The 72,089-nt window shown below is 35.2% G+C and overlaps 4 protein-coding genes across 5 annotated transcripts; 1 reads left to right on the forward strand and 3 right to left on the reverse strand.

Annotated features, from left to right (window-relative positions):
* Positions 1–1,135: 1,135 nt before the first annotated feature.
* On the forward strand, positions 1,136–1,810 carry LOC132269774 (uncharacterized). Its single transcript, XM_059771021.1, has 2 exons — positions 1,136–1,571; positions 1,695–1,810. The coding sequence occupies exons 1-2, from the start codon at positions 1,136–1,138 to the stop codon at positions 1,808–1,810; spliced, it is 552 nt and encodes a 183-aa protein (XP_059627004.1).
* A 2,249-nt stretch (positions 1,811–4,059) lies between these two features.
* LOC132269572 (uncharacterized) lies at positions 4,060–16,738 on the reverse strand. The gene is made up of 15 exons (XM_059770810.1): positions 16,619–16,738; positions 15,415–15,565; positions 15,171–15,282; positions 14,974–15,090; positions 12,610–12,714; positions 11,829–11,912; positions 11,614–11,729; positions 11,111–11,212; positions 10,911–11,024; positions 10,740–10,796; positions 8,087–8,153; positions 7,869–7,922; positions 6,950–7,024; positions 4,794–4,829; positions 4,060–4,519 (listed from the first exon to the last, which is right to left on the reverse strand). Exons 2-15 carry the CDS (start codon positions 15,432–15,434, stop codon positions 4,427–4,429), a joined length of 1,152 nt encoding a protein of 383 aa, XP_059626793.1. The 5' UTR covers positions 15,435–15,565; positions 16,619–16,738; the 3' UTR covers positions 4,060–4,426.
* Positions 16,739–31,680: 14,942 nt separating this feature from the next.
* On the reverse strand, positions 31,681–36,250 carry LOC132268435 (uncharacterized). The gene is made up of 3 exons (XM_059769284.1): positions 35,157–36,250; positions 33,400–34,070; positions 31,681–33,016 (listed from the first exon to the last, which is right to left on the reverse strand). The coding sequence occupies exons 1-3, from the start codon at positions 36,248–36,250 to the stop codon at positions 31,998–32,000; spliced, it is 2,784 nt and encodes a 927-aa protein (XP_059625267.1). The 3' UTR covers positions 31,681–31,997.
* Positions 36,251–44,661: 8,411 nt separating this feature from the next.
* On the reverse strand, positions 44,662–50,149 carry LOC132269573 (cytokinin riboside 5'-monophosphate phosphoribohydrolase LOG1-like). 2 transcript variants are annotated; one of them, XM_059770811.1, is made up of 7 exons: positions 49,834–50,149; positions 49,080–49,204; positions 48,904–48,934; positions 48,243–48,342; positions 45,920–45,990; positions 45,589–45,732; positions 44,662–45,082 (listed from the first exon to the last, which is right to left on the reverse strand). In XM_059770811.1, exons 1-7 carry the CDS (start codon positions 49,945–49,947, stop codon positions 44,990–44,992), a joined length of 678 nt encoding a protein of 225 aa, XP_059626794.1. In that variant the 5' UTR covers positions 49,948–50,149; the 3' UTR covers positions 44,662–44,989. The 2 variants fall into 2 exon arrangements, with proteins under 2 accessions (XP_059626794.1, XP_059626795.1); XM_059770812.1 differs by having other exon boundaries at positions 49,080–49,177; positions 49,834–50,148.
* Between the last annotated feature and the right edge of the window lie 21,940 nt (positions 50,150–72,089).

Raw genomic sequence — 72,089 nt, forward strand, 5'->3', positions numbered from 1 at the left:
GAATCGATCGGAGCAAAATTTGCATTTTGACCACCTTGGATTTTTGAGATTTGGGCTAATTTTGGGTTTCTTGCTTTTCACTCGAGGTGGGGAATTTCTAAGGCATATCTATTTGATTTTTGTGATTCATCTTTCAATATTTGATGCATATCATGTTCAATTGTGGCTATTTCTTGAAACATGGTTATGATATTATATATGATGTGTATGTCTATGTGATAGTTGATGTATTGTGAAAAAAACTTGCTTATATGAATTTATTTCATATCTTATATGCTTGATGTGCCGGATTCTTGTGATTATGTAAAAGCATGAAGTATTTCTTTGGAAGTTTCTTTCAAAGTATGCTATATTGTTGAGATTAAATACAATGTATGAAAGTTTAATGTTGTCATGGTATTGAAAGGCAAGAGGCATTCATGCATGGCATTGGGCAAGAAAAGAGAACTTGTTTTGAAAAGGAAAAGGAAAATTTTATTTGGGAAAAGGATTTTGAAAAGTGGTTTGCGAAAACCCGGGCGCCTAGGAGTTGCCTAATGGTCAGTGGCGTTAATGTTATCTTGAGGGAATTAGGGAGGCCACCTAACCTTGTGGAGGAGTGTCGTCTGCCACTTCCTTTCCGTGTCCTGAAAATAATAACATAAGGGGTAAGCACAACCGCTCAGTAAGAGGTGCCTAAGACAAACCTCTTAATGACCTGTGAATCCAAACAAAGCATAAAGTAAAGAAATACGGGATCATACTATCTCAGGGAAAAATACAACAACAACAACAAAACCATAATTAAGCCATGCCATGTCAATGGAATGCAATGATATGCCAATGTCGCTCCTTGTTTTCAAAACTTTTTCGTTTTTCCATTCCAAACCGTTAATGCAACCCGGCCCAAGACAGCTCCATGGCGCCATGAAAGAAGGGCTGGCTAGCTATCCCTGACCACAAGGCAACTCCAAGGCGTCATTTCAGACGATCGAAATGGCCATTTCGGACTACTGGTTTCTATTGAAATGCAGTTTGCTTGTCTTCTTTCTTTGGGCTCAATTCTAACCCATTTGATGATGTCATGTAATGTTACAAACCTTAGAATGATGTATTAATGGCGTATTGACATTGGATATGACCCCTATGTCCCTAGATGACCTCAGGTTCGGGTAAGGAACCGGTTAGCGATTCAGACCCCGGGTTCGGGTTGTTACATCCAAGGTTCAAACACCACTGGAGATGCAAAGAGCAAGGTATAACTCACCTTTCATTTGCAGATCACTTGCTCTTAGTGTACCATAGAGACATTGAATCTGTATCAGTTCTGAAATCTGCCCTTGACTTCTTCTGTTCTATGTCTGGGCTGGCAATCAATCTAACAAATAGTTCAATCTTTTTATCTGGAAGTGGCCCTCACACTGAAGAAGCCATCATTGAGATCCTTGGCATTCACAAAGGCAACCTTCCCATCAGGCACCTTGGTGTTCCCCTTATCACCACCAACCTCAAGGCAGCAGAGTGTAGGCCTTTTATTGATAATATCACTCACTGGATAATTCATTGGTCTGCTAGGTCTCTCTCGTATGCAGGTAGATTGCAGTTGGTTAAAGTTGTTTTTGTATCCACTCAACGCTACTAGTCCAACGTCTTCATCCTGCTAGAGATAGTAATCAACGAGCTCAACAAGACCTTTATGTCATTTCTATGGCCAGGTCCAAAAATGAAGTCTACTGGAGCAAAAGTTGCATGGAAGACTGTTTGCAAGCCCAAAGAAGAAGGAAGTCTAGGTCTCCCCAACCTGAAATTTCCAACAAAGCTGCCATCTTGAGATACATTTGGGAAATCCAAACTGACAACTCAGAGAGGATATGGATCAAATGGTGCAGAACTCATGTTATCAAAAACAGGAACTTTTGGAGCTTGAAATTTCCACATCCATGCTCATGGAGTTGGCGTAAGATCTTGCAATTGAGACACCCACTAGGCATATTATTATGTCATTGGCAATGGGGTTGACACCAATTTTTGGTTAGATAACTGGACAAATGGTGGCCCTTTCTGCCTGAGGTTTCCATCACAACTCATATCCAATATTGGATTAGATGAGTCCATAACTGTGGACAACTTCATAGTGAACAATTCATGGTCCTTCCCAAATTCCCTTTCAAATGCCATACCTGAATTACTCACCCTTCCATAGCTATGTTCTCTCAGGAGAGACAAGCTTGTTTGGACAGTCTCCCCATCTGGTATCTTCAGCCTAAAACACAATTCTCTCCACCTTGCAAGCTCTGGAATGCGGGTCTGGCGAGCTCCAACCATTCCAAGAATGAAATTCAAAATGTGGGTAGCAGTACAAACAGACTTGATAGCAGGGTAATGGCTCATCACGAAAATATCTATGCTCTTTGCCACACCAAGACGGAATCCCATTCTCACCTCTTCTTCGTATGTGTATTCTCATCCCCACTTTGGAGGTTCATTCGAGACAGATGCAAATTCTACAAATCATTCCTCAATTGAGTTTATTAGCCAGCGATGGAGGGCAAATACTCCAATTAACATGCTCAGAAAGATATGTCTGTCAGATATGGTGTATCACATCTGGGAAGAGCGGAATAATCGTATATTCTGAAGGAAACAATCGTCACAGAGATTAGTTCTAGCAAAAGTTTGTAACTCAATCACATCTCTTCTTCAGCTTAGGTGCCTCAGGGATTGCTCAGGTTCAAGATCTATTTTGCTATGCTTGTAGGAGACTTTTGCTCGATTAATTCTTTTTTATCTCTTAGAATCCTTAATTAATAAATTATTTTTAATTTTCTCTTAGAGTTTCAAATTGAATAGGAGCTTACAATTAACCTTATAAAGCATGTATATAAAAAATAAAAATTAATTAAACTATAATAATGCTCATTAGAAAGCTTATTCAAACTTATTTGTTTATTAAAAGAACTGACCTCGAAGTTGTTTTTGAATTTTGTTTATTCCACCTGAATGAATGTTTTCCTTGGATTTTTTCTACACCGTTCCAATGAAAGAAGCCATCACTACCCACAATCTTTCATTTTAAGAAAAAAATCATAAGAATCCCTCTACATTACCCACAATAAATTTATTAACACACCTATCTCATCACATTTTCTACACATTTTTACTCAATTTCGCCGAGCAAAGTCCAGATTTTGATGATTTCTTTTGATTCTTGCTTTCACATCTATTTTTGAAGAATTTTTGCTAAAAATAACTAAACTCTACATTTACTCTTACCAGCTTCACTCGATGGACGCAAACTAGACAGTCCTCCTAAACAATTAGAAAATTTCTCGTAGGAGAATTAAATAAAAGTGGTTTCGTGTGTTTCAATAACAAATTAAGGTTTCAATAACAAATTAAGATTAAAATTAAAATTAAAATTTGAAAATGAAAAGCAAAAAACAAAAAACAAAAAAATGGAAACTAAGAATCTCAAGGTACCACATGAAATATCAATAAATCCACAACAATTCCTCAATGGCTAATTAAACTTGTTCTAAGCTAGCCACAGTAATTATATATATACACACACACACACACACGCATATGATAAACGGGCATTATAATCTTTGATCGCTGGATTAGCAATTTGATTTGTTTTCAAATTCTACGAAGGTTGCGGGTGAGACCCATCATCGAGTTGATGTCAACTCCCGCGAAATACAGATTGACTCGTTTGCTTTTGCCAATCTTAATATACATATATAGGGAGAGAGAGAGAGGGGCTCATTTCAAGAATGCAATTTGAAGTACGCAGTTAAATTTCATTCATCGAAATGAAAAATAGCACCAACATGACCAATAATTTACTTGAATGGGAACCCTGTAAATATCAGGAAAGCCTAAGATTAGCTGTATTCACCAAAGATTTCAAGCTAAATCCAAATTCTCCTTCGTTCACTTACCATACAAAGCACTAGCATTATCCATCTCCCGGTCTCTAATATACTAAAAAGATTAAACACAGTTTCCAGAAGAAAATCATAGCTGGCACTTTCAACTTTCTACTGGAGAATGGTGATGTAATTTGCCGCAACACCAATCAAGAGAAGACGCATTCATATACAAATTCAAACATCCGGAAAGTGGGGAGTAAAACAAATGTAGGGGTGGGGTTCTTCATGGAAGAACATGGCATTGCCGGAATGACAAACAGCACACAAAAGTTCATTGAACTACGGATAAGGTATTTTATACACAAAAATCTCGCAACTTATCTCTCTTTTCTGATTGTTGATGTCTACTACTACTACTACAGAATATGTGGCTACCACCCCTAGAGAACAAATAAAACAACGCTAGAAGGAATTGGGTGATGAACACTCCTCAGGATACTCTGACAGAAGAAAGAAGGAAGAAGATAACAGAGTAATGTACAGGGTAGAGGGGGCTGAGACCATTGTCAAAGTTAACGCCTTTGTGTTCGTGCAAGGAATGCTTTGTCTGCATTGGCAAGGCGATCCTGGAATTGAGCCCACTCGCTTCTGCACCTCTCTCTCACCTGTGCACGGAGAAGGACACTAGTTACAAAAATCTTCTACTTCATCTATTAAAGATGAAAGAGGAGGAGACAATTTTACTAATTTCAAATTTTTATATGAAACAGAAAAATCTTTTATTTGTATTCCATTTTCCCCTTAATTTAGAAGAAAGGGAGCAACAAAGGGTGACACTGAAAAGTGAGTAGACACTAATTGGAGGGAGAGGGAAAAAAAAAAAATTTGAAAACCTTTCCAAAACAACTGAAGTACATAAGTTAAAAGATAATATATTACCCCTTGCCACGGAGCTTTACCATTCTCAGCCTTGCCCTGAAATTTAAAGTAAATTTAGAAAATGAGAATCAAATCCAGCAAGCAGATTCCATTCACCAATAAGACCAAAATATCAAGAAAATATCAATAAAACGAAGGATATGCAAGAGTAGTAACCTTGGCGTGCTGTGAAAAAATGCCACACGAAGAAATAATGTTACTAGAGGGTAAATTTTCATCATATTTCATGTTATAGGCCTTTTTAATTCCCATCATATTCTCCAAAGTCCAAACACAGTCTATATTATTATCACCTATATATATTATGATTAAAATAATGAAAGGGTTGCGTCGCCCTAAATTTCTAGAAGAGTGATAGACCAGCTCCTAAATTTAAGTGCTCCCAAATAACATTGAATATCAACTTCATGATCCTTGCCATTACCCAGACTCACTTACAAAGGTCAAAATGTCATTTCAAGTGATCTAATGACTTGAGACATAGTGGCTTCTAGATCTAATTCTTTAGTTTTTTGAGGACAAAATGTTAAATGAAATTCAGCTTCTAAACAAGTGCTTATGGCCGTGTTATAAACGCATGCTCATATAATGGTGTTAATAGAAATAACACGCCCATAAGCACTTGCCTAGATCTAATTATTTAGTTTTGCGAGGACAAAATATATAAAGTGTAGTTTAGCAAAAATAAAAAGTGGAGTGAAATAAAGTGAAAATTGATGCCAAGAGATGTCCAAAAGTGAATATTTTTTGATATCTATGATGGATTATCTGTCAGGAGGGAGACATTAAAGACATCATCCATAAAAATAAAGCAGCGCGTAAAAAATGGAGAAACTATTTTTTTTTTGGGTGTTCTGTGACTAAAATTCCAACCGAGTAGAGGGGGAAGTTTTATAAAGATAACCAGTACGAAGGAGTGAATTTGTCCAGCAAGGAAGAAAGGAAATGACAATTAAAAACGCAAGAAAGGACATTCTTGTTTGGATTTAACTGAAGATATGGTTTAACAAACAATTGACTCAAGATGACATAATCATGATACTTCCCAAGAAATTGGGATTAAGACTTGTTATATTGAATTGAAAAAAGGAAAACTGAAACACAATACAAAGTTTAATACCTTTCTAAACCTTTGATTCGATATTATTCATGTATTATTGGTTCCCTTAATTAGCAAAGTACAAAAATGGAATTGATTCGATAAAGGAAGCTGGAAGTGAATTTAAAAACATTAAGAGGACAAGAAGCACTATTATAATTTGATACTAATTTGGACACTAAAAAGTTCTAATGAGAAACTTCTACTAAACAAATACGAGCTTTAAAATGAAACAGTGATCTTCAAGACAGGACTAAAGAAACTTGTAAGATTTGCTCATGAATAATTACAAAAAATGTTTTGAATTTTTTTCTTTTCAAGTGATTTATAATATCTGCATTTCTCGTAAGTTTCCACTTTCCAGGCACATTCCAAGCTTTTTATGAGAAGTCACCAAGGTATTATTGCAGAAGCTTCAAATTCAAATCCCTCTCTTAAAATAAGAGGAAAAATAAAGCTCATACACGATTTCCCCTCGACATTCCCATATGTTTTCTCCCCACTTCCGGAACACATTCAGTATTTCAGAAGAAAAGCATTTCCTACCAAGGACTTGGTCTCCTAAACAATATATTTCCTATATCCACGCACCATGATTGCCAATGAACTTGTTTCCAGCTTTGCAAAAGAGTTTCCCATTTCTAAAGGGGAAAAAAATACTATTGCTACAATTTCTACTAAGAACTAAGTCTCCTTAGAGAAATATTCCCAACCATCTCGAGATTTTTACTAGATTGTGGGTGCCTTGTTCAGTTTTAAACCACAACCACCCCACCCATCCCCCAAGGGCGAAACTCTATCCCGTATTAAAATTCTTTTGTTATCAAAACATATTTTTGTTTACCAACATGGATACACATATGCACGAGAGAGAGAGAGAGAGAGAGAGAGAGAGTTTTAAACTTCATTTGAGACATCATGTACTCAACAAATTGAAGAAGAAATTGATAAAGATAAAAAAAGGTTCCATGCAACCAAACTTCATCCAATGCATAAAGCACTAAATGGATATACAACAATATAAGTATTAATTAATCAAAAGTAAATAGTGACTCACTTGATTCCCAAGAGAAGGAATTACTTGATGAACAATCCATTGTGAGTCAACCACACCAATTTTCTCATGTGCTGGCTGCAGGGGCAAAACAAAAGTAATTACAAAGAACTACCAAATAGATGGTGCCCTGCTAATCTAAGAGATAAGTGCTTTACATGTTCACAAATATATGCCAATGGTGAAACCCCATTGATTGTATATATTTACAGCACATAAAAAAACCAGAAAGACTCCAAGCAGTCCATATAAACTAGTTCCTGTTACACCATATTTTTTAGAAAACAAGTCCATCCTTACTAGTGTGAAAGCATTCATGCGAGCCCCAACAAACATTTTGGTCTTAATTATATTATCTTTGACACCTACTAACATAAACATTCTGGATGACCCAAATAACAAACATTTTAGAAAAAGAAATGGCCAAAATCATACATTAGAATCATTTTATAAAACTTTTTTTCCCCCATCATCAGATCAGACCATTGGTTCCACAGTTTGAGACTGGCTCACTACACGAATTATTTATGTTACCATTTTAAATACCAGCAAAGCCGCATTTTCAAAAACAGATAAAGTCTCCTACACACAACTACATTCATATATGTGTACATATATTTATATTTTCCTACAGAAGTTTTTTTTCTTTTCTTTTCTTTTCTTTTTTTTTCTTTTTTTTCCCCTTAGAATTTCATTTATGCAGCCTGCTTGGGTTATAAACATGTCGTGCAATCAGAAAAGCACCCAAATGTCTTATAGAATAGAAAAACATGATATTATAACCCTATGGAAACATGTCTTAGATGCTATCACATTTGTCCAAAAAGAAAAAAGAACACATTGAACATGCACTGAAATATGCAGGTCCAGAAGAATGCACCTGAAACATTTGCAATTACCAACAACAACACAAACTACTTACGTCTACACATCTTCTGAGGGCAAAATCCAATCCCCATCCATGTACCAAATCATTCTACAAATATGTAGGCGAAAACATTAGTCAGCATATCTGAAAATTGAAAAATACTAAACGAAAAGAATTTCTATTACTGCAGCCGAACACAGGAGAGCACTCATAAGTTGAATATATAAAACAGACAGTCCAATTAAAACATACAATTAAAAATATAACAATACCTGGATCATATGCCACACACAACGCCAAGCATCCCTAGAGAAAACTGGAGCCATGATCTCTACGAATCTGAATAAAGCAAGGAAAACAAAGTATTGGGAAGTGTGATGTGCACTCAAATCATATGTGAAATCATTTCATAAATTAAATTCCACACAAAACACACCACCTAGCTTGTTGATTATAATTATTCACATCTGCATGAGCTCTAATTTTGCAAAATTTGCTTGACACTATATAAAATTTTCTTTAATAAACATACATAGCATATATCACTTAAATTTTCCAAAAGAAAACAAAAGCGATGCTGCTTTTAGACCTTTAAATTCTTTTAGAAATGCAATTCAACACCATATTAAAATTCAGTCAATTAAATTTATGAACTGATTTCTCTGCAATAAGTAAAGAATCCCATAGCCTCATGTCTCTCAAATGCATTCCAAATATATTGTGCTTCATATAATCCCCTTCCTAAAAAAAATCCTTCCTTTATTTATTTGTTGGAATTGATTCACCCCTTCCATAAATTGTATAGTACCTCAAAACACACAATGACTACCATACAGGGGAAAAAATTATTCTTTATCTATTTATATTGCAAAGTATTTTTTGTACAATACGTGATGAAGCAACATATGCATCAAGGAATATATATATATATATATATATATATATATATTAAAGTAAACAAATAAAGACGCCAGAGGGATAACTGATTAACCTTCTTTGGAAGGGCTGCCATGAGATTAGGGTATTAGAGAGAGAAATGAATCAGAGATAATGTCTAAACAGAACGAGAAAGCTCCTAAGATAGGTCCATGCACCTTGATGGTTTAAATTTAAGCACCAGGTAATATGTACAAAACAGTGCGTGTCCAGGATGCAAGTTCTAAGAAGCTGTAATTTCCACTAATTTGGGAGTAATTTAGCAAATTTCTAAAGTTCCCAAACATTCTTCCACTCTCACACGATATCAATAGATTGACATTCAACCCAAAAAATCAGACCAATGGGGGTAAGGGTTGACAGGTAAGCAGACTGAGGAACACTTAAAAGCTATAATATTGATTTGTACAGAATATGTTAAATCAATTCAAAGCTAAAACTGATTTTTAAAGCTGACAAAATCAAGCCAAACAGCAATTCCAAGATTGTAATGGATTTTGACCATAATATTAAGTGAACAACCATTTCCACCAAAAAAAAATTCGCTTCTTCCACCAAGCTGCAGTAATATCATCTCCGATAACAATCACATACCATGGAAACTTTTTCTTCACTGGTCTGATTTTAATGCATGACCAAAAAGCAGTTTTTCCTCAAACTTATTGTACTTAAATGATATGATTTTTCAAAGACCTTGGTACAATTGCAATTGCAGATTTGCTTGTTGGGTAACATGCCAAGTAGGGGTGCAACTTGGGCAGGTCCAACCTGAACCCAGCCCGAAAAATTTCGAACTTGGGCATGCTAATTCCTAAACCGGGCTGAAATCGGGTTGGGTTTTCCTCAAGTCCGAGAAAGCTTGGGTTGGGCCTGAACCCAACCCAAAACCCGAAATTAAAGAAAACTCCCCAATCTTAACAATTGAACGGTTTGACCTAAAGAATGATATCGCACAGACCCAAACCCACTTTCCTCCAGACCCATCCCCATCCCCCTTTTCTTTCTCTCTCTAAAAATCTTAGATCCCCTCTCTCTCTCTCTCTAAATCGCCTACCCTTTCTCTCCCTCATCAAATCTTTACCTTCATCCTTGATAGTTCAATCATCGAAGACAAGTGAGGGTTTGTTTTCTGATCTCTTCAATCCCAAGAAATTTCTGGAAGTTTCTTTATTATTCATGTCCAGCGTTCGAGCTTCGAACGGTCAGGAGCCGCCATACGTGGCGGCCGGAGGACAGAGTATACAACCGATGAAGCGCCATCCTTGCCGGCGGCTGGAGTCCTTGTCTTCTTCGCTGGTGGTGACAGCGACCTCTTGGAGGGTGATTATTGGCGTTATCGGTGCTTCGGTGTCTTCATCCTCGCCGGCGGCGATTTCTTCCTCTTCACTGTGCTCGGGATCGACCAATATATATTAAAGATGCCAACATGATAAAGATAAAAAGTAATGCTTTGAGCCTCCGCCGATCTATGGAGGGCCTAAGAACCATGATTGGCTAATGGGAAAGGGTGGCATAGGATATTAGTAATACCACTCAAACATGTTTCAAGCGCTTGTACTTCTTTTATGGAAGTTGTACTGCAACCACCAACGTCTACATGTACTACACTATAAAGCTATGGCTTCTACAATATCTAGAGATCTATTATTAATCCTTTGGAAGAAATTCATGTTGCCTAAATATGCATTTAATGTACACTTAATTTAAAAGACAAAAATATTAATATATATATAAAAAATTATAACCAAGTGAGCTGTGAGAGCACAATAAGGATTTACCAAATGTTATATATCTAGGAATTATATTCACACTTAGTTTATTTTAATATAATTAACTAGAAGAGTATTAATGAATTGAAAATTATTTTTTTCTCTGAAAAATTGAAGTTTTCAACCAAGCCAAATGTGGGTTTAATAAACACATTTCTAGGGACAATACAGTTAAGTTGGAACTAATGAATTTAGATGAGAGAGACAGAGAGAAGATTACGCAGCACATGGAGGCAAATGTGGATCACTGCACCAGCCTGGTTTCTCTTCTGTATTCCTGTTGGGCAAGCCACACATATACAACTTAAAACTGTGCGCAGATGAGTTAATTTAAACAAGTATTATCTAATAATTCATTGCGCGGCGGGGGGTGGGGGTAGAGGAAGCCTACTTGTGAACTTCTCTGTCACCTCTCCTCTTTGTCATCTCCCATGTTAGTCCATTGTTTGGCTCAAGACCTGGTTGAGAAATCTCCAAGCCATGTTTCTTCACTAGCTGAATATACCTGGAAGATTAAATAGGAAATATAACAATTTAGATTAAGTTGACTAACCAGGAACCAAGATTGATAAAATAAGTGAGAAAAATTACTTCTCAGCATCGAAGTGTTCAACTCCAAGGTCTTCATCCCAAACAAAAATGTAATCATAAGCTGCTACAACATCAGGATGCAAAAACCTCTTTGCATACCACCTGCAAAAGACAGAAGGTAATGGATGAAAAAACAGCCTGCAAAACATATTGCATTGGTACCAGTGGGAAAAGACATGGTAGCTATTCTTATACAGCAGTTACTTTGAATTTACCAAAGGATGCACAAGCTGATGAGAAGTTTCATCTTTTCTTTCCCTTTTATTTTGCTCACAGAAGGCCTTCAAATGTTTCTGTTTTTATTTTTATTATTATTTATTTGCTAATGAGGAGGTATATGTCCCTCTTTGAGCATTTGAAAAGTGTCCTGCCCCACATGTGGTCCACCTGTCCCACATGCATTTTTGTAATTACAAGAATAAATTCATATAAACTATTTTAAGAATTCCAGTAGATGATAAATTGGCACCTTAAATACCATGTAAAAAGCCAAAGAATTTTACCATTTTGATTGTTTCCTCACGCTGATGTGAACCGCGGTCTTTGACCACTCAAATTCTTCCCATTCACTTGTCCGGCCATCATAGTGGAAAAGTAAAATTTGAAAATCCTCAGAAAACTACCAAAAAAAAAAAAAAAATTAAGAGTTGTAGAAACTCAGGAGGCCTGCAATATCATAAATATAAATAACAATAATGGAAGTGTCGACTAGCACAACCTTTTTAACTGCTGCATCAATGAGATCCTTCTGTTCGAAACCAACAGTGAATGTCACCAAGTACTTTGGCTTCTTTTTCAGATCCTGAAAGACCCATAACATTCTTTATTAGAAAACTGCAATTACCTATAAAGCTAACCCACATGCCAAAATCAATTGGAATCTCATGGTAGGAGAGATTTTTCTGAATGTAATTTTTATTTTTATTATTATTTTTTTCATAGTGCTGGATCTCTGTTGCACTCACCATTGTCTGCATGCTAAAACGCATACATCAAAATACTTTCAAAGTGAGAATGGACTTCTCTCTTCTATAATAAAATTTACAAGCCAACAAATCCAGACCCCCACCTACCAATTCTAGTCCATCCAAACATGGGTGCACGCAAAGAAACAAAAGAAACTTGGCAAACACAGAATTGTGAAAACAATCTAAAGATACAACCAAATGAAACTCAAAACCTTAAGCCTTAAACAAGAATACCTAAGAAACATGAAAATTTTGGGACAAAAAGCAAAATGTATATTTTATGGCACCATAAATGAAATAACTACTATCATCCACTGACAAACACAAATTATCTATATTGTATCAGGACTTTTACAATGATAGTGAATCTTTCAAATTGGTTATATTAAACTTAAAAGCAAGCAATAAAATGGTAAATATTATAAAGTATCACCTTTTCCAGCCATTCATTAAAGGTAAATGATTGCAAGCTTCGGCACAACAATCACATTTTTTTTTTTTTTTTTGTTAAATTCATTTCAAAAACCATACCTCACTTGGTTCACCCCACAATCTTCGCAAATAAAAGTCAGTCTTTGAGACTACAATTCCTGGAGGTAATGACTCAGCACCGCGAGGATTTGTTGGAACATATATCTGGGAACAAAAAACAACCATGTATAAGTTATCGGTTAATTGGACATGAATCAGGTTACTGCAAAACATGAATTTCTGCCATACATGCAACTGAAAAGATAATTATGCGTGTATCATGTCTAGTGTTTTATCCTTACAAAACCCAAGAGGATAATGCTTTTCAATGCATTCAGGCAAGCACGTATAGAGAATAGGTCCAAGATATTAGGCTTATACTAATAATATAGGTACATTGACAAGTAACGAGACGGAATGGGTAAACATCATGATTAGAAATATAATTGACCTATCATGCTTACGAAAAACTAAGCAGATAGGAGAGAAATACAGAAAGACTGAACCAAAACTAAAAAAGAATGATGTAATTAGAAATGATTTAAAAAAAGGGTATATAAAAGGAGAAATGATGTGATAAAAAAGAATAGAAAAAGAGAATTCATGTGGTTGATCCCATTCATATAGGATAAAGGCAAAGATGATTGGAAATATAGATATAAATTTGATCACACCAGAAAAGACAAAAATATAAAAAGTAGTAGGGAAAATAGTGGAAGAAATGTAAAATAAGACAATCTAACTGTTATTAATAGAAGGAATAGAAAAAATTAACGATACTTGTAGTAAGACAGAATTGTTAGCATAGTTAACGGTTATGCACACCAAGTAGGACTAGACGAACCAAATCTAAAACAATGTGGGAACATGTGGATGAATGAACTCAAGAATACCTGAAGAAGAAAATTATGTATAGAAGGACTTTAATTTGTTATGTAGAAAAATATTGTAAAAGGTATGAAATTGGGCAAGTTTGACACATATTTGGAAACAGATATTACTCTACGAAGGCTATACTAGATTTTCAATGGTGCATAATTAATGACGGTGAATACGTATTTTAAAAAGATAGATGAAGATTTAGTAACATTTTGAATTGGATTCAATATGAATCCAGTTGAGAAATTGATTTCCATGCAGAAATTGGTTGAGAGATCAATTTCCAAATTGATGGTGCCAGGCAGTCAATTTGGATTTATGCTAGAAAGGTTGATAATGGAAGTTATTCAATTATTAAAAAGACTAACTAAAAAATAAAGAGGAAATAAGAAAGGTCTTCATATAGTATACATAGAATTAGTAGAACCTATGCTAGGTCCTTGGAAAATATAAAATGATAGATTTCATAGAGGAAAAAAGGTCGCAAATAGATATATTAACACACTAAATGATACTTATGATAGAACTGATGCTTATAAGAAAAATATTGAAGAAACAAGTGAATTTCACTACACAAGCTATCATATAATGCCAGAATGGGATAAGGCAAGATTTTGAAACAGGATAAGGCCTACTAATCTGGTAATCATATAATGTTACCAATGCATTTGTGCTACCATATTACATAATGATAAAATAAAGAACCCATAGCTGCCATCAACCCGAATCTTTCTTTAATTTTTATATTTGCTCACCTTTTCATGACCTTAAATAATCACTAAAAATTAGATATAAAATTAATCAAAGGATAATTTTTCATAAAGTAAGTTTGAATCTACATAAAATGTTACATCACTGGTAATTGCTTCTATGTTGGCAAGCTCCTAACTATACTTTTGTCCTGTTCCACTGAACAAGCAATCAATCGGATGTTGCAACCGAGGCACTTGCACTAGATATTCCAATTAATTTCTTTCCTTTATTTTTTTTGGGAGAAGTGTATTCTGATTTGTAACAAGCAAATCCTTATTTTGATGCTACAATTTCCTTACAATGATAATTTTTAGAAGCCAATGTAAGTTTCTCAAACATTACATATATAGATACATCATTAGTGGACAAGAGTGCAAAACACCAATGAAGGAGAAGTATATGAACTCAATTAAATTGCTAAATTACATTAAAGATCCAAAACGAATCACACGACTTGATAAAAAACTACAAAGAGTTTTTTTGGAAATGCATTCAACCCTAGCTTCGGCATCATTTTAGTTATCACCTTTTCTTGTTTGTGATTGTACACGACATAAATGTTGCCTGGAGAAAGGAAGAATTAAAGTTTATGGTAACATCCAGTTTCATTGATCAACTGAGATTGTTTTCTTACTAATAACAGTTTAAGGCAAACAACACCATTTCAAAAAACACAAATAAGAACCAACGGATGTAACGTATCAAGGGTCATTAAAATGACACATGAAATTAAAGTTTCGAAACAAGAAATCCAGGCAGTTTTAGAAGACTTAAATATCCAGAAAAGAGTACCTTAGGTATTGCAGTGTCACTATTAGCAAGAGTTTCAGGTAAATTGTTGTCCTTGTCAGACATACGGTCACTGAAGGCTTCATCAAGAGATGATATGATGCTTGAAGGTAAGTTAATCTGCGAGATCTCACAATGAATCAAATGGATGCAAGGTGTCTCACGTAACAAACTTTCATCCGTAAAATGAGCTGACTAACCTTCGTAAGAGAAACAGATGGAAATGAAACACCAACAAAATATCCAAAGACCATTCCCATGATAGTTGTTATAATAAGCCTGGCACCGTCATTTGATTTTTTAGAAACTCCACTACAAACCAAAGAGAAAACTAATTAAGATGCTAATACAAAATGAAAATGATTTTGGCCACTTTAAGCCAACTTACAAGAGTTAATAAGCAATTTGTTATAAAGGAATATAGGAATATAAGTATATATAAACCTGCGGTGAGTGGTCACCATCTTGGTAAAGTCACTCAACTCAAAAGGTCATGCACTAGGCAAAGACCAGTACTTTGAGCAACTTTTTATAGCACATACAGCATTCTCCGGTTTAAAGAAAGCAAATCTGATATTCCTGGAACGTATATTTCCTGTTAAACACATTCACAGAGTTAATTTCATATGTAATAATTAACAATTTACAATATCTTTCTGCCCTATTTTCTCATCAAGTGGACAAAGTCTATATCATTTCACAATTAAAGATTGTTCATAATAACAGCTTCATATGCCGCATCATAACATATATACATATATATAAGTACTCTTATAAGTGTACTTATTTAAGTTCTACCAAAACAGCAGAGACACATATATGCACTGAAAAAAAAAGTGAAGAACTACCAAAACGGCTATCATGTGTGTGTACATTTTAAGTTAAAGTTTCCCTCTTCCCTTTATTCTCTCTTTTTGATAAGTAAGTCACACTCAAATAATTTACCAAAAAAAAAAAAAAAAAAAAACACACACACACACATACTCAAAAACCCTTTTTGCCCAAACGAGGGCTTGAACCCTCAACCTCCTCTTAGAGAAAATAGAGGAGATACCACTCATTACAAGACCCAAGAAAAGAACCCTAAGAGACCCAGTAAGGTTTCACAATTAACCTAGATTCATTTTGAACAATTTAAATGGTTTGCAGGTTGGCCTCAATCTGCACCATTTCTGAAGCGCTTCCCTGCAGACTGTCGATACTATTCTTACTCCCTGTTCCTATAAACAATATAACCCTACTTTAACTCTTGATCTGTGATGTATCGTGCATTGGAAGTGACGACTAACAAAAAATATTATATATATATATATATATATATATATATATATATATATATTTAAAAAAATACAATTTAGACGATCTCAATTCTTACAGTTGATTATATGGATTCGCTATAAAAATTAAACTCGCATAAATAAAAATAGAAAATATTAAAGCAACGAAGCGTCAAAAAAAATTACAAAACACGTTATAACGAAAATGGACTGAGTTTGAAATTCAAATTCCCTATGAGAATAGCATTATGTAATTCACAAAGATCAACAGTTTTTGATATATTTGAATATAGAAATCATCAATCGTACAATAATCAAGAAAATTTGCAGATTTCGTAAAACAGAGAAAAGACAAGGGTTAGAAAGCTTACAGGTTTCGTCGATTGCAAGAGAGAGGAAGAGAGAGACAGACGGCTACGAATGTCTGGTTTATTGCGGCCAAAAAACAGAAAAATTTTGTTGTGGATGACGAAAATGCCCTCCATACCGTTCAATTTACAACAAATGTCTACTGATTTACGTTATGAGAAAATAAAAGTGGTGTTGAAGGGACAGGTGGCTTTGGTTGGATTCTCAGTGTCAATGCCGGGCTCAAGTCCTATTATATGTTACTACTTTGACAAGAACATTAGGGTTCCTTTGTTGGACAGCAAAAATTTTGGTCCTTTGTTTTTTTTTCTTTGGTTTTGGACGGCATCTTCAATTATTGTGTATATATATATATTTTTTGTAAATATGATATATCATTTATACAAAAATTTTGAATTATTTATTTTTAACTGTTATTTTATACATTTTATGTAAAAATATATTCTCCAATAACAACCAATTAGTGCTTTGACCCCACATAATTTTATAAACGTAGGTTGATTGTTAATGTAATGAGAAACAGGAAGGAAAAAATACACAATAATTTTACACATTGATGATGTGATAGTGTACCTTAACAAACTACTAGAGTTATCCTAAAAAAGATTAACAACCTAAGAAAACAATCCAAAACGGAAGAAGAACTAAAAAGGAAATGATGCAGATATATATATAGAAACATATATACATATATATTATATACTCACTCTGTCCAATAATAGTTGTCCATTTTTCCTTTTTGTGTCTTGATTTTCTTGATACATATTTGTGTATATATAACAAGATAGGTGAAAAAGAAAAAGAAAATAAAATAAAATAAAAAGGGGTAGAAAATGGAATCGTATTAAAAATAAAAATAAAAAAACCTTAGCCATTTTTTTTTTTTTTGTTCATTCATTCTCTTTAGAATTTAAGGTTAGGGGAGTGAGATTTAGTTTGTGGTGCAAGAATTAAATTTGTTTAATTCGATTGAATCCTATGCAACTAGGGTTTGAAATTTTCGATTTGGAGAAGTTTTGATAATCAAGTGATATACTGACTCTAATAACCCATAATTATATGATTTGTTCTTTCTTGTAATTTTGTTTAGGTAACATATTCTGTATACATATTTTATTTTTTGTTGAATTGTTTTAATGTAAGTTTATTTTGCATTTTAATTTTTTTTAATTTCAGTCAAAAGATAAAGTTAAATTGTATAATAATATATTATGTATAATATATTGTATAAAGCATAACGTATAAAGTGGTATTCATACATATGGAAAAACACACAAAAATATATATTTTTTCTTGACTTGCTAATATGGCGCTGACTTGATGATGACAAGTCTATGTTGGGGAGATGGCATTAATCACCAGCATTAGATGCTCACTGGATGTCGTCCAGAGAGTAACTGGAGATGATTTTTTTCCCTTCTATCAGACACTGATATAAAGATCGAAAGTCTCCAACGAGGAGCAAACTCTCTATTCATTGAATGGGATGTGAAATTGACTCAATTACACATTTTTTAAAAACTTTTTATTCTTTAAAATCTTAATTTATTATGTAGAAACTCATTTGAAGAATTAATATTCTGTTTTTATTACTTTTTGAAAGTTTTTCAGGAATTTACATTCAGTTTTTAGTTTACTTACATGAAATTGGGGTCATTATACTGTGTTTTCTATTAAAATAAATTCATGGCATGATCCCTTCATTGTTTATTTTTTTTTGTTATCAACTTATCATTGTATTATTATTTTAACACTCTATGGGTGATTTGATTAATGGTAGCATCACTGAATAATGTTGCCTTCGACAAATATCAATTACTACAACTAGTATAAGAATGAAATGTTTATTTTTAGTTTGATAAAATGCAAAAAAAATTCATGCCATATTAAAAAAATTGCAAGAAACTCGCATGTAATTTAGTATGTGCATATAAATTCTTACAATTTGAAAATTTGTAACAAAAATTTTCCCTAATCATTATTTTGTGACCAATTTTTTTTAATAAAATTTTTAAAATACCCTTATGCTATGTTCAGAAGGAAAGAAGAGGGGTAGAAGGAAAATAGGAAGGAATGAACAAATTTCCTTGTTCGGTAGAGATGATATAAGGAAAGAAATGATAATAGAAAGGATGAGTCATCCTTCCTCCTTCACAAATTTTCAATCCCCCAAATATGGACGGAAGATTGGAGAGAAGACAAATAAGTCTATTATAGAAGTTTTAAATTACTACATCACCTTTCATAAATAAAGTAAGGGATGTGTTTAATGGTAAAAACAATTTAAAAATTTATCTTTCCTTTTATCCTACCGATTAAATTAAATTGTCAGCTTTTTCCATTCTCTTCCATCCAACCCATTCAACTGAACAAAAAGAAAGAAATACTTAATCACTTCTCTAGGGATGTCTAAGTCATTCTTTCTTCTTTCCTTTCCATTCAATTTTTTTTCCTTCCTATCCAAAGAAGCATTAATAAAATTTGTACATTTATTTTCTTTTTGCTTTAAGAGCATTTTAGATATTTTAATCTTCAAATTGAGAAAATGTAATTATTTGCTCAATTTTAAAAAGGGTAAATTTCAACTACCTTACTTGAAGTTTATCAATATCACACATAGACCCCTCTACGATTATATTACTTCCCCTATAAATAGGGATGGCAACGAGGCGGGATGGGACGGGGATTTCATTCCCCATCCCCATCCCCATCCCCATCCCCATCCCAGATGAATTTTTCAATCCCCATTCCCGCCCCCCATCTTTGCTTAAAATTTCTCCACCATCCCTATACCCGCCCTCGCCCCCGATTCCTTATCCTTGTCCCCGCCCTCGGCCCCGACCTCATAATTTTTTTATTAAAAAAAACACATTTTTTCTTATTTTCATATATATATATAATAAATCTAATTTAGTAATAAATTATTATATATAAGGGTATATTAGCAACTTCACACTTAATCAGGACAGGGCAGGACAGGTTTATCCAATCCCCCCCCCCCGCGCCCCCAACCCCGGCGGGGATTCATAATTTGCTCCCATCCCCATTCCCGTTTAGCTAAAAGGATCTCTATCCCCGCTATAAATGGGGCGGGGCCCCGGCAGGGATGGGGAATTTGCCATCCCCAAGCTATAAGTGACTTTCTACCGTTTTATCCATGAAATATTTGCTAACCTCAAGGAAGGTAAGTACAAAAGTAGACTTCGGGTTTTGTTGTTGTTGTTGTTGTTTTTGTTTTTTTTTTTTTCATTACCATTTTTAGTTTAATTTATAACAAACTGAAATAAATGAAATAAATGGGTTAGATACATTGGGTACATGTTTTAAATGGCTGATGACCAGCTTATTAAAAATTGAGTATTGTATATTTGTATGATGTCGTTAGTAGCCATCAACCCAACAATTTTTCTTATGGTGCATTAGGAGGATTTTGATTGGTGCATTAACCAGGTTTTAACGAGTGCACTCAGAAACTCATTTGGAAGCCCTAAAATGTATTGGATGACCTCAAAATTCTGATTAATTGTTTTGAAAACTTTATTAAGACATTCTTTAATAAAATGCTGAATAGGTTGCAAATATATTTTAGTGATAATCTATAATTTTTGTGTTTTATTATTGGTCCGGCAGCATAAGTTAAGATTCCCAACTAAATGGTGCAACCATATCATAAAAATCATGATTCCCAACCACACGGTGGCACCAAAATTGACCTGGCCCTTTTAGCAGACCAGCCTGTACACGTATATTTTTATTTATGAAGAGAGATAAATTGGATCCAGTGATATTATTGAGCCAAAGATCTAGAGCTATACTTATTACTTACCAAGAAAAAAAAAAAATTATATATATATATAGATGTGATCTTGAATCTGATGTGGTGGTAGCTAAAAAGATATTAATATCCTCTAATTTAATACATATCATGTTGTAATCTTTTATGCATTTGTATTTCCTATTTTAACAAACTGAACTACATGAATTTCCCAAAAAAAAAAAAAAAACTACACGAATTGTCAATTGAAGAAAACGGAAAGAACAAATAATTACAATTGGTTTTATCTGTCTATGTTAATTTGTTTTCCTCTACTAATATTTTTCAATATACATACAAGTGTGTGTATATATATATATTTTATTTTGTGCACTTTATGATGTTAGGTATGTCTTTAAAATTTAATCGTAACTAGAAAATATCAAATCAAAATACAGTTATAATTTTTTTTTAAGTGAATTCAATTAAGGTTGCTATTCACTAGAAAGAGATCACTCATTCATGATAAAATTTTGTAACTTCTAATTTTAATTATTTAAAGATTTAATAAAAAGAGTATTCCAAAGGAAAATGTACATGAATTCAAGTAATTAAGTTATATTAGGGTTTGGATTCCATAATTATAAGTTTTGTTATTTTTTCTTTCCTTCCTATATTAAAATCTTTCATATATTAAAAAATTAATTTTAAAACACACAAAGCAGCCAAATAAACAACCACATAATTCAAAATAAAATCACAAATTAAAATTCGTAAAATATAGCATTTTCCAAACAAAAAAACCGGCTCAACAAAATTTATGGATTTGTCAATGAGTCAGGTAAATCTAAAATTTTACTTAAAAGAGGACTCCCTTTGCTTGGTTTGCTTTGAAGTCACACATAAGATAAGCCCAGAGAGACAACGCATTATTCACGATAATGGTCACAATTGAAATACAGTAGTGACTGAAACCTCCTCACACCATGCTTATTGCATGTGTTTACCTACCAGTACCATTTGAGATGTTTTAACCTTCACTAGAAAATGTAAAGAAGACACGAGAATAAGGTCATTAAGTGATAAATCACATGTTAATCAGAATAAAATTTGTGTGATTATGATGATTTATATAACTGATTAGGACAAAAGCTTGATTGGCAATCCAATCTTTTACTACTTAAAAAAAAGTGCGGAGGGTAGTTTAGTAAAAGCCGCGGAGCAACATCCGACCAGTGTGCGCAACATTTTTTTGAATTGAGCCCGTTTAGCCTTTCACAGCATCCCATCCCACAAAACACACGCGTATTAGATCCGTCTTGGAAATAAATTGTCCATGTCACCTTTTCTAATCGTGTGTGATAGATCACGTCTGTTACATTTTGATTGAGTCGAGCACGGTGGGAGTAGCTATAAATGACGCAACTATGGTGGTCGTAAGGTACCCGTCACGAGTACCATCACGAACTCGAACAGTTATCAGAGTCCCATAAGTTACATAGAACAAGAATAAAAATAGAAGCGCCAAAGTTACAAAATTTAAATAACACAAAGTGGGTGTAAAAGTAAAAACACAAGCGAAGCATAAAAGCATAATTCACATTCATTTAAAAAATTATGTAACTTAGATATCTAGACATAACAGACGTTCAAATTCGTGTGTGTGTGTATAAATATATATATATATAATTAAATAAGTTAAATGTAATTGAAAAAATGTCTACAGCAGGGGAAACTTTTATTTCTATTATCAAAATTTTATAAAATTTTTCTTTCTATTATATTAAATATATTATATCATGCTTTATACCATTGGTGAACGTAAGTATATTATGTTTTGATCCATTATGGAATAAAAAGTATTCATTTGATCACAAGAGAGATTTATATGTATGTGATGGCAATTAATATAAGCGTATAAATAGAAATCATAAATACTTTGTAGTCGGTAATTAAGAATAGATTTTGAATTAACTAAGACTTGAATTGTATTCACAATAAGTTGAAAAATATTACAACAGCTATCATATGCAGTTGCTCCCTATTATCGTTATGACATATGATTCTTAAGTACGAAAGAATTATAAACTATTTTATTAATTAATAATTACTTTGATTTGTTCGGCAAAACCTTCAGAATCATTTGACTCGCACTTTCGATTATGTAATTAATAGTTAGAAGATTATATTCTCCATATTTGCATCGTTACTACGTGTATTTATTTTGTATTGATTATGGTTGATCATAAAATAAATTCGAAGGTGTGTTTTAGACAAAATATTTTTTTTATGTATTTATTTATTAAATTATTACTTTTATTAACATATGTTTATTGTGTTCAAGCCGAGAAATAATTAAGGAATCAAAATAAAATATATTAATTGTGCAGTTAGATTGATGTCTTTAATTATCCGGTAGCTAATTATGTATAGAGGGATCAAAATGCAAAATTAACTTAGTGATTATTTACTATTAAATTGGAGATTAATTAATTTCTTTTAATGGAGTAGAAATTAATTTATGAATTAATTGAATTGGGTTGACACTAATTGGATCTAAGTCAATTATTAATTCATTGAAGCTAAAAATTATTAATTAATTTATGAATTAATTAATAATTCTATGAATTAATTTATGGAGTAGAAATTAATTTATGAATTAATTGAATTGGGTTGACACTAATTGGATCTAAGTCAATTATTAATTCATTGAAGCTAAAAAATAATAATAATAATTAAATGCAAATGATTCTTATCAATTTGGAGGTCATCATATTGAAATTATCACTTTTAATTATAAAAATTGAGAATTGTTATTTCTAACCATGTCAAATTACAGACTATGACCCATATATACTCAACTTTTTCGTCTGATAAACATCATCTCGTGTCAAACTTACACGAATGAATTAAGACCTTCTTTTAATTTCCATTTCTCTAACAATAAAACATGGGAGTATGCTATAACTAGTCTACTTTTGCCATGGTTTATGAACAATTAGATTCTCACACTTCTCATATCTACATTCATTCACTCGGACATGATGGTAACTATCACAGGGCTAAATTACACCACGAATTTTTGCCTCTGCAATGGCACTTGGGGCCACCAAGTCTCAGTCAACACAACAACACAATACACACAGTATAGAAATATAAAGAAGGCACACACAGTTACAGGGACAAGCCCCAGCCTTTGCTCATATTAAACATATTACAAAGGAACATGAGTTCGTACAAGGAACAACCAAGGCTCACACCCTCTTCTCTGTCCCCTCTACAAAGCCCACCTTAGCATTATATAGACCACTCTCAAAACCGCCCATAACTGCCCACTAAGATGATGGATGACACCCCCATCCACCTAGGGTCGTGCTGGCACCCTCTAAATGAGCCAGCACTATAATGCAGTTGACAAGCCCAACTGCTAGACTTGTTGGCATGTTCTGCTTATGCCACATAACCACAAGAAGTTAGATTCTGCATAGTGGAGGAAACCACCCTTAACCGCCTGTGAGTGTTGGTCCTCTCAGAATTGTGCCACATGTTTGGGAGGTTACTCAGCACTCCCCCACTTCCCATGATGAGTGGGAAGTGCTAGTAACTTCCCACAACCAACCGAGCCCACTAAGCCACCACCTCTTGTAACCGCAAGCCATGACTTTGTGTTATCCATGCTCTAGCCACATCTGAGTCAACCTTGTGAACTTAGCCCAAGTCCACCAATCTGCACCCACATATATATGTCTCTGAGTGCACGGCGTGCCAAGCCATGCACGCCCGTGCGCACGCTCGGATGCACACCTAAGTGTACGCCGGCGCACACACTAGTGCCCTTTTTCCCGCGCCATGTTTGTACCCTCATGCGCCCGTGGCTATACGCCCACCTGGACGCCCATGTGCACACCGAGCTAGACGTTCGCGCACACTAGGTTGGACGCCTACCCGCGCGCCCACCTGCACGCCCGCACGCGCGCCGCTGCACCCCAGCGCGCGTGTCGGTGCACACTTGTTTGCCCTTCAATATCTTGGATGCTCCCCACTTGTGCAACCATCTTGGAGTGGTGCAACACGTGCCCATGCACGTTGGCTAAGCCCTCTAAGCAAGCCATGCCATAGCCCAACCGATGCGCTCAACAGACCCCCCCTAATATAATCTTAAGGAAATCCAGCACTCTGACAGGAGTAAACATCACCCATGATTGAGGAGTCATAATGGCCTTTCAGACCTTTTCCGACATCCAAATTGAGTGCCGTCTGCGCCAACCAGCTTCTATGGACTCAAGGTACCTCCCATAAAGATCCTGAGTCAAAACTCCAAGTTTCACTTTTTGCCATATTTACGAAAGTGCCACTGGGCACCCCCAGTGCACGCCGAGCATCCTTTTAAGCATCTTGTGTGCACGCTGAGCATCTTGTGCACGCTGACAACCCACTGAGCATTCTCATGGCTGTCTAACCAAAGCCAAAGTATTCCCAAGACATGGCATGGCCTTGAAATGCCCATGTCTTCCCTTGGACAACCGTCAAGGGGCTAACAAACCACCCCCACCAGAAGAAGTCGACGCCCTCGTCGACTTGTCCAAGTACTCCCTTACCTGTTTCTCAAACTGCCATAATGTCACATCCCTTTCCCAACTCGCCTCTGCTTCACTGCATCCTTTCCATTGCACCAAATAATCAGTTCTGCGATTTTTCTTACTCTGACCCTGGGTCCGGTGAGACAAAATCTTCTCCACCTCCTTGTTAAACTGCAACCGAATAACAGGTGGGGCTCTCTTAGCCTGCTGTCTTGATGTATCTGCAGTGTCCTCATGAAAAGGCTTGAGGAAACTCACATGAAAAGTAGGATGGACCTTCAGTCTCTCAGGTAACTGTAATCTGTAAGCAACATTCCCCACTTTCTTCACAACTTCAAATGGACCATCATACTTCTGAATCAGCCCTCTGTGAACAGTCTTGCTGCTTATCTTCTTCCAAATATGTGGAGTCAACTTCAACAGAACCTTGTCTCCCACTTGGAACTCTAATGGCCTTCTCCCTTTATCTGCATACTTTTTCATCCTTCTCGCAGCCTTGGCAAGGCTGTCCTGTGCCTCCTCCACCATCTCTTGCATGGAACGGGCATATCGGTATGCTGCAGGGCATCTTCCACCAGTCCTCTGCACTGCCACCTCCTGTGGTGTACGAGGTTGTTGCCCTGTTGCCAACTCAAAGGGACTCATTCATGTTGCTGAAGACCTGTGCAAATTATAAGAGAATTGTGCAGTGTCTAGTAACTCCAGCCAATTTTTCTGACTTGCAGTGACATAGTGCCTCAGATATTCTTCCAATAACTGGTTCATCCTCTCAGTCTGTCCGTCAGTCTGAGGATGGTTTGCTGTGGAGAACTTCAGTTCAGAACCCATCAAGCCAAATAGCACTGTCCAGAACCTTCCCGTAAATCTGGTGTCACGATCACTAACAATATCTTCGGGCAAGCCAAAATATTTCACCACAAACTTATGAAATAAACAAGCAGCAACTTCCGCTGGGCATGCATGTGGTGCAGCAATAAAAATTGCATACTTAGAGAATCTATCTACAACCACAAAAATAGATCTCATACCTTCCACCTTGGGAAAACCAGAAATGAAGTCCATTGAAACTGATTTCCATGGACGCTCTGGTATGGGCAAGGGTTGCAGTAGCCCTGCCTCCTTCTTCATCTCATGCTTGTCTTTCTGACAGACCAAGCAAGTCTTGACATATAACTCTATGTCATCCTCCATCTTGGGCCAGTAATATGATCTGGATATCAACGCCAGCATTCTATCCACCCCTGGATGTCCAGCCCACTGAGGATCATGCATTTCCCGCATTAGTTCCCGTCTCAAACCTCCAACAGGAACATATAATCTACCTCCTCTGGCGTAGAGTAGATTATCTTCAATCCAGTACTTTCTGACTTCACCATCAGTAACCTGTTGCTTTAGTTTCTGATAGGCATTGTCGGACTGAGATTGCTCTTTGATTCTGTCAAGGAAATCAGTATACACCGTTGTCAACGACGCCACATACTCCTGCACTTCTTTCCTACTCAAGGCATCAGCAACCTGATTCTGCTTTCCAGGTCTGTGAACCCACACAAAATTGAACTCCCCAAGAAACTCTTGCCAACGAGCTTGCTTTGGAGTAAGCTTTTTCTGTGTCTTGAAGTAGGTATTGGCCACATTATCAGTCACCACTGTAAACTTAGTACCCAACAGATAGTGCTTCCATGCGTCAAGACAATGTATCACTGCAGTCATCTCCTTCTCGTGAGTTGTATACCTCTGTTCAGCATCCTTAAGCTTCCTGTTTTCAAAGGCACATGGGTGTCCTTCTTGGACTAGAACCCCACCAATTGCTCTATCAGAGGCATCAGTATGCACTTCAAATGGCAAACCAAAGTCAGGCAGTCTCAAGACCGGTTCTGTAGACACTGCCTGCTTAAGCATCTCAAAAGCATTCTGGCACTCCTCAGACCAAACCCACTGTTTATCCTTCTTCAGCAAGTCCGTTAAAGGACTAACCTTCTTGGAATACCCCTTTATAAACTTTCTGTAGTAGTTTGCCAACCCTAGAAAAGATCTTAACTCTGTCACTTTGGTAGGTGCAGACCAATCAAGGATGGCTTTCACCTTTCTCTCATCCATTCTGACATGGCCCTTATTGATCCAATGCCCCAAAAACATCACTTCTTGGCGACAAAACTCACACTTCTCCTTTTTGACAAATAACTGAAACTCCTTCAGTTTTGAGAAAACCAATCTCAAGTGTTTTAAATGATCTTTCAATGACTCACTATAGACTACAATGTCATCCAAATAAACAACAACAAAGCGATCGATGTAGTCATAAAACACATTATTCATTAAGTTGCAGAAGGTTGCCGGGGCATTAGTTAGCCCAAACGGCATTACAAGAAATTCATAAGACCCATAACGAGTTACACATGCAGTTTTGGGTTCATCTCCTTCTGCTATACGCACCTGCCAGTAGCCTGCACGTAAATCCAGCTTAGTAAAATAGGATGCCCTTGACAACCTGTCAAATAAATCTGCGGCATTGGGCACTGGGTATTTGTTCTTCACAGTCACCTTATTCAGAGCCCTATAATCCACACACATCCGCATTGAGCCATCCTGCTTCTTCTGGAACAACACTGGCGCGCCATACGGTGCCTTGGATGGTTGAATATAGCCAGACTCCAGCAACTCATCCAACTGTCTACGCAGTTCAGCCAGTTCTGAAGGCGCCATCCGGTATGGGGCCTGAGCAGGAGCCCTTGCACCCGGCTCCAACTCTATCTTGTGATCAACAGCACGTCGAGGGGGCAATTGCTTGGGTAGTTCTGGTGGCATCACTTCTGCAAATTCCTCTAGAATTTCAGCAACAGAATCCGGAACTTCAACAAGCTGGTCCGGTTTGATCTCTATCATAGCTGCAAGAAAGGTAGAGTCTCCCCTCTTCAAACCTGTTTTCACTTGCAATGCAGAGATTATTTCGATGCAACCATATTTACGATCTTCCTTCTTTTGGTGCCCATAAAGAGCCACTGATGGAATAAAACATGGACAACTCCTGTCCCAAATAAAAACTCCTCCCAAATATGGCACAACTACCACTCTGGCTTTCGTAAGGAACTCAATTCCAAGAATTAGATCAAAATCATCTAAGGGAACAGCCATAAGACTAACTACGCCCTCCCAACAACCAACTTTCATAGAAGTGGTGGCCATGCCTAAAACAGGCTTGGCTTCAGAATTCACAGCTTTCATCTTATTAGCATGTGGAATTAACTTTAAATTAAAGTTACTTACTTCCCTCTGCGCAATGAAGTTATGAGTGGCCCCCGTGTCCACCATTGCCAAAACTTCCTTGCCGTTCAGTGTCACCTGAATGAACATGAGCCCTTTCAACTCCATAGACTGTTCTTCAGTAAGAGCATTCAGCATTTGCAGAGGATTAACTCGGGTTGGACCAGATTCCGAGTCTGAGTCTCCTTTTGAATCAGCGACAATAACACTCAGCTTCTCCCTCTTGGGACAGTCCCTAACACGATGGGGACCATTGCAGATGAAACAACCGTAGTTGGGCTTAGTCCCACTACTACTCCCTTTGTTGTTGTAATCTGCCTTGGCCTTGACAAAGCCACCGCCTTTATCCTTCTTTTGATTCTTATCCTTCTTTTTGTCCTTGAACCTGAAGGACTGGCCTTTGTCTTTCTTCCCCTCCTTGGACTTCTTCTTGTCTTGTGTAGTAGACCCAGTCATCTTGAAATCTACAAGACAATCTGCCGCTGTCATGGCAGTAGGAAAGTCCCTCACACCTTGCTTACGGAGTTCTGCCTGAGCCCATGGTTGCAATCCGGACATGAAATTGAACAGCTTGTCCTCCTCTGATATATTTTGAATGTCCAGCATCAAGGAACTAAAGTCTTTCACATAGTCACGAACGGTACCTGTGTGCTTCAATTTCTTCAGAGATTCCCTTGCAATCCATGCAGTGTTCTGAGGCAAGAACTGGTCCTTCAATTCCTTCTTGAGGGTCTCCCAAACTTCAATCCGAGGCCTACCCGCAGAAGCATCGTCCTCTGTCCGTGTGCGCCACCATAACTTTGCATCACCAGACAGATACATGCTTGTAATGGTCACCTTCTCGCCATCAGGGATCCGAGCAGCCTTGAAGTATTGCTCCATGTCCCATAGGAAATTCTCCAACTCTTTGGCATTTCGGGTACCATTGAAAGACTTGGGATCCGGCACCTTGATCGTCTGTGAAAGAGGATCACCACCGCCTCTAGAACTCCCATGAATGGCCCTCTTCACCAAGGACACTTCATCTTCAAGGTCTTTCAGGTTCTTCTTGAAGACATCAGTCAGTGACTCAACATCTTCAGAGATACGGGTCAATTGCTCTTTGGTGGCCTGCATGAAGTCACCAAACCCATCAGGATCAGTCTTCAAGATCTCCACTTCAGAAGCCAAGTTTTCAATTCGAACAACAAGGCTCTTTGCACCATCTTGTACCTTTGTTTCTGTAGGAAAACCCACGAACTCTTCCAAATGGGAAACTCTTTCACGAGTATTACCTCCAGCCATCGTAGAACCGGGCTCTGATACCAATTGTCACAGGGCTAAATTACACCACGAATTTTTGCCTCTGCAATGGCACTTGGGGCCACCAAGTCTCAGCCAACACAACAACACAATACACACAGTATAGAAATATAAAGAAGGCACACACAGTTACAGGGACAAGCCCCAACCTTTGCTCATATTAAACATATTAAAAAGGAACATGAGTTCGTACAAGGAACAACCAAGGCTCACACCCTCTTCTCTGTCCCCTCTACAAAGCCCACCTTAGCATTATATAGGCCACTCTCAAAAACCGCCCATAAGTGCCCACTAAGATGATGGATGACACCCCCATCCACCTAGGGTCGTGCTGGCACCCTCTAAATGAGCCAGCACTATAATGCAGTTGACAAGCCCAACTGCTAGACTTGTTGGCATGTTCTGCTCATGCCACATAACCACAAGAAGTTAGATTCTGCATAGTGGAGGAAACCACCCTTAACCGCCTGTGTGTGTTGGTCCTCTCAGAATTGTGCCACATGTTTGGGAGGTTACTCAGCACTCCCCCACTTCCCATGATGAGTGGGAAGTGCTAGTAACTTCCCCCAACCAACCGAGCCCACTAAGCCACCACCTCTTGTAACCGCAAGCCATGACTTTGTGTTATCCATGCTTTAGCCACATCTGAGTCAACCTTGTGAACTTAGCCCAAGTCCACCAATCTGCACCCACATATATATGTCTCTGAGTGCACGGCGTGCCAAGCCATGCACGCCCATGCGCACGCTCCGATGCACACCAAAGTGTATGCCGGCGCACACACTAGTGCCCTTCTTCGCGCGCCATGTTTGTACCCTCATGCGCCCGTGGCTATACGCCCACCTGGACGCCCATGTGCACGCCGAGCTAGATGCTCGCGCACACTAGGTTGGCGCCTACCCGCGCGCCCACCTGCACGCCCGCACGCGCGCCGCTGCACCCCAGCGCGCGTGTCGGTGCACACTTGTTTGCCCTTCAATATCTTGGATGCTCTCCACTTGTGCAACCATCTTGGAGTGGTGCAACACGTGCCCATGCACGTTGGCTAAGCCCTCTAAGCAAGCCATGCCATAGCCCAACCGATGCGCTCAACAGACCCCCCCTAATATAATCTTAAGGAAATCCAGCACTCTGACAGGAGTAAACATCACCCATGATTGAGGAGTCATAATGACCTTTCAGACCTTTTCCGACATCCAAATTGAGTGCCGTCTGCGCCAACCATCTTCTATGGACTCAAGGTACCTCCCATAAAGATCCTGAGTCAAAACTCCAAGTTTCACTTTTTGCCATATTTACGAAAGTGCCACTGGGCACCCCCAGTGCACGCCGAGCATCCTTTTAAGCATCTTGTGTGCACGCTGAGCATCTTGTGCACGCTGACAACCCACTGAGCATTCTCATGGTTGTCTAACCAAAGCCAAAGTATTCCCAAGACATGGCATGGCCTTGAAATGCCCATGTCTTCCCTTGGATAACCGTCAAGGGGCTAACAGTAACAAATAAGGCTCATATCTATTTATAGCAAGATGAACGGCTAAAATACATTACAATCGGATCTACCATCTAGAACACCATTCTAAAATATCTACTACTCTATATCATTCTCTACTTCCGCATTCTCTACTCTAAATACTGCTACAACATTTTACAGTCCTCTGATACCCCACAATTTTTTACGACTCTGGAAGACTGTAGAATCGGTTCCCTACACATGTCAAGCAAACGCCACCCAGAGTCTGCCTGCCTAGTTCAACCTTCTTTGATGGGGCTCATTTGTGTTTGGTTAAGTCTCCGTGAAGACAGTGCAAAAGCTATGTAACTATAGATAGATATTGATAATCTGGTCTATGGTTGTTGAGAAATTGGAAGAAATTAGATAGTTCTGTAATCCTTACTCTCCTCCTACCAATCTTCCATTGCAGTACCACACTTTATGTTATGTTATTGGAGTTGCCACTTGTACACATTTAAGTCTACATCAAAACTCTGTAATTGAGTTGAGTAAATGTATTAAGCATAGACATAATTTTAACTTAAAAGAGATGAGAAAAGATGTAGTAGTAATCTGATTTATGATTCTCCAGTCTGATTTATGATTATTTTATAACTAAAGCAAACGACAATGTGGGTGGCCAAATGTGATAGCATGATTCATTTTCTCACATAAAGAAAGTTGCTCTTGTGTGTGTCACTTTGTGACACAGACTTATGGCTGCATTGAAACATCAAAAACATAATTGTATTCCTCACCAAGAATTCCTTATTCCCCTTCATTTTGACAGGGAATCAAAATAAGGAAGAACCAGTGGCTCACCATTATTCCCACTGCTTCATCCACCCAATCACCACCAGTATTCATTTCTGATCAGAATACTTGTAAAACCAACCCCCTCCAACATTAAGTGAAAATGAAAATATTACAACAAATATTTTGAGGAAAGAGAAAAACAAAAGAATTGATCATTAGCAACAATTGAATCATCAGAATTTGGCACAGTGTGAAGGTAGACCTGTCTCATGATGAACCATCACTACCTCTGTGGTACTGCAGTTAAGCACATCCTGCCCCAACTTTGATCCTGCGGACTTGAGTCCTTTCAGAGAAACAGCCTGGTTGAAGAGGTTCAGTGACGGCACCTTTGAGGCCGGAGGCAACTTCCCACCAGGCAAAAAGTTCCTGAAGTCTTCCTTTAGCAATGGCACCTCAAAATCAGACTTGTCATGCCTTACTACATTGTCTTTTGCACTGATATGAGCCCCGGGCTCCATATGGTTAGTCGAAAAGCTTGCCTGGTTTGGGAAGTTTGGATATATACTAACATAGCCTCTAAGGTACATCATGTCAATCAGAAACTTCTTCCATGAAGCTTGCCATCCGTTGGTTCTAGACTTTGGAATTTGAACTGGATTTTGCTTGGCATCTTCGGTAAACCTCATGTTCATATAGACATAGAATTCTCTCCATTGCTTTGGGAAAAAAACTGCACCCCAACTGCAGGGTAGCTGGTGGAGATAAGGTGTGTTTGGATGAATGTGCTTGAAAAACTCGGTTGCATTCCACTTGGGCCTCTCTTTTACTACTTCAACCAAACGTGGCGTGTAAAGAGAGATTGAGGAGAGCTCAGGGAGAGAGATTTGTGGGTCATAATGGTAGGCCAAGAGGACATATTTAATCCACAGGTAGTAGTATGGAGAGACTTCAATATCATCTTCGAGTAAGAGCCCATAATCATCATCTGATGTGGGGTACCAGCTCTCACTCACAGCTCGGATGAGCCCCCCTTGGATGATCCTCCTTCTCAGGGTTTTGGGGCCGTGGGGCCAATCGAATGAATTTACAAGTTTTAGAGTTGCTTCATCCACTTTACTATCCATGTTGAAGCTGATAGAGACCTCATCTCCAACATAGAAGGCATTGCTTAGAGAGTTGAGAAGCCTTGTTAGCGAATGAACACGATTCTGGGTAATAATGCTTATAGAAATCCGCATTCTGTTCCAATCTGCATGAGACAAATAGCTTGCTTAGATTATTGCATAACGAGTAAACAAAGGGAAAAATCGATTACTTAAACAAGCTAGTTACATATTGACCTCATTCTTTTGTCAGTTTGAGCTGAGTTAAAAAACACATTCATCTCTGATAATTGTACTCATTTTAGTACCATGGAATCAGATATTCTAACATGAAACTTTCATACTTTTTTTATGTTGTTCTTATATGCTTAAGCTATAGCTGTTATGGAGTTGATCAACATTAAATTCAAGTTGATATGTGACTTGGATTATCACTTTGTTAATTTCAGTAGTGATTTCTAGCTCTAGTGCTGCCATTTTATATAGCAAATAAGCAGAACATTGTTGAATATAGAGTAATCATTCTTACTTGGTATTGCTGTAGACCGAAGATCAGCCATCCAAAGAACCTTTGACACAGAAGACCTTGGTAAAAGAACCAATGTTGAACTGTTTGTACTAGTCTCTGACGCCATCTTCAAAGCTTTCTTCACATTAGAATCAATATCAGCCACCGTGATGATCACACTCGGGTTATGAATTTTGATCAGTCCTTTCATGCTGGAGTACACTGCTTGTAACACAGGCACCTCCGAGTTTGATATTCCTGTTGGTGAACCAACTCCTAAATCAAAAATCTTAAATCTTCTCTCCTTGCACACCGACTTAGGCCAATTCAAAGCTGTGGTAGCATCTTCACAAGGGCAAAACTTGCCTCCAGACGCTACAATATAAGCCTTCTTGCCAACAGTGGTTCTGAACTTCTCCAAAAGAGGGGCAAGAGCTTTTACTTCTTCAACAGAGTGGGCATAGAAGAGTGCATCTATTTTCTGAGGATACATTGCAGCCCACTGTGTCACATAACCGGTTGAGAGTGCTTTCCACCATTGATCATCTCGGACTTGTACTATGTCTTTAAAGATTACAGTTGTTTCGGACACATAGGCAAGCCTGTGTTCACTGTCACCCCAAGTTTCCTTGTCCTTGGAATCAACTGGTAGAACAAATGAGCCAGCATTTCTGTACTTTTGAAGCTGATAGCTGCATGTTGTGGTAAATTACAAACTTTAGAAGCTAAAATAAGAATCCAGACAAACACATCATTAAGAAAAATAATTTAAAATGGAAAACAAAAAAATCATATTGTTCATCTTATTCAAGGCCTGGACTTGATATGATATAATTAACAAAAACCAGTCATTTACTATCTCCAGAAGTAAAACAAATTGAGTGATTGCCTAGTCATTGCCTTCTCAAGGACATGAAACTATATTAATACAATGCAAAACATTAAATAATAAAGGTCATAATTTGCCTTCAAATAACAAGACACTCAATGATTAGCAGATAATAATGAAGCTAGGGAGAATCTCAAAAAGGAACTCCCACTATCACTTTAGTTTTCCCATCATTAACACAAAAAAAATTCACACATTAGCTAAATCATTCATAAAAAACTATTAATGGAAAACAGGCAAAAGAAATTAATGTATTAGCTTGTGATACTACACAGAAAGTTGACTTCAATATTAATGAAGTACAGGTTAAGAAGATTCCTCTACAGAAAGTTCATATTAAAAAAATGTTCTGGTTAGTGTAAATTAGTATTTCAAAATGCTATCTGAATCAGTTTTCAACTCAACCTGCACGGGGATCAATTTAGTTGAATTTTTATACTTTATATTAATCATCAACTGGATGCATAATTGATACTGACAAAAGTTGGTCCCCATTGTTACTACATTAGACTCGCGCCAAACATTTAGTTTAATGCTATCCCCCCAAACTCTCTCTATAAATTCATACATCTATATATAGAATAATATGCATAATTTTGAACAGGTGACCAACTCAAAAAACTACTACATTTTTATCTTTTAGTCAAACTAAATTAATGACATCAGAGATGACCTTCTTGTCACAATATTCTTCATGGCATACTAATAGTTTATTGAGTAGTTCATGAACCCCCAATAGCAATGGAAGTGTATGACTTAGTAACATTTTTTAGTAGCTAAAAGAAAATCCAAAACATGATCAAGATACATGGACATACTATCAAATTATTGGTATATCCCATTAATATGTTAAATGAAATTAAAATTTAATTTTGATCAGTAAACATACCTAAGATGCAGATCTTCTCCGGTCATGAAGGTGAAGGGGTCCTCGATGAAAAGTGTCTTGACAAGCTCTGCAGATAGAAACCAAGAGCTGGAAAGAAAATCCACCTGCACAATCTTATCAACCATGATGTCATAAGCAGGATCAGGCAAATAAAGCCCGGCCTCCTTTGATCGGAACTTTCTGTAACTTGGGAAGGTATAATCCTTCTGCCTAAAAGGCAAAATTCTTCCTATACTGCCCAAAACAGAGTTCTTATACTTCTCAGTCCCGGCTACGTGTGATAAAATCTGTAACATCTTCCTACCGGGAATCATGTCATCATCAAGGATATATACAAGATCACCTTCTGTCTGCAAGGCCATTTGAAACCTTCCAAAGTACTTGAAATCATAGGTTGAACTAATGAAACTTATTCTAGTGTCATTATAGCTTTCTACAATTCTCTTAAGTGAGAGCTCATTTGGGCTACCAAATGCAAGTACCCAAACATGATGGAAAGGAAGGGTCTGTTGAAGCAAAGAATCAAGTTGGGAGCAAAGTGTTTTTCTTTTGAAATGGTTTAAGATAACTGTGACCTTTGGGATGTTTGGACCTTTTAAGTCCCACTTGGACTTCATTGCCATGAGCTCAGAAAGTGTCTCGGTACCAGTGGACTTGCTTTGGAACTGCAATACCTCATCATAGAGGTCCCTCTTCAACTTGATCATCATGGCATCATTGGACTTCTTCTGCACAAAATCAATCTTCTCATTCTCGCAAACTTCTGATGGAGTGACCTCAGCATGGACGAAAGAAGCACCTTCTTGGTACCGGCTCACAACGTGTGGCTGGATTATGAACTGTTTCCAGTGCTGCGCGATTCGCGTAGCCCATGAAAAGTCTGGTGTTGTTCTCAAGTCTACAGCTGGACTCATGTAATACAAGAGGAATGTGGCGTAAACTGCAAAGGCGAATTGGAGACAAGTGAGCACGGTTACAAGCCGAGCAGAGGGACTCTTCTGTGTTCTCAACTTTGCCTTTCCACCAACATAATCACTAAGCATTCCTTCCAAGTAATCCCCACTTCTCATACTGGGATTTCGAAACAAACCCATTGCAGAAATGCAATCACTTGCTCTGTTCACCTGCATATTGATACAAAAACACAAGTTTTTTAGTCCCAATTCATCCAAAAACAAAATTATAGGAATCAAAGCTCAACACTCACCAATACCCACAACCCAAATTAGCAAATTAACAGATATAATTGGTTGTGAAGACAGAATCAAATGACTTCTGTGGGTAATTTTTCATACGCTTGATTGAATTCTCAAAATGAGGAAGACAAGGGACTAATAGGAGAAGGGTGGTTTTGTGGAACTTCGAAGACTTGAAGAGCAATGGAACCTGTGCCATTGGATTTGTATATATATATAGAGAGAGAGAGAGACACACACACACATATACATTACACATGAAAATAGTAATAAATATACATGTAAAGTAATAAAAAAAGATAGACAAATTTAAGTGCATTGGAAGGTCCCATGAAAAATGCAGCAAAGGTCACATGGGGTTAACGCCTAAATTTATAAAACAAATGGTAATATAACGCGTTACCTTCACTACTTCTCAGACAACGACACTAATTGAAAGCCGGCTTTGTTGGCGTAAAAATGGGCTCACCCTGCGTTTTTGGCACTTCCAAGCTAATTTTATTACTACCCAAATCACCATTATTTTATTTTTCATTACCATTCTCTCTGAGTCTCCCAACACACGCACTTGAATGGAAGAAAAGTTTTTTCCCGTAAATTGAAGATATTCAATTCGTAGAATCATTTTCTTAACATGAAATTTAGAGAAATTCAAAATTTACAAGTGTCATTCTAGCATTATGTCACATAAATGGCGGGAATAAGATTCGTCCTAACCGGTGAGGAGGCAACACTCTTACTTTAAAATTTATTAAAGTAGTAATAATTTTATACATTTATTAGAAAAATAAACTGTCTGACATCTAGAAATGCCAAAGCTTCTAGACTCTGAATCTTGGGGATTATTCCAAAATCATATTTTTCTCTTACAGAGAACTCAAAGCTCATTGTAACTCAAATCCCAATAAGCATAGCATATGCTAAAATTAAAAAAATAAAAATAAAAATAAAAAATTGAAAAAAAAATTTAATGTTAAAAAAATGTTGAAAGAATACCTTGATTGATAATAAAGAAAAAAAGGGATGCCAAAGAGCCTTTTCTTTTTCAGCAAATCAGGCTAAAAAGCTAAGCATTAAGCTTATACAGACACAGTTCATGGATTGCAATAGACCGTGTAGAATTTTATAGAATTAAGCTAAAGATTGAGTAGAATATTGGAGATATAAATACAAAAGTAATGGTTGGCAATGGTTGACTTTGGCATATATATAGGCTATGTACATGTATATAGTATAGATGAGCATTGCAGCAATGTGTGTTAATGCCTTTTTGCCAAACTTTACCCTTGGACTGATTTTGCTTGCATAAGGGAGAATTCAAAAGGGTTTGGTCCCTTTTTAAGGAATATAGAGAGAAAATTAAACAATGAACAACAATTCTCTATATTCTTCTCTTGTTTGTTGGTCTAAAAAGTCTTTCTTTTACAGGGGAAATGGCACTTGAGAGTTTGAGAGTTTCAGAACATTACACATTAAAATTAGGTGATACATTAGACGTGGTTTGCCTTTCCTGGTACAACCACAAAATCTTGGATTATGTTCATTAATGGTCAGGACGCTGTCAAGCTACCTAATATAATCTTCCTCCTTTATCCAGACTTAGGATCGATTGTATAAAGAAATACAGTAGTCCAAAACTTCATTGTTACCAACAGGCCAGTGGCCTAGTTATACCGGACTCCTATTTTTCAAATGGAGGTAAGGGTCTAGGGGTTCGAGTCTTGATGGAGGCATGTGTATGTCTGAATACCAAATATGAAGAAAAAAAGAAAAAAGAAAAACTTCATTGTTTATAAGTAATTTGGTAATTAAAGAGAATGTCTTCAATTATTATTGGTTCATAACAACGGTCATGATCGATGGAATACAACATGTAGGAACTTCAAAAAAGGAACGAAAAGTCAGAGGAGCATTTAGGAAAGGTCAAATAGAAAAAATGTAGGCATTTGTTTTGAATAAATTAAAATAAAACACCTATTTAAAAAAAAAAAAGGGTTAAAATATTAGCTTTATATAAATTTTTCTTAGATGTTCAATCTTAGAGAGTTATGCACTGGAATTTTGTAATATATTGCATTAATAAACGCTAAATTGCTAACTATAGATTTATTATTTTCTTGATTATGCACCATGGACGAGTGTTAATACAAGTGAAAAAAAATTAATATTTTCTTATGGAGTTTTAATCTATAGAGACTTCCTTTGAGCATCATGTGGGGATCAAGTTGTTTATAAATAAAGTTTTATTTTTTTATTGGAGGTAATCCTAATAAATCTCACACATGCATTCACGAAGCTAAATTCAAATCCATTAGGAACGCAAATGAAATGCTTTTGTAATTATATTAGTCCACCAACTATTCCCCGAATCTCACTTTGTAATAATTTAATTGATCACGTTATTCATGATGATCTTACATGAAACAATTACTAGAATTTGATTTTCATTTAAATAAACTTCTTACACTCAGTAGGCCATTTATTGCTTGGTCTTGCAATACAATTTCGGAATATCTTAAGAGTTACAAACTAACAATACTATATTGTGTACATATGTATCTATATATCACTGAAACTGCTGATTATACATAAATTACTTATATTTTTTTAAAATACTATATTATGTATATTTTTTTAAAATACTATATTATGTATCACTGACACTGCGGATTATACATGAATTACTCATACATAGTCGAATTTATTGGAAGGCTCAAAAAAACAATCCTTTAATTATAGGTTGACTATTTTTAAGGCTGTAGAGGCACCTCTAACATGCCATGCATGCATGCACATGAGATCCATACACGTGGCGACGTAATTACATGATATTAGCGGAATCCATGAGATCCTTGATTAAATGTAAAATATTCAATTACTAATTTACTACTACTACCCAAGTTTTTTCATTTCTATTGAAACCATATATATATGGTCAAAACCCTAAACCCTTAGAAAAGTCAACCTTGCAGTCTGATCATTGCACCCTTTTAGCATCAAAAGCGCACTTGGGAAGTTTGACTGTGAGACAGGTGGCTGACTTTGACAGGCGAAACGTGTATATATATATATACATATATATATATATACACACACACACGTAGAATATATATTCTGGCAAACGAGTATTGACCAGCGTGAAAACAGATCTAGTGGATGCCACATATGAAATGGCAAAATGTGTGCTAGTTTTAATTGGCCTAACAATAAATACCATGTCATGAAATCAAAGACAAAAGTCTCGTATTCATGTGCCACCTAATTTTTTATTTTATTTTTTACAATATATAATTTTATTTTATGTTATTTTTGAATATATAGGGTTTTATTTGAATACTTGGTTAATATGAATCCGATCTTATATTGGCTAACATATCTACATATAAGTGAATTTATACCTAATAAATCTCCAGGAATTGAAGCCTTTATGGCCTCCTTTATGAAGAGAATTCAGAGGGTCTTATACCTTTTGAGACTTGAAAAAGTCCGTTTTGGTTCTGGTATGGGGAAGGACTATATAACTTCATACAGACACACATACATGTGCATATATATATTTGTATATATAATAATATAAGGAAAAGTTCATGTAAAGGTGATGTTAATTTAGACAGAAATGGTTGATGTCACAATTCACAAATGCTGATGATGTCTTGACTCTTGATAGTTAAGCACGGTTGGAATCATTTACAAAAGTTTACTTCTCCATCTTAAGACGGCAACATTTTTCATATTAATATTGAAAACATCAAAAATATAACTAGGTGATGATGAAGTTGTGGAAAGATTAGAGATTGATATATATATATATATAAGATTAAAAATGATTTCTTACTGAACAGGAAGTTTATTCACATCAAATATTATCTTTTTTACACTTATATCATATTCAACGGACTTGTGGAGATCATTACCCATATATATATACATTATTTTACACAAAGTTTATATATAAACTCAAAAGTGTTTCTACCCAAATAGATATTTTAATGAAAAGGCTCTTACCTTGAAGGTTAAAAGTTCATCTATTGGAGATATTTAATAAAAATAATTAGGAAAGTCATGTCTACATTTCATTTTTTAACATTTGTATTACAATCTTAAATGAAATGACAATTTTAATCTTAACCTTAAAAATAAATAATTTATATTTTTTAAATGACACAACTGTCCTTTCAATTTCATTTCCTTATCTCTAATCTTCAATATTTTATCTTTTGACAAGACCAAAAAACAAACATTTTGAATATATTTTTTTTTACGGGACGAAAAAAATAAAAATAATAATGTTAAATAAATTGTCTCTTTTGATCGGACCAAAACAATAAAAAGTAACCATTAAAAAAATTATCTCTTTTGTCAAAATCCCAAAAGAAGGAAAAAAAAAAAAGAAAAAAAAAGAGAGAATTAAAATTTACCTCTTTCGACATGACTAAAAAAAGTTAACTTTGTTGAATAAATATATCTTGTGATTGTATAAAAACAAAAAAAAAGTCAGTATGGAATTAATTATCTCCTTTGATTGTCAAAAATAAAATTATTAGTATGGAATAAAGTATTTTATTTGGGATGACCTCTAGAAAATAAAAATAAAAAAAGGAAAAAGAAAATAGTAAAGAAAGTAAAGAAGGTAAAAAAATAAAATAATAAAGTTGTATAAATTGTAGTTATAACATTATAAATTAAGGAATGATGCACTAAGAGTCATGAATTCAATGATTTTCTTATCATTTTATTTAAAAGAAAAAGGTAAAAAGAGTGTAATAGGAGAAAAGTGGATGCAAATATCGCCTCTAAAATAATTATTTAAGATTATTCTATTATAAAAATTATGGTAATCATTATTTCTAAAAATAAGTGACTTTCACTGCCATATAAAAGGGGTTACACCACCTCTAGAAGGCACAAACTTATTTGTATAACTATACACTCTATTCTCTCCTTTATATATTTTTTCATATATACGTATAAAATAAAATTGCTGATTTCAAATGTTAAATAAATGTGAATTTTTAACTTTATTTCAATTTTTTCCTTATTTAATATTTGGAAGGATAGCAAGATGAAAGGGATTTGTTCATCTTTTTTGATGTACATACAACATTTTCTAAATGTATAGATTTAGAGAATTGTGAACTTTATTTAATTTATTTCCTTATTTAAATTTGGAAAAAATCCCAAGATGAGAGGGATTTGTTCACCCCTCCTTAAATGTAGAAAGAACATGTGTTTAATGTGTAGATTTAGAGAATTGTGAACTTTATTTAAATTTTTTTCCTTATTTATAGGGTAAAGTGTAAAAGACCTCCTTCAACTATTAACAAATTAATATAAAATCCCTCTAAATTACAAAATGTTCAAAAAAACACTCCTAAACTATTCTATTTTGTTGCAGCTTGCCCATTCCGGAAAGTTTCCGTTCAAAGGACACACAATATATAACATAGAGACCATAATGCCCTTATTACATGAAAAGACAAATAATGTCTCGTGACCACTATACCCAAACAGCCCCTTCTGTCCTACATATATATATACACACAAATATATAGCCAAATCCCTGTTCATCTTCTTCACAAGACATTATATACATAACAATCTTGTTACCGTTCTCTCTCTTCCCCACCTCCATCGCCTATCTACTAACCAATAGTTTTTTTTTTTTTTTTTCCTTCTGTTCTGGCGCCAACATAATATTGAAGAGGACGAGAGAAATTTTTAAAGTTAATTAAACAGGAAGAGAATTAAAAAAATTATAAAATATATGTATATTGATATATAGGAGATAAGAAAGAATCAGACCTTATATATATAAATATATCTATATGGAAACCCAATTAAGAAAGGATCAACTTTTATGTATATATATGGAGAATTAGATCCCATATACTACGTATATAAATATATATTCTTAATCAGACCTTATCCAACAGATATATAGATACCCACCACACACTCAATATATATATATAATATATACACACAGTTTCGCAACCCAACCCTGTTATATATATAAGAAGAACTTCAGTATTCTTCTGATTGCCACTGTATTCTTCTCTGATACTAAAAGTTGCAACTCATCTGTATTTAAATTTTTTTTTTTTTTTTTAACAGGTCTGTGATAAAGGTTGGCTGAAAAGGTTGGCTGAGTGGTCAAAATAGTTGGTTGAGTTGTCTCATTTTGATTGGCTATTGAGATTGTTAGCAGCCATGTCATCAACTCAAGTATATAACTTTTGAAATTACATAGTTTTAAGTAAGGGTAAATGCGTCTTTGAATTTTTCCAAACAAGTTAATTACCAAATTGTCCTTAAATTGCACCTGATCAATAGTTCAAGGGACAAGTCTTAATTAAGGGGTTATTTACAAAATGCTAATAGTTGAAGGGGTTTACTGCACTTTTTTTTTTTTTTTAATATTTGTAAAAAAATCCCAAGAAGAGTGATGACTGGGACTAGTTAATGCATGATTATGTGCGCATCTTACAACACGACTGACAATTCATTAATTGGTACAATTAAATATAAGTTAATTACAACGCATATTCATGATATTTGCAACAAAAACATTAAAAAAAAAATACTCCGTAAATAATAACAACAACAAACCTATGGCTTCATTTTGACATGAATTTTGATATTGGATCCTTGTATTTAGAAAGATTTGGTGGTTGCTTGAAAATGGGACAGAGTGAGGGTTCATGGTAGATGGAGGGAGATCACAGAGGCTTTGTAGGATTCTCTCCTTTCATGTTGTTGTTTTTGTGTGTGTGTGTGTTTGTGTTTGGGTATGTTCTTGCATCCGAATGCAATAACAAAGCAAGGAAAAAATATCTATCTTCAAAATTTTCCAATGGGGACTTGTTTTTGTGAAAAAAAAACAAAAAAAAAAAAAATAGACAGAAAAATATGCAGGAAAACTTTTCATTGATGATAAAAAAAATAATAATAATAAATAAATAAAAAATTGAGAGATAAAAAAGAAATAAAAAGTAAGAAGGATGTGGTGCGGTGGAAAAAAAAAATGAGAAAAAAAGAAAGAAAAATTCCAACGTTGGGTTGTGAAAAATAAATAAATAAATAAAAACAACATTACTCTAAAAGAATTCAGGACGAAAATATTCTCGCAAGGTATGGGTCACATTGGCCCGCCATGGTAAGAGTAGAGTGATATTTCCTCGAAGGTCATTGAGACCAAATGAATGGATACCAAATGCTAAAATCACGCACACATGGTCTTTCATTCAAATCACATTTTAGATAAGACTACGAAGGATAAAGGCAGTAAAATTTCTGCAAGAAAATGACCTTCTTGACTTCAGACCCATACGGGGTCAATTTGTTATGGCTGCGAAAAAGAAACGTGTTCAAACTAGAACAGAATAGACAGAGAGGTGGGTTGGTAATTTGGCAATTGGAAGGTGTTTTCTCTGTTTGGTTCAACTGATTAGCAAACCATGACATCACACTTACCTTGTTTTAAATGGCAACTAATAAGCATCATAAACTGCTAAGCTTCAAACATGTCAATTGCTTCAACTTGAATCCTCTCCGGTGCCACAATATGTCCCATGCCATCCCAATAACTTCAGATCACTTATGCAATAATTATCTTAAATCGCTTACGCAACATCTTGCGTAACTGGTATATTGTGTTACTTAAACGATATAATATGTAGCATAAGCGGCAAACGACATCCTATACCATATTAGGTGATCCTGATTCCAATTGCCTTTGTAATTTTGGTATTAAAATTGCATGTCAATAACATAGTTAAATCTTTTGCTAATGTAAATTCTAGCTAGATAATATGAACACAAGTGAAAGATATATATATATATATATATATATATATATATATATATATATATATATATCATTCTCAAACTTCTAGCTAATTCAAATTCAGTTGTATGCTTTGCACTAATAGAAAAGAAATGATAGTTTTTAAATACCTAATTTCCTACCCATTCAAGCCACTTCTCTCAGTTTGGCACATATGCTATTCTCTATACAGTTGGTCTCAGCTTCTCTCAATCATAGAGCTGAACACGGTTTTAGTGGTCAATGAGGCACTAAACATCCTTTGCGTGACTAAGTACATTTTTTTTTTTTAATTAAGATATGATTCGATGCCTTAATATTTTCATTAAGCTATCTAATAATCAATTAAACAAGAGATTTAAGCGAAGGTATTTTTGTTAACCACAATTTGAACCATCAAGAAATATCAGGAAGCAACCTGTAAAACTTGCGTCATAAAATGGCAAAGTTTTGTAGCATTTTTTTCAGCATAAACTAGGCTCTGTTCTGTGACAAAAGAAGATAATATATAATTAAACAAAAAACTTGGAGTCTTGACAAAAACCATTCCAAGTAAAGATATTAAAACTGTCTTCCTTTCATTCTACTACTTCTAGGGAAATGAATGGAGCATTACAAGAAACTGTTTTCAAACGAAGAAGAAAATAGTGAAGCTTCAAATATCGACGCCAATTGTTGTAGTTTAGCAATGAAACAACAAAATGCAGTTCCTTAGTTGAGGAAATCTCCCGTCTGCTAAAATTAGTTCCTCCATTGTCAAAAGGGCCATCGTCGTCATCTCCCCTTTTCTTCAAACACTCTGAATATTAATCTTACCTCGAGATGTCACTTTCCGGGGAGTAAGCTAATTGTTCCATCTCCCAGTTCAACTTTAAACCAACCCCTTCATGGCAAGGAAAATACTCCTACAAAAGTGAAAAACAAAAAAAATTTATTCACTGATATTTCGCGCTCTTAGAACACTTGAAAAATGAAAATGCAAAATTATATGAGTAATTTTGGGATTAAAACTATAGTTCATATTTCATCACTCTCATCATATCAAATCTTTGAAAAACTTCAGTTGGTCCAACATTCCCAACTTGTATTTCATCAAGCTTTTTGACCAAATTTTGAGATGAAATAAAACCAAAAATGTAAAAAAAGTTGATCTTTGTCAATAAAGTTTCCTTCCTTTTTCCACAAAACTAAAATTCCAAAATGATGGCTTGGTTTTTCCTAGTGGAATTTAGCCAATAGAACAAACTCTAAATTCGATCTTTGTAGAAGTATTTAAAATCATTTAACGAAAGCAAGAAAGGAAAGAACAGCATAAGCTATGGCCACAAATGACATGGAACTGATGCAAATGAAAGGCTGAATCTGCAACCAATGGAGACCGGAAAAGAAGAATTCTCGAAGAAATTTTTACCTCCAATTTCTTCACCAACTCCCGCGCAGTTGGGGCTGATACGATGATATGGCGTGCACTCGGACTAATGAAGCCTTCCTCTACTGCTTTGTCAATAAATGACAACAAGGAGTTGTAGTACCCATCCACATTCAACAATCCCACCTACATAAATTCGCCAAAATTAAACTTCATTGTAAAATAATTATACATAGTTCAACAAAAATAATCTTTCTCCTACGGCGTTGAGCCCTTAGTAGTGATGGGATGAGAAAAAATCAAAATCGTTTCGGATTATCATATTTTTTGAGGGATTAGTATGAAAACTCAAACACTTGGAAGCTAGAATTACCGGTTTATCGTGGATGCCAAGCTGAGCCCAGGCTATTACTTCAAGTAGCTCTTCAAGAGTCCCATAACCACCTTAATGCAGAGCACAAATTTCTTCAATCATAATATGTAAAATGGGAATTTTTTATAAGAAATGCAGGAATCATATAAATTATATGTGCCTCACAACATTTTTAATGATTGACAATGAGAATTGTTCGAGTAAATAAAAAAAAAATTAAAATAAATAAATAAAAAAAAAGAACCTAAATAATTTCACTGATTAGTTCTTGCAATACAACTACACCGCTCTCCATCACTTTTACAGAAAGTAGATGAATGATTTTGCAAACGTAAATTATGAATATAACGCCAACGAATTCAAGTGGTATCGTTTATAGACATTCTATTATTGTTATTGATAATATTAATAATAAGACTGCTGAAAAAAACAACTAGTTACAAAGGAGCATGAAGTCCTTAAATATAGTCTATTGGAAAACAATCCTTAAAAATTACCAAAAAATAGGGACAAGTTTCGAAGCACTAAACTGAGAACTGACTAATGCTATTACGAGGTCTCTCCCATGAGGTTTCTCGTGAGCTTTACCTTTTTCGCCATGATTATGTATAAATTTTGAGGCATGAACACTACTACTTGAAAGAAGACTAATTGAGGACTCCATAGTTAAAATTTCATTCAAAAATTCATTAACAGTACATCACACGAGTTGGTCTAAATTTTACACTCTTTTTTTTGGTCTAAATTACATTATTAACTTTGAACGACTTGTGTGATCTACCGTTAATGAATTTTTGAACGAAATTTTAACTATACAATCTCATTTAGTCTTTTTTTCAAATAATAGTGTTCCTGCCTCAAAATTTGTATATAATCATGATAAAAATAAAAAATAAAAATAGATAAAAATAAATCAAAAGGAGAGCTCATGAGAAACCTTGTGAGGGAGACCTCTTAATAGCATCACTCTTCAAAAAATCAGTTCAATCTGAATCCGTTTTGATCTCAAACTAAAATTTTAAAAAATTAGACAACTCTTCTGTAGAACTCAAAAACACGAAAACAGATGACCAAACAATGGAATTTAGTCGGAAAAACAGATCATGTCACAGAACTCTATACTCGGTTTCCAATTGGAAACGGGCTTCCATGGGTTGAAAGCTTACCCGGAGGATTGTTGATGGAAAATATTTCCTTGAAGCATGTAATTAAGGCTTTTTATTTATTTTTATCTTGATAGCTATGTTATATGGACTTGGGTACGGGTGTCGGATACGGGTATGTATTTATGCATCGGACATGTCAAATCTTTAAATAGAAAAACACAAAGACACGGCTAAATATTCATTTTATTAATTTTTTGCTTTTCTTTTCTAGAGTAAAGTAATGTTTTTATCTAATATAATGTCCAATATAGGCATTTAACTCGTTTTAAAGTAATAATATAATGTAATTAAATAATTGTATATGCTTTTTAAGTACATGTCTAACTAAAAGTGTCGAACACATATCTCGTACCCATGTCCGAAAGATATGTGTTTGATATGAGTAATTTACTACTTTTACGCAGTTCATATAAAAGAGCTTGATAGACACACATTGTTGAGTAAAAAAAGCACTTTCCATGTCACTTCACTTAACTCTAGGAAAATAGGAAAATCCAAAAAAAACTCTAGGAAAATAGAGGCTTTTGCAACCTGAATTAGTAGTTTGCCTTAGAGTAAAGATATATACTTGGAGACTTTGGCAACCTGAATTATTAAGTTGTCACAAGTGAGGGTACATTTGGAAGCTTTTCTGCAGAAACAAACATGACATTCATTAGGGTGTATATATATATATATATATATATATATATATATATATATGAGAGTATTGTTAGGTAAGTTGATAATGTGGTGGGGGCAAGTTGTCCTGTGCATATTTGGCCACAGTCAAATCGGCTTATTAATCATTTTCCTGAAAACAAAAGCCACTTCGAATAGAATCAAAAGATGGGTATTGTATGGATTTGTAAAGGATTACAAAAAATGGATTTGCAAAGGATTACATTGTCAAATAAACCCTGAATAAGGATAGTAATTTGGCATTGTAATTCAAGTGCCTTGTTTTTATCTTAAAGTAGAATGGTAATAAGGTATCCGGTATGCCTAGTAACAAAGAATTGGGGCCACCTCTTGGCAATTTTTACCGTAATTTCTCATTCCACATGAAATGGGAAACTGTATAGACTGTAATGGATTATGAAGTGTTCTAAGAAGCCTGACACTATCTTCGACAAAACAAAAAAACTACTAAGAATTGAGGAGGACAGAATACTAACCAGGTAAGGCGATAAAGGCATCTGAATGTCTTGCCATCTCTGCCTTCCTTTGGTGCATGTCTGCAACTGCCTTCACTTCCCCCACTGTTTCGCCAGTTATCTGCAGTACAGACCACCAAGTCAAAACACGAGAGAGAGAAAAAAGACAGTCCAAAACTTTCTCAAGAAAATATTTTTGGGGGTGTTTGGCAGAGACTCAGAGAACTGAGAAGCAATGACAAGTGTTGCAGGGTTGTGGGCTCAATCCAGCGTGACATAACTCAGAGAAAATGACTTTGGAATATAAAGCAAAGAGTATCAAACAACAAAGAACAACACCCAAAAAAAAAAAGGGGGGGATGGTGGATAAAGTTCGTCTAGACTCAAATGTGAACAAAGAAAAGTTCCAGAACCAATAAAAAACTTCCACGTTGTAACTTCACATAGTCCCAATAGAGACAAGTGTGAAATCCATATCCAAGATAACAAAGGTGAGGTAGAAATTTAAGTAAAAGTAGCTACCACAAGATGAAAAATAACCCCATTAATGAGAAAACGAAAGTGAATTAGATAGATAATGCTCTCTCTCTCTCTCTCTCTGATTTTTTTTTCCTTGTCATTTTCAATCCCTTGTTTGAACAATAAAAAGTCTGAAAATGTTATATCTTAGTAGCAGACTCACCTCTCTAGGCATGAGCGTCTTGGGAATAACTCTGGAGACAGAAACATGACAAAAATTAGTTAAGATGAAGGCTCAAACCAATTTACACACACACACAAATCTCCTCAAACTCACTAAATTTGACTATTTTATAAATGAAAATTTTGCGAAAAATAAAAATTGAAGAATAAGCTCACCCAATGACATGGCGACCACCATCATAAACAGCTTGGGAGATCAAACCCATCAACCCAATACTCCCTCCTCCATAAACTAGGTCAATATTCCTTGAAACCTTCATAAAACAATTTAATGGTGTCACCTAATGAGCCCAAAAAAACAGTTAGTGAAGAATTTATGGTGCCAATGGGCTCCCATATTTTCTCCTAACACAAAAAGCCCAATGAGAGAGAGAGAGACGGAAGAAACCATCAAAGTACATGTCACTGCAAGAAAGATGATAAGGGTTTTCAATAGTCATTCAAGACAACAACAGTACATGCAAGTACACTTCACACATTATTACCAATATGTACATCAATTCCATCCCTAAGGGTGAAATATTGTTAAAATGTGTTTGTGTGTATATATGTGTGTGTGAGAGAGAGTCCTTAGTAGAGGGTAAACCAAATATCTGGAGATTTTGCTATTGAGACATGCCAGAAAAAAACAATTAAAAAGATAAATTTGGAATTCAAAAAACCCAAGAATTAGCATGAGTTAATTCATAAAAATGGACTAATATTTGGAAATTTTCGGCACAGCCGTTGATTCAATATATATTTAGTCGGATGTGATGAAAACACTTCTATTGAAGTTAAATTGATAATCACGAACAATAATTGGAAAAAGGAAGAACAGAGCAAAAACAGGGGCAGAACAGAGCACTAGAAACAAGCAAAAACAGAGGCAGAACAGAGCAAAAACAGAGAGCATTATGAATAGATATACCAATTCCCTCCCGAGTTCAATAGCAGCATCCTTGTAGCTGCTCTTCTTTCCTGGACTACTACCACAGAACACACATATCCTCTTAAATTTTGATAGCTTCATTTCCTTCTCCATCTCTCTCTCTCTCTCTATATATATATCTATATCTATCTCTATCTCTATCTCTCTCGTGTGTTTGTGTTGGTTATCAACTTGTTATAATGCTCTTGCTGTAAAACACACCACCTCAATCTCTCTCTCTACTTGGGATCACTATGCAAATATCCACAGCCCCAGTACCCCACACCTTTGGAAAATTGTAGTTGATGCCTCAATACCTTAGGCGTGTGGGCATGTGCGCATATATAACGGTATCGCAGGCGTACGTTAGCAAGTCTATTGTGCACTGCACAACAGTCCACACCCTTTATTCAGTCACCTGAGTTGCATCCATTTAGGTCACGGACCAATGAATTCTTATGTAGGAAATAGAGATAAGTTAAAAAAAAAAAAAAAAAACAGAAGAAAAGATGAAAAGACCATGGAATGGGAGTGAGTTGTACTGTGATATGATAAATGGTGTAAAATTTTCAATGGCTCTTATAATGACTCCTTGTACGGCCCACAAATGGGAGTCATTTCTATGTTAGCCCAAAAAGAAGTCAAACTTAGACTTTGGAACAGGCAAAGGTGGGTTACATTACAGTTCCAATAAGACCAATACTTCCAATCAAATGGGCGGTAGCCTAGCTTTTGTAAGCCCTCTTCTCTGATGACATGTTTGGTGTGGTGGAATAAATTGGAATGGAATGAGAATGGAAGTGGAAATGTCGTTTGGTTGTAAATATAGAATGTGTAAAAATGGAATCTCATTCTCATTCTTATGTTTGGTAAAAAAAGTTAGAATAGAATAAATTTATATTGTTTCTTTAAATTACATTTTATTATTAGTAAAAAAAATTAACTAAAAAAATTAATTTGCAAAAATAAAAGAAAAAGAGATAATAGAGAGAGAAAAATAAACGAGATAGAGAGAGAGGGAACAAACAGCATATAGATACATATTATATATATATATATATATATAATTTTATATAGTGTGTGTATGTGTGAATTATTTCTTTAAATTATTTTATTACTTTATTAATTTTTAGTGGGAATGGAATGGTCATTCCACCTCTCAAGAAGTGGAATTGGCATTCCACCTTTTTTATGGAATGGGCATTCCCTAGTAATGGCCATTCCACTTTTAATGTGACACACCAAATAAGAGAATGGAAACAAATGTATTCCATTCTACCTTCATTTGATTCCATTCACTCACACCAAACATAGCCTAAAAAAAAACTAGGAGTTCGAATTTCAATAGAGACATGGGTGTGTGTGAAAAAGATCAGCACTTTTAAGTTCACAAGCACAAAAATTTTCAACAGAAAATGCCCCCACTGAACCCACAATACATTCGTGCTTGATGTGAACAAATGTTCATTTTGAATTTAAAATATAAGAGAGAAAAATTAAAACTTAATTATATTTTTTTTTCTTATGTATTTTTATTTTATAAAATGGGCATATACCATTTTATCATTGTGCGAGAAATATATTCACTAGTGACTATCTAAGTATTGTTTCTCAAAAAGTAATTAAAAAATAATTTGTTTTTAACAAGAGGTTGCTAATATCCATGTGTGGAAGAATTTTGGACCACCTCTCTGACTTTATATTAACTAATTAATTATCTGTAAAAGAAAGATATTTTGAAAAATATTGGATTATGGGAGTGGTTTGCATGTCAATGTTGGCCTTTAATTATGAGACTGAGAAGAGAGCTTTTGATAGCTTAATATCCTGAAATAAGCAGAGCATGTCCTTGGGGATATGTTTTGGTACATGATTTCCACTTATTCCTGAAGGGCCGTCGGTGAAATTTCACCATCACAAACATGATGAATCAAATTATTGATAGGATCATTTTTGTGAAGAAGTGCTTTTTTTAAATTAAAAATATATATATATTCCAAGAATTGTCATTAACCTAATTAGGATTCTATCATCAATTAATCTGTTTGTTATATATAAAGAAGGGAATGTGAGCTTTTTTAGTACTTAGATTGGATGCATCATATAGTTTTTGTGATAAAAAGTTATATCATACTCAGAAATTGTGTGTATGTCCTATTTTATATATGATGAAACTATTTGATTCTTAACTAATCATATTATTGATTATAATTAAAAATAAATTAAAAAAAAAAGGAAAAAAAGGGAGAGAAGAAGAGTAGAGTAGTTAATAATCTTATCAATCTGTCAATATTTATTGTATGAAGATTATTAATTATAAGTGGTGATTGTGAAAGTGAAAAAACTAATTGAATGGGGAGGCCAAAGCTTCTGATCAAATATATCATTTTGTTGTTTGTGTTGTTTGTTTCGTTTTGGTAATCATTTTTCATGAATCATTAAAGAGTTGAATTGAGTCCATGCATATATATATATATATATATATACACACACTTGATGGCAGTAATGGTGGTAATAGTATCACAAGAAGGGATTTGACATGAGGGAGAAATTGTGTCCCATCTCCCATGACATGTCTTATTGTACCCTAATCGCTGCCTCCACAATTCTATGATTCTTGTATGCAGAAGGACCATATGTAATTTTATTTTAAATAAATAAATAAATGAACAGCATCTTTTACTCTCCATAACCATCTCTCCCAAGCATCATCACCAAACCGTGTTGTCCCTAACGCCCTACCCTGCTAGTCTTGCCAATACTAGATGCTTTGCCTCCCACCTCTCCACAATCTAGTGCACATGACACTTCCGTTATTGTGGGGTCTAGAGGGTCAGATGTGTGTATATATATATTATTAACCTAAGTTTGATACTCTTCACACGTGTGACTATGCCATTGTGTTTAAGTAATAGCACCTTGGTTTTAAGGCACATGATTTTGTGTTCCAACACTGATTAATTACCATAACTCTTAACTCGCATGCATGCAAACCTTCTAATACTATGGAATAATTAGCTTTTAAAAAAGTTTACATTGATCAAAAGGGTTGTAATTTTTGTTTTTAAAGTAAATGGGGTGCAATTACTTACCCCAAATACAGGTGTAAATTTCTAAATGTCAAAATTGCATTCCCTGCTCCTGATTTATATTCCGTAGTTTTAATCATTTTCAGACTTTTGAGTGGTAAAAGTCTCTTGTATTGAACTAAATCGAAAAGGTTCGATGTCAAATCGGAACAGTCTGTAATGACATTATCACTGCACACAATACTTTAATATTTAAGTAACATGTTACAATGACCTTGTAACATCTAAATCAATCAACAATTAGGCATGCCCTTGAAGATTTGTAGTGATATTTCATGTCACCAATTCACAAAATAGGAGGCATGTTGTGAGTGGTAATAGCAGGATGGGAAGTGATGATCATTACAAGAGAGCTGGATCAAGGCCAATGGGATTGAAGATGTCATGTGTTATAATAAGTGAAAGCACTACTTCTACTACTACATCAAAATGTGGTTGGAACATAAAGTTTCTGAATCTCCATTATTATTATTTTTATATAACTTTGTGTCTGTTCAACAAATGGAGTATGGAGGTGTTGAGCTATGGTTCGCTGTGTGTCCTATCTTTTCGGTGCAGTTTTATCTCTTCTCTGCAGGTTTCTGTACAGATAGAGTACTGACGCTTCAGTCCTACCAACACCCGACCTTACCACCCTTTATTACTGTCTTTTCCCAATGCAATATTTGGTTTTCTTATCACAATAACTTTCTACAACCATTAAAAAAGTCAAGCATGTTGGTAATTTGTTGCTCATCATGGAATAAACAATGCCTATTGGTTGAAAATTAAAAAAAAAAAAAATTATATTAGTTGAGACAGATGAGTGTCGCAACAGTCAACAAATAGGAGTGCTTGCGTGATTTTATGCCCATTGGTCGCCTTGATTTCATTTGTGTTGATTAATTGGCCACGCTTTTTATTTTAGGCCCAAAAAAAAATTAGAAAACAAAATAAAATAACTTAGGCAATGTTTGAGTGTATGGAATTAAAGAAAAGCAACTCAAGAATTTATCTAATTTTACCAATCTAATTTTAATTTAAAAACTCCAATTACATATAACCGAATACAGTCTTAGAATATAATGCTATTTTAGTCGGTAGATATGAAAGTTTGAGAGAAAAAAAAAGACAGGCGAGATGAAGGTCAAAATTGTTGAGACAGACGAGTACCGCACTACCGCAACACTCTGACAAATAAGAGTGCTTACATGATTTCATGCCCATCGGTAATTTCATTGTATTGATTTATTAGTTGGTCAAGCTTTTCACGTTGGACCAAAAAAAAAAAAACTTTTAGAATATGTTGCTCTTGTAGTCGGTAGATATGAAAGTTTGAGAGAGAGAAAAAGGCATGAGAGATGAAAAATGTACTCCTAAAAATAAAAAATAAAAAAGGGGGTGTGATACCTTTGGTTAAGCAAAAAGGAAAGGAAAAGAAGAGTATGTATTTGTTTTATGATTTATGAATAACGTGAATATAATACTAGTGTTTGAAAGACAAAAGTTCTGATTTTTTTTCCTTTGTCTGCTAATTCTTTTATTTTCTTTCACTCTTTCAAACTTGCAATCACTTTTTACCGGGATTACACAATAATGGAGACAAAGGGAAAATATTTTTCTCCCTTAATTCATTTTTGTTTTCTCTTCCCCTTCTTTTGGCCAAATACTAATAAAATTTATTTCTATTTCACAAAAATTCACATGTATATCAAATTAATAACATGAATTGACTATCCAATTGCCTAATAGATGATTTTATCAGGATAAAAACAAAACTTGTATGGGATAAAATTGGGATGCAACCCTTGAGTGACACGTGTACCTGCACCAACTAGATGGGTGATGGCTGTCATATTTCATTATTAGGGTAAGAAAACACAGAAGTGGATGCTTTTTATGGTGCAGACAGTGAATGAATAGTAAGTTTAACACAGCAGAGACATGGCCGTGCCCAAATTGGCTTCTTCAAATTTTATAACATACAAGGGCCAATGGTACCTCTCTTTCAGTCAAAAATACCCAACGAAAGATAAAGAGAACGTGACAAAACACGCACACACACACACACACAATGGATAAGAACATGAGAAAAAGGGTAACTTAGACCACCCAACATGATGTGCAAAAGACCCCTTTGACATACCATATGATGTTATATGTATCTAACATAGAGGTATAATTATGGGGACCATTTTTTTTCTTTTTCCAAAGGACTTAATCCCAATTCTTAAAGTCAATACAAAGGAATGTTTGATTATATATATTGTATGTGTATATCAATGTTATAAGAATGGAGGTAAAACAATAGGCTCAAAATGACACATTTAATGTTATTGTAATTAACATAATTGATTTTTTGTTTACTGGTTAGCAAAAAATTTATTCACATCAAATATATATGATGATTGTTAGAAATGATTGTGACGGACAAAGTTTCTTGTTGACAGGTGAATAAGAGATGATCGTTATTTTTACGGTGAATAACTACTGGTGTATTACTATAGTGCAAAACCAAAATATAACAAAATATGGTAAGATCATTACTCTTGCGGAGTAGTTTTGTATAAGAATAAAATTAAATAGTGCAAAATATGGTAAAATATGTATACTCAAAACATTTTTCTTAATTTTTTTTTTATTAATAAAAATATAGTATTATGTATTTGTGTGTGTGTGTGTGTATATAAATATATAATGTGTGGAGTCGGCAATTCGACATTTCAATGTTGTTGGCATTAAAGAAGAGGAGGGAGGGGATGTCTAGTTTTGAACATTCTATATACATTTGTAATCCACTTTTAAGTTGTGGAAATCCTACTCAGACTTGCATATCCATTTATTCACGCCACCACCATTTAACAACTCTTATTATAAAACTTTATCGTGGTTTAAAAGCATCTACTAAACCCAAACAACACGTTTTGTCCCTGTTATTAGGGAACACAAATCCAACTTTGATATTTCCTCCTTTCATATCTGTGTCTCACAAAATCCTTTATTGTCAGATATTGCTAAATTTGTGAGAGAGTATGTTTGTGAATCTGTCGGTGTAGATGTGGATTTTCTCTTATTAAATTTTCAATATATATATATATATATATATATATATATTTATTTATTTATTATTATTTTTAATATTATAATACATATATATGTGTGTGCGTGTGTGTGTGTGTGGATATACACTGATAAGAAATGCATGAAGGAATTAAACCGTCGACCTTTTCCTTTCTAAGGCTTGAAAGTATCACATGACTAATAGCCTAATGAATATTTTCTTTGGAGGAGTGCCACATATTTTATTGTTGGATAGAGAATATTTGGCTTTGTAAATTAAGCAGATATTGAGTGAGAAATAATCTTCAAGTTCTATATTTTTATCGTGTTTGAGGCCGTCATTAGTATTTATTACTTGAAAAGTGACATTCCGAGAAAGACATAAACCTTCTGATTTTTTCTAAAATGATATTATTTTTAAATTAAAATTCTAATATATTTTGAAGTCACGAAGTGTTTTCGTGTGTAAAAATTAAATGTTTGAATGAAAAACTCTTAATAAATGTATCTTTTAAGTCACTAGAGTATTTTAATGTATAAATATTAAATCTTTGAATGATAATAAGATTTTTGAGTTAAACTTAATTGAGTTTCTTTTGAATTCACGTAAAGTGTTTTAATGTATAAAAATTGAATATTTGAATGAAAATGAGAGTTTTGAATTAAACTTAATCGAGTTCCCTTTGAATATATAAAATTTTAGAATTTAATTTTAAAATGTATTTAATAAATTTTTTCAACAATTATTAGGTACATTTTGTGATAGTTTAAGTTTTCCCGGGCAAACATGTTGTCTAGCATGACAACAAAGCTAGGATTGTAGTAGGAGTTGAAATTAATTTCTAAACTTGCATTTTGTTTCCCTCATTGTCGGACAAGGCAAAGATTCGTTGAAAATGCCTTGACATAACCACATATCTAATCATCGACTTTCCTCCGTGGGAAGAAAATTATAATCGAAATATTAATCACAGAGATTATATGTCTTGAAACACACAATAAATTTGTGAGATCCTTAATTTTTTGAATTAGGATTTATTTCTCGAGATAATAATAAACTTCTGCATGCACATAATTTCTTCTTGCTTTTGTCAGAATAATAATAATAATAAAAAGTATATATCGGTCATGCATGATACAATATCTCTATTATTTTTTGAATTATAAAGGATTAATTGAAAAAAAAAAAAATACTCCTTAATTATAAAAATCTTGCACCTTGGTTCCTTGAAATAAAATCAATTCTTCTGAACTATTGAAAATTTACAAATGAGGCCTACAACCTAAAAGTCTTTAGGTAACCGATAAACTTGTCTTGAAATAGTCTTAACCCCCTAAAGTACAGGAAATTTGCATGTTACCTGTGAAATTTTATTATATATATATATATATGTGTGTGTGCTTTTAGAATTAGTCCAAAAAGATAAATTATGTTTAACAAGTCTCAATTCTTTACCCATTCAGGTGCTTTTATGCAATTTAATATAAAAGTGCTTTTCTATTTAGTAATAGTTAGCTTTATAATGTAGATGTCATTGTATTTGATAGAGAAATCAACAATATTATTAGCCCTAAATTAGGGTCAATTTTTTCTGTTTCTCCCAAGGATCATTTATAGGGTCAATTTCGACAGTTAAGAATCCAGCTGATTTTTAGTTGCGCACATTTTGAAAGTGAAAAAGAACATAGTGACTTTCGGCCTATATTCACTTTTAAAGATATTTTAAAATTCTTTTTTTTTCCCAAATTGGATAAAATAAAATAAAAATCTACGAATTTTGGTGAATATTCCAACTTTATGGCTGAATTTGTCCCTATTCAAACACAGACAACCATTCCAAACTTGAAGGTGACTTTACATATAAAGTATATATGCAAAATTTGAAACCCCAATAATGATCAAATTGATATGGCCTATAGGAGACTAAAAATTTAAAAGAGATCGAAAAAGCTCACACTTCATAAATTTATTTATTAGCCAATCTTTAAGTATAGTGATTAGTAATTAGTAATTAGTCATGTTAATAGTTTTACACATACGTAGTAGTCAACAATTACTTAGAAAAGTGTAACATGAGTACAAGGATGTCTAGTGGCTGTCAACTTTTATGACAATGAAGTTCATATAATCTTTTGCTGCCAAAGTAACCCACCGACTTCTCCTTTTGTCCACATAAATTGTATGTCACGTTATTTTCTCCTACTCTCAGTTGTCACTTTCTTACCATTTCAACATGAGACCAAGCTTCAGTACTATGTCAAATGGAATTAAACACACTCAACATCCAAAAGAAATAAATAAAAAAGAAAAAAGAAATAAAAAAAAGAAATAAAAGGAAGAAATAAAAACGACGTACTCATGCAATTTACTACCTTTAATTTTCATTACAATTTAGTTTTTTTTTTTTTTTTTTTCATCTTAAAAAAAATAAAAAATACCCTTTCACGTGAATTTAAAAAATAATGTGTCAGAAAAAGGTACACTGTATATCACAAGGTGGCTATACATCTCACGAATAATTATAATCAATTTATTTCTTCTACACGCATATGAACTGAAAAGATCTGAGTCACATTTTGTTTTCTATGGTGTAATCAAATGGGAATATTTTATGGTAAGAAATCATTTATTAGTCATTCATCCGTCTTTTATAGAAGTATATATAGCTCCATTCACTAAATCTTTTTTACCCATTTCCAATAATAAAAAACACCTTTTTATTCTTGGATTTATGATATCTGAGAAAATTATGATTTAAAAAAATCCTCTAATTTGTTTTGATCAATAATATTTTCGTTCTTTTTAACCGACTAGAATTGATATTTTGAAACATATAGTTTACCAAATTGCTCTGATCCATAATTCAACTTATGAACTTATTTTTATTTTTGATTCTCTATGTTGAGACGTCAACCGTTTTAATTGTGAGAAGAGACCCCCCTCTCATAGTCGAAGTAGTCAAAGTCGACAATTAAACATTTTACATGTTGAAAAACTTTTTCATTTCCTCGGGGTAAAAATAGTGATTTTAATACATTGGATCGTCTTGTCGTGTCCTGTTTTGTTTGCTTATGCAAAAGTTATATAATAATAAATTAAAAATTAAAATTTAGAGAAAGAGAAGAAATCGGGGGTTTAGTGGTGGAAAAAGAAAGGATGGCAGTACAATTGATGATTACTTTGTTTTTCTAAGATTAAAAAAGTCTTCTCTCCCGGCTAATTGATGGGTCACATTAATTGAATCCAATTAAGAAGGACCTTTCCGTCACTTGGATGCCAAAATTTCAAGCCCCTCTTGCCTATTTTTGACCATAATCATTGTTATTATCATCCTGATCATTAATATTTACGATATAATGACTACCTCGTCCTTGGAGGTAATTAAATTATTTTTTAAAGGAGGGAAGCTTGAAATATATATACATCAATAATTAATACTTTATTAATTTAATAAGAAAGTAGTGGCAAAATAAATAAAAGAGTAAAAATCTCAACTCAAAAAAATGGGTTTGCAAATTTTATTTTCCAAATCATGGGATTTGCCACCATGTTTCTAAATAGTTATGTAAATAATATGAAAATTAAGAAATCATTGGGGCTTAAAGGCAGTTAAAGTCAAATTGATAGATGAAATTGTTAAGTGTGGCTAGCTTAGAGAAAAACTGCATTACTTTTCTAAAGGATCAATTTTGAATGCGGTAGAAAACACGTGTATTGTTTAAAAAGTTCCATATATAATTACCTTCCAATTTCTTAAGATGTTGTTTAGAGTGTTTTCGTATGCAGGAATGGAATGAAACATGTCGAAGTAGAAATAATGATAGTAATTGTTTTATTGTTTGGTTAACCAATTTAAAATTTAGAATGCAATGAATTTCAAATTGAATTATCCAACATACCCTTTTTACTTACAAATAAATTAAATTAACAAAATACTCTAACATTCTTCTATAATTTTTTTAAAAGACATGTCAGTGGTGGTAGATGGTGGTGACGATGGTGATTGGGGTGGAAAGTGATAGTGGTGGTGTTGGAAGGCGGCGGTGGTAGCGGTGGTGGTGGTGGAAGGGAGTACTGATGTTGTGGAAGGCGATGGCAGTGGCGAAAAGTGTCAGTGTTGTAAATGATGATGGTGGAAGGCAGTTGCGATAGCAATGGTGTGGTGATGGTGGAAGGCGGCAGTGGTGTAGGTGGTGGTGGTGGAAAGCAATGGTGGAAGGCGATGGAGGTGGAGATGGTCCTGATAGAATGCGGTGGTGGTGGCGGTGGTGATGGAGGTGGCAGCAAAAGGCAGTGGAGGTGTAGACACCCCATTTTAAATCGTGGCGCAACAGGAGGCGACAGTGGTATATATGGTGGTGGTGGAAGGCGATGACATTAGTGGTGGTGACAATGATGGTGGTGGAAGGCGGTAGTTATAGATTGTTAATATTTTCGTAAAATACATTCATAATGTTTCTCAACTAGTTTCTTGTTTTAAAAATGTTGCAACCTTGATATCTCCTTAGCCTCTCAGCGAAAGGTTCTTAGTTTAAGTCTTCGTAAGGATAAAATGTATACATGTGTTATTTCCAAGGGGAAAAAAAATTAACACTTCTAAATTTGTATTTCTCGACTGTCCTAACTAGTAAGATCAATGGCAAGGTCACAAGCAAATAAATTAATAAATATATTTTGTCTTTTTTTTCATTTCAATCATAAATTAATTAGAACTTTTTTTACCGTCTTAGTACTTGCACTTCTTTCATGAATAGATAGATTGTCAACTAGAATAATACATTGAATATATATATATATATATATATATATATATATATATTTTTATTTATTTATTTATTTAGTTGTTCAAAGAGAGAGCCGTGGATGATGGAGGAAGGGATAGTCGAGACGATGGAGGTTCTGGCTATTGTTTATGTGCATAACCGTGAGTGAGAGACCAAAAAAAAAAAAAAAAAAAACAGAGCAATGGAAAAAAAAAAAAAAAAAAAAACTTAATGTGACAATTTTGCAATTACTCAAGATTTTATAGGTAAATATATAATTATTTAAAAATTCAGTGGGGCCGAGTGCCTCTCACCAAATATCTTCTCTTCATTCTTTGTGCTCCTACCGTATGTACTCATCCATTTGATAGATGAGGATACTAATGAACGATAAAAATGGTGAATTTAATTCACAATGAACGAACTCATAAATAGTCTAAATTTATCTATGTTTAATCAACATATGCATTGTGTATTTGTGTGTATAGCCTATCAATTAAAGAAAAATGAAAAATGAGTCAACCATTAGAAATGTGTGCTAGTGTTATAATTGAAAGTGTAGGACTTGGTAGTTTTTCTCTCACATGTTGTTAGCATGAGAAAGCAGGTGTGGGGCTTTGTCCATCATGATGAGAAGAGAACTTTATTGTTTTCCAAGTCTTCTCCTCTTTTGTGTCTGTTTATGTCAAAATGGGATGGCAGATAGAAAAGGGTTGGTTGGTCTGTTGTTGCAAAGTCCAATCATGATGTCCGGTGCCGGAAATGAGTGTCACATCCGGTGACCTCTTACCCGCCACCAATTATGATCACCATTCCTTCTTTTTAGTCGCATTTGTCATGGCACATTAACTTTTCCAAACTCAAGTGTGTTTTTGACCTAAAATGGTGGGAATTAGCCGAAGATATATGATCAAACGCCTAATCCCCCCTCAAATGCACTCCAGATTTGCATCGATCCACCGCCACGTACTTTTGTCGACCTCACTGCATTTTGAGTCTGTAAGCATTAGTGAAAGACAATGGAATTGTACCAATAATTTGGTTGAGTCAGAATCCCATGAACCCTGAATTTTCAGCTGCACACCCTCTTCCTCTTACATGGTTTCTTAGTCACAACACAATTTTATAGATATCATCTCTAGCACTCCTCTCATTCTTGGTCAATGCCTCATTCTGTTGCTAACATGTAATATAACTTCCGAAAGTCAAACACATCTGACTTATTGAAATTCTTCTCCTCACTCACATAAATATAGTCAGATGTGTCCAACTTTCAAACGCTTTATCATTTTTTTATATATATGAACAAGCTTAATTATCTACAGATAATGTAATCATAAAATCACGGAATTGATAATTCAAACCCTTATAATTATATAATTAGGGTGAGTCAAAGTGTGACACACGCTTTTTGGTGGTGTTAATTTCCAAAGGTGTACTATTTGGATATTGAATTGTGAGGATGGTAGTGATGTCCTTGGTGTTAAGAGAGTACAATTAATTAGTTGAGTTATTCAAAATGATTTGGTGTTGTGGTTGGGCTAGCAATGATGATTAGTCAAGGACATAATTCACATGCTAGTAGTGATTTAATCCCAAGATTGTGGCCCAAAATGCTCAATCAATGATCACTTGTCCAATCCAATGCTTAAAATCAATGACATTACCACTCTTTTCTGATAATTAGCTGAAAGAATGGTAAAATCTTTGCTACATTTTCATAATTATTGTTTTCTTACTTTGTTTAAGTTTCAAATCCCCCTTTGAATATTCATTGAAAGTCATGGTTGTTGCACCTTTAATGTTTAAACTTTACCTCTCTTGTACTCTTTAATTGTTCTTTTTGGCAAAAATGGGCTTGAAACTATCCAAGCCAGCAAATAGTCAAAGTGGGTCCAACTCTAATGAGTGAGTCCCATACTCCATAGGGACCATAACAAAAAGAGTAGCTTCTAGTGTGAGTCCCATACTCCATGGGACCAAGCCAGGCATTTTGTTGGTTCATGGTTAGTCCTTCACAATCAAAACTTTTAAGAGTTGCACACAAAATGGATGTCTGTAAGAGATTTGTATCGGTGTCCTGTATAACATGTAGCTGTTTTAAATTTGAAATCAAAATTCAAGTTGTCGGTTCTCTAATCAAGGGGTGGCAATTAGTATTCGTGGGTTATAATTGTGTCTTGTCGTGTCAATGTAAGAGTATTTTAATAAACAGGTAAATTCAAACTTGACCCATTTAATAATCGTATCAGGAACTTCAACACTAACCCGACCTATTTATTAAACGGGCTAACGTGTTGAATAAACAGATTAATCGTGTCAATCCGTTTATGACCCAAATTCATTTATCTCGTGCCGATAAATTACTTTTTATATTACATTATATACTCGGAGATTAAAACTAAAAGATATTAATTGAAGATAAGAAGTTTCTTATCCACGAAGTACAAGAAAGCAATGCAATTGTTGATTCGGCTTGGTGGACACCAGAGTGAGATTCCATGTACGACTAGTGCCTTTTGCACCCATGGTTGTTGGTTCTCTTTTAGTGGTTAATGTGTCTCACATTATATGTAACTTATAGACTATCTCAAATAGTGAGAGAAAGAAATTCATTCGAAGTCAAACTCAGTAATTATGAAAAACTTCAGAGCTTCAAAGTTCAGTTTCAACAGTAGCCGAAATTTAATCCAAAATTCACAAAAAAAAATGAACAATTCCAAGATTTTCTTAGTTTTGCAGTAAAATTTAATTTTTTTAAAAATTCAATTATACTTTTGTTCGTATGGGCTTAATAAGTATACAACCTTTGTTGCAAACTGCAATGGAAAGATCCACTCTTACTCTATAATGGCTCGCTTATTCTTCCTGTTGAAAACTTAATTCTAATATTTTTACAAGTATTCATCTAGATCGAATTTTGTATGTTTGATTTTCATTTTTTTTTCTTATTTATTTATGTACTATTGTAGAGAAGGATTGAGAAGCCTGTTGAATCCGAAGTTCACTGAAAGATGTGCAATCCCGAGATTTTTTTAACAAGTTTTGATGTTAATGTTAATGTTAATGTTAATAATATAAATGGTCTTTCATGGTTCTATTGGTGTAAAAGGAAGCATTCAGAGAGAAAGAAATTGTCATTTGAAAGAGGAGAAGACATTGTTGGAGGTATTGAAGGGTTATTTTTGTTATTTTATTTATAAATATATAGGAGTGGAGTCTTTGAAGATGATTTTGAAGCCCCAATAACAGCCCATATATATATCTATATCTATAATATTATTAAATGGGTAAAGAGTTTCAGTATATCAGTATTTATTTATTAATATAAAAAAATATTTATTAATTGCTATAAAAAGAGTTTTTATAAAAATATTTTTTATAAAAAGAGTTTCAAATTACAAATTACCTAATAAATCTATATTATTATTAAAAGAGTTTCTATAACACTCTAACACAAAATAATAATAATAATATATATATATATATATATATATATATATATATATATATTATTGATAATTATCACAATATAATTATGTTCAGAAGTTGACACATGTTATCATCTTATTAATCCAAGAAGGCTATAAATAGAGGCATGGAGGAAGGGGGTAAGAAATTGAGAGATTCAACAAGTTTGAAAAATCACTGAACAACACTGTTTGATATCAAACCAACAACCCTGGATTCAACCAACAAAGGAGCTTGATGTTTTATATAATTGTATAATTATATGAATACAGGACCATATATATATATATATATATATATATATATATATATATATACTTTTGTGTCTTAATCAACCTTTATCCTTTTGGATACAGGACCATATATGTATACTTTTGTGTCTTATAGTTTGTTATGTATTTTTTGCATGACTATTGAATATACAAACTTCACAGTGGAGATTAAATTATTATCCGTTTTAATAACTTGTATAGGTTCCTCTCCATATCAACAATAAGTATTGTAGTACATACTTATAAATTTGTTTTTACATAAAAAGAGTTTATAAAATATTTATTAATAAAAAAAAATTATTAATTGATACAAAAAGAGTTCCTTTTTTTTATAAATAAATTACCAATTAAAATTAAATAGGTAATTGTTTAGTTAGTTTCAAATCATTAAATAAATTAACAAATTTTTTAAATGAAATTCAATCAAGATGTTTCAAATTATTTATAGATAAAATAAAAAATTGTAACGACCCTAATTGATGCCAAAAATTAAAAAAAAAAATTCGGCATGACCTTCGCTAAAAATGGTCCTACAACAACCTGTTTAAATGCATTTTTAACCTGTCCTAGTACAATAAACATATAATACATTCCAGCATCCCTTTCATCCATTCATCATGCCTTAATTTAGTTCATTCCATGGTGGTACAACCACATACTATGTCATCCAAATATCATAATTATAGTCCCAAAATATAAGATTAATATCAAATGTCCATATTTTACAACATTTAGACAGTTCATATAAAAGTTACAACCCATAGGTATAATTATAATATTAAAAGTCCATAAGTTGTCGAACAAAATACATTATGCTTAGTCTTACAAAAATAGTGAGGCCCAAGTACAAAAACAACAAAAAAAGCTTCTAATCTATACTAAGTCTGTGGTAAAATGTCATCCGCCACTTTTTTTCCGTTTCCTGAAAAATGTTAAATATATGGGGTGAGCAAAAATTGCTCAGTAGGTAGTGCCTAAGACGCACCTCTTGAAACCCCGTGAATCCAAACAGAGAATGGGACAATAGGAATTTGGGGTCATGCAAAGTCGGGAAAATACAATATCAATTCTAAGTTCAAAGCAAATAAATCTCGTGCTATGAATGCAATATTATGCATGTCATTTCCCATTTTCAGGAAACATCATCACTTTACAAAATGTTAATATAACCCGCCATTTGGTGACTCTGCAGCGACACGAGAGAATGATTGACTACTATCCCTGACCTTTGGTACCTCCGCAGCGTCATTTGGGGCCCAGATAGCTCAACCACGTTAGGGCAATCTCCCTAATTCCCTCTAGGCTATATTAAAACACCGGTCCTTTGGTGACTCCGCGGCGACCAGGTTTTCTCAAATTCACTTTTATCAAATCTTCCCCAAAATTCCCTTTTTAGTCTTTTCAAACCATTTCACCCCTTTTTCATGCCCAATGCTTTGAATGCATATACATGCCTTAGCAACTGATAAGCGCCGAATATTGTATATTCAAGTGCCCAAAATTGCATTAGTTAAGTCCATCGTTTGATTATTTAAGTAGATTATCTTCATTTGTATGTATGTATATATTTTCAGGTCCATTTGCCAAAAAAGGAGCAAAATCAAGGCTTTGTGGAGTTTTGGCCATCAAAAGGCAACAATTCTGAATTTCTGGCAGCAGTGGAGTCAGGACTTTGCTTGCTATTTTGACCTTGTAAACTCGAGAACTAGACTTCCATTATAAAATGGCATATTTAGAGCTCTGAATCAGCTTTCCAAATCTTCAAGCGGTTTGTCATCCGGAGCTCGGAGCAGAGAGTTATGGCCTTGTTACCAGAGGTGCGCAGAACTGCCTGGCAGGAATGAAATTCTGCCTTGATCTTCATTTTCGACCAACCATCCTTGAGAATTGGATCTCCACCAAAACATAAAGTTTTTAGAGCTCTGAATTAGCTTTCCAAATCTTCAAACGGTTCATCATTTGGAGTTCAGAGCGCAAAGTTATGGCCGTTTTACCAAAGTAGGTCCGGGCGGAGTAAACCAAGCATAGGGCATTCTGGCCAATTTTCGAGTGCTCGAGGCCTTATTTCGAGTGCTCGAAATTAGGACAGATTGCTTCACGAGATCAGCAGTGGAGTCAAGACTTTGCTCGCCATTTTGACCCAGAAAGCTCAAGAACTGGACTTCCATCATAACATAAAAGATTTAGAGCTCTGAATTAGCTTTCTAAATCTTCAAACGGTTCATCATTCGGAGCTCGGAGCAGAGAGTTATGGCCTTGTTACCAGAGGTGCGCAGAACTGCCTGGCAGCACTGAAGTACTGCCTTTCTCCCCATTTTCGACCAACCAGACTTGAGATTTGGGTCTCATCAAAACATTATTTAACGCTCTGAATCAGCTCTCCAAATCTTTAAACGGTTTGTCATTCGGAGTTCGGAGCGCAAAGTTATGGCTGTTTTACCAAAGTAGGTCCGGGCGAATCAAAGCAAGCATGGAGCAATCTGCTCCATTTTCGAGTGCTCGAGGCCTTGCTTAGAGTGCTCGAATTTGGGGCAGAATTGCCTTCGGGAATTCTCATTTTGGCAGCCACTTGTGCATTGGTTTCCTCATTTTCTACTTACTTCTTTATGAGGTGATTGGGGATGTTTTTTGGAGGAGAGAGAGAGCTTTGTTGAAGGAGATAAGGCAAGGAAGGCCACACATATCATTATCATATATTCTAGCAAGTTAGAGGAGAGAGAAAGGAGCAAGAAGGAGGAGTTCTTGAAGCTTCAAGGAGGGTGCACGAAAATGGAGATGAGGATCAAGCTTCTTCTTCAATCTAGGGCCACCATGGGTAACTAAACCCCCTTCTAGGGAGGTGATGAAGCCCTCTCTAGTATGCATGTTCTAGCCTTAGTTTATTTTGGGGAAAATGATGTATATATGTGATTATTTCACAATCTAGAGTTACATTTGATGTAATGAATCTAATTTCTTATAAATGATTATGATGAATGTATTATCTTGTCTTAGATCATCTTTTCTCATGATTGTATGCCTTGCATTTCTATAGTGACATTGGAAATGAGATTGTGAAATGGGTTTCTTGGCATGTTGTATGAGAATCTTGATATTCCATAGCTTAGGACCCTCCTTTGATGGACTATTCTTGACTCTTGACTTCATGTGCTCCTATCATGTGATTAAAGGCTTGATAATCTCTAACTTAGTAAGCATGTCCAAGGCTACACACTAGTTTAGGTAGTTCAAACATGTGCATCTTTGATAGGTTATACTTGCCATTGAATTCATGAATTTCTTGAAGGAATGTAGCAATTTTGGTTGTAGCATTCCATGGTCACATATTTATGTTGTTTCCCCAATTTAGCTCTAATCTAGCATGTGTTTAGGGATGGAGCAGATTCATTTCCTTAGGCTTCTCTACTTGTATTATATCTCTTTACTTCCTAGCACATTACTATTTTATGCATTCTAAGTTCTAAGTTTAAGTGACAAACAACCAAAACCCTCTATAAACCCCTTATCATTCTAAGAACAATTCTAGACACTTAGGTTGCCATAGACTAGCGCAGTCCCAGTGGTTCGACTTACCCGACCAATAGCCCTATTTTACAATGATTTGTGCTATTGCGAAGGTTGATGTTTAGTTGATCAACCGATCAGCAACAATATGAGAATGGGGAAATTAATATCGCACAATTAACATGCTTTCTCATAACAATTTCTAACAAATTAATAAATACAATAGGCATAGATAATCAACAATTGTGCATGCTTTTCATGTAAATCAACAATTACACATAATTGCATTTTTCATATACACAATTAAATCACTTAAGGAACAATCAAAACAAATTAAGCATGCTTAGCCGCAATTATAGTAGAAAACTCATAAAGGTGCAAGAAAAATGTGAATTAGAGACTCCTACCTCTATGTTATGCAAAACCCCCAATTTTCACCTCAAACCCTTAAAATGGGTCAAGATTTTTGGACTCCCTAGGTTGCTCAAAACTGAAATTGCTGGTACACACGTGTAGAGCTCACGGTGCTCTCCGTTTTGCCGCAAATGACACTTAAAAACACTAAGAAATGAGGAAGCAATCAAGCCTTAAAGCTTTGAAGAAAAAAAGAAAAGAAAATGCTGAGAAGAGGAGAAAAGCAGACCCGCGGGGAGAGAGAGTGACGAAGCAGAGACCAAAAATATGGTCTTATGACCCTTAGTAAAATTGTGGGCCCCACAGCTATAATAAAAAAAATCCTCTTAACACACACACACACACACATATATATATATAAGAAAACCTCAAAACATTACATTCTCCCCAACTTTAAAAGATTTCGTCCTCGAAATCAAGTCATACCTATGGGAGAAAACAACCGTGGATACTTCGAGCGAACCTCCTGTTCAAGCTCCCAACTAGCCTCCTCGGCTCCGTGGTGTCTCCAAAGAACTTTCACCATTGGTATCGTCTTGTTCCTCAACACCTTTTGTTGTGTGTCAAGGATCTGAACTGGTCCCTCCTCGTAGGAAACATCTTCATCAATGTCCACATCAACCCAACTCAAAATGTGAGATGGATCCGGCTCGTACTTCCGTAGCATCGATACATGAAAGACATTGTGGACCCTGTCCAACTATGGTAGCAAAGCAAGTCTGTAGGCAACCTTTCCTACTCGGTCTAAAATCTCAAATGGTCTAATGAATCATGGCGACAACTTGCCACTTTCCCAAATCTCATCAATCCTTTCCATGGAGAAACCCTTAGAAAAACATGGTCTCCCACCTCAAAAGATAGCGGTCGTTTCCGCCTATCCGCATAGCTTTTCTGTCGACTCTGAGCTGTAAGTAACCTTTGTCTGATCAGCTTAATCTTCTCAGTAATCTCGAGTACAATGTCGGGTCCTAAGGCGGCTGTCTCACCCACCTCAGTTCAACAAACAGGAGACCTACAAGGTCTACCATACAACGCCTCAAATGGAGCCATCTGGATACTCGCTTGATAACTGTTGTTGTAGGCAAACTCAATAAGCTGTAGATGATCTTCCCAACTACCACTTAAGTTAAGCACACATGCCCGAAGCATATCCTCCAATATCTGGATAGTACGCTCCGACTGGCCGTCTGTTTGTGGATGGAATGCCGTACTAAGATGTAATGCTGAACCAAAAGCTGCTTGAAGTCCTTCCCAGAACTTCGAAGTGAGCTTGGCATCCCTATCTAAAACAATGGTTACTGGAACTCCATGTAACCTTACAATCTCCTTCACATAAAGTATACCAAGCTTCTCTGCATCATCTGTTGCCTTAATAGGCAAAAAAGTGAGTCGTCTTGGTCAATCTGTCAACGATGACCCATACGGCTTCATTTCCCCTCCGTGACCTTGGAAGACCTGTCATAAAATCCATAGCAATGTGTACCCATTTCCACTGTGTTATAGGTAATGGTTGCAACAAACCAGCCGATCTCTGATGCTCGGCCTTCACCTCTTGACAGGTAAGGCACTTAGCTACAAACTGAGCAACATCTTTCTTCATCCCATTCCACTAATACTGACGTCTCAAATTGTGATACATCTTGCTACCATCTGGATAAACTGCAAAACAGGAAGTGTGAAACTCCCGTAAGACGTCCCCACGACAAACCGTGGGAACCACCAACAAACTCCTAAACCGTAGACCCCCATCTGCATGCAAGGCCCAATCTTTCACTGTCTTACCACTGGAGATCAAAGCGTGAATGGCATCTAAATCTGGGTCCTGTCTCTGTGACTCAATCACTTGTACAACAAGGGTAGGCTGAGCCATAAGACTGAACAAGAATGCTGGGTCACTGTCAACATCGTCATCAAAACAATATAATCCCATTTCTGCCAAATCCTTAAGCATCTTCCACTTTCGAATAGCCAAACAGGCCAAAGTTCCACGAGATTTTCGGCTTAAGGCATCTGCTACCACATTTGCTTTGCCCGGATGATACTGCAAGTCAAAGTTGTAATCTTCCAAGAATTCAACCCATCTTCTCTGTCTATTGTTCAAGTCCTTTTGGGAGAAAAGGTACTTGAGACTTTTATGATTCGAGTACATCTCGAATCTCTCACCATACAAGTAGTGTCTCCAACACTTCAAGGCAAATACAATTACCGCTAACTCTAAATCACGAGTAGGGTAGTTAAGCTCGTAAGTCTTCAACTATCGAGACCCATAAGCCACTACTCTACTATCCTGCATCAACACACATCCCAAACCATCTCGTGAAGCGTCACAATAAAGCACATAACCCAAGCCACGCTCAGGTATCACCAACACTGGAGCTGTAGTTAATCTTGTCTTCAACTCCTAAAAAGATGACTCACAGGCTTCATTCCAAACAAACTTGATCCTTTTCCGGGTCAAACGGGTCATAGGCGCTGCCAAACGGGAGAAATCTTTCACAAATCTCTGATAATAACCTGCCAGGCCAAGGAAACTCCGAATCTCAAAAATATTCTTGGGTTGCTCCCAATTCAAAACTGCTTCAACTTTTGATGGATCAACTAACACCCCACCTTTTGAAACAACATGCCCCAAAAATTTTACTTCTTGTAGCCAAAACTCACACTTCTCATATTTGGCATACAATCGATGTTCCCGCAAGATCTGAAAAACAATACTCAAATGGACCTTGTGCTCCTCCCGAGATCGTGAATACACGAGAATGTCATCCACGAAAACTACTACAAATTGGTCCAAGTAATCGTGAAAGACGCGGTTCATCAAGTCCATAAATGCCGTTGGTGCATTAGTCAAGTTAAAAGGCATAACAAGGAACTCATAGTGTCCATACCGTGTACGGAACGCTGTCTTTGGGATATCTACATCCCTAACCGCAACTGATAATAGCCAGACCTCAAGTCAATCTTCGAGAAGCAACTAGCTTCCCTCAACTGGTTAAACAAATCATCTATCCTTGGCAAAGGATACTTGTTTTTTATGGTGGCATGATTCAGCTTCCGGTAATCAATGCACAACTTCAAAGAACCATCTTTCTTTTTAGCAAACAAGACCGGTGCGCCCCACGGTGACACACTCGGTCTGATAAAACCTTTCATCCTCAAATCATCAAGCTACCTTTTTAATTCTTCTAATTCAACTGGTGCCATACGATACGGTGCCATAGAAATCGGCGCGGTACCGGACATCAAATCAATAGTGAACTTCACTTCTTGGTGTGAAGGCAACTTTGTCAAATCCTCCGGAAACACATCCAGAAAATTACAAACAACCGCAGGATAATCTTCTTCCACAACATCATCTTCTTCGGCTAAAAGACTAGCCAAGAAGTAATCACCACGACTTCGTCCACGAACTCCATAAAACGATGAAATGTGGGAATCACTCCGATCTCCCACGAAAAAGAACAGTCTCCCTCGGGAGTGCAAACTGTGACTCTACCTCTAAAACAGTCGATCGTGGCACGAAAGAAAGCTAACCAATCCATCCCGAGAATGACATCAAAGCTAGTCATCTCCAGGAGGATAAGGTCAAACACAAAAGTTCGCCCGGCTATCACAATGGAACAATCCCGCACAACTCGGGTCAAAGACACTGAAACCCCATTTGGCGTATCAACATACAACGCCCGATCCATAAAACTGATCT

Source organism: Cornus florida, unplaced genomic scaffold (assembly GCF_030987335.1).
Source record: "Cornus florida cultivar Cherokee Brave unplaced genomic scaffold, ASM3098733v1 CherokeeBrave_3.0.0_Hap2_Chr08, whole genome shotgun sequence".
Taxonomy (NCBI): domain Eukaryota; kingdom Viridiplantae; phylum Streptophyta; class Magnoliopsida; order Cornales; family Cornaceae; genus Cornus; species Cornus florida.

Excerpts from the sequence above, each read along its gene's own strand:
- LOC132269774 (XM_059771021.1), top strand. The coding sequence starts at position 1,136 with ATGACCTCAGGTTCGGGTAAGGAACCGGTTAGCGATTCAGACCCCGGG. Across the intron at positions 1,572-1,694 it reads TAGGTCTCTCTCGTATGCAG|GTCCAAAAATGAAGTCTACT; the intron begins GTAGATTGCAGT and ends TTCTATGGCCAG.
- LOC132269572 (XM_059770810.1), bottom strand. The coding sequence starts at position 15,434 with ATGGTGACCACTCACCGCAG. Across the intron at positions 15,283-15,414 it reads ATGGTGACCACTCACCGCAG|TGGAGTTTCTAAAAAATCAA; the intron begins GTTTATATATAC and ends TTTGGTTTGTAG. Across the intron at positions 15,091-15,170 it reads CATCTGTTTCTCTTACGAAG|ATTAACTTACCTTCAAGCAT; the intron begins GTTAGTCAGCTC and ends GAGATCTCGCAG.
- LOC132268435 (XM_059769284.1), bottom strand. The coding sequence starts at position 36,250 with ATGGGTTTGTTTCGAAATCCCAGTATGAGAAGTGGGGATTACTTGGAA. Across the intron at positions 34,071-35,156 it reads GGAGAAGATCTGCATCTTAG|CTATCAGCTTCAAAAGTACA; the intron begins GTATGTTTACTG and ends CACAACATGCAG. Across the intron at positions 33,017-33,399 it reads TCGGTCTACAGCAATACCAA|ATTGGAACAGAATGCGGATT; the intron begins GTAAGAATGATT and ends TGTCTCATGCAG.
- LOC132269573 (XM_059770811.1), bottom strand. The coding sequence starts at position 49,947 with ATGGAGAAGGAAATGAAGCTATCAAAATTTAAGAGGATATGTGTGTTC. Across the intron at positions 45,991-48,242 it reads TGCCTTTATCGCCTTACCTG|GTGGTTATGGGACTCTTGAA; the intron begins GTTAGTATTCTG and ends CTCTGCATTAAG. Across the intron at positions 45,733-45,919 it reads TTGGCATCCACGATAAACCG|GTGGGATTGTTGAATGTGGA; the intron begins GTAATTCTAGCT and ends GAATTTATGTAG.